At 48.7% G+C, this 72089-nt stretch overlaps 1 long non-coding RNA gene across 1 annotated transcript; it reads right to left on the reverse strand.

The window, feature by feature from the left end:
* Positions 1–10787: 10787 nt before the first annotated feature.
* On the reverse strand, positions 10788–35128 carry LOC137320408 (uncharacterized). The gene is made up of 5 exons (XR_010962507.1): positions 34987–35128; positions 33373–33503; positions 27687–27850; positions 17546–17751; positions 10788–11780 (listed from the first exon to the last, which is right to left on the reverse strand). It is a non-coding gene; the product is annotated as an uncharacterized lncRNA (long non-coding RNA).
* Between the last annotated feature and the right edge of the window lie 36961 nt (positions 35129–72089).

Below are 72089 nucleotides of genomic sequence, written 5' to 3' on the forward strand. Positions count from 1 at the left end.
CAGAATACCCAGCCTCTGGCCTGCTCGTGTGGCCACGGTATTTATATGGCTGGTCCAGTTAAGTTTCTGGTCAATGGTGACCCCCAGGATGTTGATGGTGGGGGATTCGGCGATGGTAATGCCGTTGAATGTCAAGGGGATGTGGTTGGACTCTCTTGTTGGAGATGGTCATTGCTGGCACTTGTCTGGCGCGAATGTTACTTGTCACTTATCAGCCCAAGCCTGCATATTGTCCAGGTCTTTCTGCATGCGGGCTCGGACTGCTTCATTATCTGTGAATGGAACTGAACACTGTGCAATCATCAGCGAACTTCTGACCTTTTGATAGAGGGAAGGTCATTGATGAAGCAGCTGAAGATGGTTGGGCCTCGGACACTGCCCTGAGGAACTCCTGCAGCAATGCCCTGGGGCTGAGATTACTGGCCTCCAACAACCACCACCATCTTCCTTTGTGCTAGGTATGACTCCAGCCACTGGAGAGTTTTCCCCCTGATTCCCATTGACTTCAATTTTACTAGGGCTCCTTGGTGCCACACTCGGTCAAATGCTGCCTTGATGTCAAGGGCAGTCACTCTCACCTCACCTCTGGAATTCAGCTCTTATGTCCATGTTTGGACCAAGGCTGTAATGAGGTCTGGAGCCGAGTGGTCCTGGCGGAACCCAAACTGAGCATCGGTGAGCAGGTTATTGGTGAGTAAGTGCCGCTTGATAGTACTGTCGACGACACCTTCCATCACTTTGCTGATGATTGAGAGCAGACTGATGGGGCGGTAATTGGCCGGATTGGATTTGTCCTGCTTTTTGTGGACAGGACATACCTGGGCAATTTTCCACATTGTCAGGTAGATGCCAGTTTTGTGGCTGTACTGGAACAGCTTGGCTAGAGGCGCAGCTAGTTCTGGAACACAAGTGTTCAGCACTACAGCCGGGATGTTGTCGGGGCCCATAGCCTTTGCTGTGTCCAGTGCACTCAGCCGTTTCTTGATATCATGTGGAGTGAATCGAATTGGCTGAAGACTGGCTTCCGTGATGGTGGGGATATCGGGAGGAGGCCAAGATGGATTATCCATTCTGGCTGAAGATGGTTGCAAACGCTTCAGCCTTGTCTTTTGCACTCACGTGCTGGACTCCGCCATCATTGAGGATGGGGATGTTTACAGAGCCTCTTCCTCCCGTTAGTTGTTTAATTGTCCACCACCATTCACAACTGGATGTGGCAGGACTGCAGAGCTTTGATCTGATCCGTTGGTTGTGGAATCGCTTAGCTCTGTCTATAGCATGTTGCTTCCGCTGTTTAGCATGCATGTAGTCCTGTGTTGTCGCTTCACCAGGTTGGCACCTCATTTTTAGGTATGCCTGGTGCTGCTCCTGGCATGCTCTTCTACACTCCTCATTGAACCAGGGTTGATCCCCTGGCTTGTTGGTAATGGTAGAGTGAGCAATATGCCAGGCCATGAGGTTACAGATTGTGCTGGAATACAATTCTGCTGCTGCTGATGGCCCACAGCGCCTCATGGATGCCCAGTTTTGAGCTGCTAGATCTGTTCTAAATCTATCCCATTTAGCACGGTGGTAGTGCCACACAGCACATTGGATGGTGTCCTCAGTGTGAAGACGGGACTTCATGCTGAGGGAGTGCTGCACTGTCAGAGGGGCACAACTGAGGGAGTGCTACACCATCGAAGGGTCAGTACTGAGGGAGCACTGCACTGTCGGAGGGTCAGTACTGAGGGAGCACTGCACTGTCGGAGGGTCAGTACTGAGGGAGTGCTGCTAAGTTGGAGGGTCAGTACTGAGGGAGCGCTGCACTGTCGGAGAGGCAGTACTGAGGGAGCGCTGCAATATGGTAGGGGCAGTACTGAGGGAGCGCTGCACTGTCGGAGGGTGAGTACTGAGGGAGCGCTGCACTGTCGGAGGGTGAGTACTGAGGGAGCGCTGCACTGTCGGAGGGTGAGTACTGAGGGAGCGCTGCACTGTCGGAGGGGCAGTACTGTGGGAGCGCTGCACTGTCGGAGGGTGAGTACTGAGGGAGCGCTGAACTGTCGGAGAGGCAGTACTGAGGGAGCGCTGCAATATGGTAGGGGCAGTACTGAGGGAGCGCTGCACTGTGGGAGGGTCAGTACTGAGGGAGCGCTGCACTGTCGGAGGGTCAGTACTGAGGGAGCGCTGCACTGTCGGAGGGGCAGTACTGTGGGAGCGCTGCACTGTCGGAGGGTGAGTACTGAGGGAGCGCTGCCCTGTCGGAGAGTCAGTACTGAGGGAGGGCTGCACTGTCGGAGGGTCAGTACCGAGGGAGCACTGCACTGTCGGAGGGTCAGTACCGAGGGAGCGCTGCACTGTCGGAGGGGCAGTACCGAGGGAGCAGTGCACTGTCGGAGGGTCAGTACTGAGGGAGCGCTGCACTGTCGGAGGGTCAGTACTGAGGGAGTGCTGCACTGTCAGAGGGTCAGTACTGAGGGAGCGCTGCACTGTCGGAGGGGCAGTACTGAGGGAGCTCTGCACTGTCGGAGGGTCAGTTCTGAGGGAGCGCAGCACTGTCGGAGGGTCTGTACTGTCGGAGGGCTGCACTATCGGAGGGTCAGTACTGAGGGAGTGCTGCACTGTCGGAGGGTCAGTGCTGAGGGAGTGCTGCACTGTCGGAGGGTCAGTGCTGAGGGAGTGCTGCACTGTCGGAGGGTCAGTACTGAGGGAGGGCTGCACTGTCGGAGGGTCAGTACTGAGGGAGCGCTGCACTGTCGGAGGGTCAGTTCTGAGGGAGCGCAGCACTGTCGGAGGGTCAGTACTGAGGGAGCGCTGCACTGTCGGAGGGTCAGTTCTGAGGGAGCGCAGCACTGTCGGAGGGTCAGTACTGAGGGAGTGCTGCATTGTCAGAGGGTCAGTACTGAGAGAGCGCTGTACTGTCGGAGGGTCAGTACATTTTTTAAATTCATTCATGGGATGTGGGCGTCGCTGGCGAGGCCGGCATTTATTGCCCATCCCTAATTGCCCTTGAGAAGGTGGTGGTGAGCCGCCTACTTGAACCGCTGCAGTCCGTGTGGTGAAGGTTCTCCCACAGTGCTGTTAGGAAGGGAGTTCCAGGATTTTGACCCAGCGACGATGAAGGAACGGCGATATATTTCCAAGTCGGGATGGTGTGTGACTTGGAGGGGAACGTGCAGGTGGTGTTGTTCCCATGTGCCTGCTGCTCTTGTCCTTCTAAGTGGTAGAGGTCGCGGGTTTGGGAGGTGCTGTCGAAGAAGCCTTGGCGAGTTGCTGCAGTGCATCCTGTGGATGGTATACACTGCAGCCACAGTGCGCCGGTGGTGAAGGGAGTGAATGTTTAGGGTGGTGGATGGGGTGCCAATCAAGCGGGCTGCTTTGTCCTGGATGGTGTCGAGCTTCTTGAGTGTTGTTGGAGCTGCACTCATCCATGCAAGTGGAGAGTATTCCATCACACTCCTGACTTGTGCCTTGTAGATGGTGGAAAGGCTTTGGGGAGTCAGGAGGTGAGTCACTTGCCGCAGAATACCCAGCCTCTGGCCTGCTCGTGTGGCCACGGTATTTATATGGCTGGTCCAGTTAAGTTTCTGGTCAATGGTGACCCCCAGGATGTTGATGGTGGGGGATTCGGCGATGGTAATGCCGTTGAATGTCAAGGGGATGTGGTTGGACTCTCTTGTTGGAGATGGTCATTGCTGGCACTTGTCTGGCGCGAATGTTACTTGTCACTTATCAGCCCAAGCCTGCATATTGTCCAGGTCTTTCTGCATGCGGGCTCGGACTGCTTCATTATCTGTGAATGGAACTGAACACTGTGCAATCATCAGCGAACTTCTGACCTTTTGATAGAGGGAAGGTCATTGATGAAGCAGCTGAAGATGGTTGGGCCTCGGACACTGCCCTGAGGAACTCCTGCAGCAATGCCCTGGGGCTGAGATTACTGGCCTCCAACAACCACCACCATCTTCCTTTGTGCTAGGTATGACTCCAGCCACTGGAGAGTTTTCCCCCTGATTCCCATTGACTTCAATTTTACTAGGGCTCCTTGGTGCCACACTCGGTCAAATGCTGCCTTGATGTCAAGGGCAGTCACTCTCACCTCACCTCTGGAATTCAGCTCTTATGTCCATGTTTGGACCAAGGCTGTAATGAGGTCTGGAGCCGAGTGGTCCTGGCGGAACCCAAACTGAGCATCGGTGAGCAGGTTATTGGTGAGTAAGTGCCGCTTGATAGTACTGTCGACGACACCTTCCATCACTTTGCTGATGATTGAGAGCAGACTGATGGGGCGGTAATTGGCCGGATTGGATTTGTCCTGCTTTTTGTGGACAGGACATACCTGGGCAATTTTCCACATTGTCAGGTAGATGCCAGTTTTGTGGCTGTACTGGAACAGCTTGGCTAGAGGCGCAGCTAGTTCTGGAACACAAGTGTTCAGCACTACAGCCGGGATGTTGTCGGGGCCCATAGCCTTTGCTGTGTCCAGTGCACTCAGCCGTTTCTTGATATCATGTGGAGTGAATCGAATTGGCTGAAGACTGGCTTCCGTGATGGTGGGGATATCGGGAGGAGGCCAAGATGGATTATCCATTCTGGCTGAAGATGGTTGCAAACGCTTCAGCCTTGTCTTTTGCACTCACGTGCTGGACTCCGCCATCATTGAGGATGGGGATGTTTACAGAGCCTCTTCCTCCCGTTAGTTGTTTAATTGTCCACCACCATTCACAACTGGATGTGGCAGGACTGCAGAGCTTTGATCTGATCCGTTGGTTGTGGAATCGCTTAGCTCTGTCTATAGCATGTTGCTTCCGCTGTTTAGCATGCATGTAGTCCTGTGTTGTCGCTTCACCAGGTTGGCACCTCATTTTTAGGTATGCCTGGTGCTGCTCCTGGCATGCTCTTCTACACTCCTCATTGAACCAGGGTTGATCCCCTGGCTTGTTGGTAATGGTAGAGTGAGCAATATGCCAGGCCATGAGGTTACAGATTGTGCTGGAATACAATTCTGCTGCTGCTGATGGCCCACAGCGCCTCATGGATGCCCAGTTTTGAGCTGCTAGATCTGTTCTAAATCTATCCCATTTAGCACGGTGGTAGTGCCACACAGCACATTGGATGGTGTCCTCAGTGTGAAGACGGGACTTCATGCTGAGGGAGTGCTGCACTGTCAGAGGGGCACAACTGAGGGAGTGCTACACCATCGAAGGGTCAGTACTGAGGGAGCACTGCACTGTCGGAGGGTCAGTACTGAGGGAGCACTGCACTGTCGGAGGGTCAGTACTGAGGGAGTGCTGCTAAGTTGGAGGGTCAGTACTGAGGGAGCGCTGCACTGTCGGAGAGGCAGTACTGAGGGAGCGCTGCAATATGGTAGGGGCAGTACTGAGGGAGCGCTGCACTGTCGGAGGGTGAGTACTGAGGGAGCGCTGCACTGTCGGAGGGTGAGTACTGAGGGAGCGCTGCACTGTCGGAGGGTGAGTACTGAGGGAGCGCTGCACTGTCGGAGGGGCAGTACTGTGGGAGCGCTGCACTGTCGGAGGGTGAGTACTGAGGGAGCGCTGAACTGTCGGAGAGGCAGTACTGAGGGAGCGCTGCAATATGGTAGGGGCAGTACTGAGGGAGCGCTGCACTGTGGGAGGGTCAGTACTGAGGGAGCGCTGCACTGTCGGAGGGTCAGTACTGAGGGAGCGCTGCACTGTCGGAGGGGCAGTACTGTGGGAGCGCTGCACTGTCGGAGGGTGAGTACTGAGGGAGCGCTGCCCTGTCGGAGAGTCAGTACTGAGGGAGCGCTGCACTGTCGGAGAGGCAGTACTGAGGGAGTGCTGCACTGTCGGAGAGTCAGTACTGAGGGAGCGCTGCCCTGTCGGAGGGTCAGTACTGAGGCTGCGCTGCACTGTCGGAGAGGCAGTACTGAGGGAGCGCTGCACAGTCGGAGGGTCAGTATTGAGGGAGTGCTGCACTGTCGGAGAGGCAGTACTGAGGGAGCGCTGCACTGTCGGAGGGTCAGTACTGATGGAGTGCTGCACTGTCGGAGAGGCAGTACTGAGGGAGCTCTGCACTGTCAGAGGGTCAGTACTGAGGGAACGCTGCACTGTCGGAGGGTCAGTACTGAGGGAGTGCTGCACTGTCAGAGGGTCAGTACTGAGGGAGCTCTGCACTGTCGGAGGGTCAGTACTGACGGAGTGCTGCACTGTCGGAGAAGCAGTAATGAGGGAGCGCTGCACTGTCCGAGGTGCCATCTTATGGATGAAACGTTAAACCAAGGCCCTGTCTGCCGTTTTGTTGAAAGATCCCATGGAAGTTTTCAAAGAAGAGCAGCGATTTCTTTCCTGGTGTCCTGGACAACATTTCTCCCTCAACCAACTCCAGTAAAGTAACAGAATCCATCATGCAACAGTGGTTTGCATTTCTATAACACAGAAAATAAAATTACGAGGTGTTTCTCGCAGGGACAATCTGAAAATAATGAACGCCAATTGTCGGCTGTGTGCGAATTATTCTTGTTTAACTTGGCCTGAATCAGAGATCAGTGCAGTGTGACAGTCCTGGGCACTTCACACGCAGTACTCCGAGAGAGGAACAGGTAAAAATAGAGCCGGAGATTCGCAGGGTAACCGATCTGTTAATGGGAGGCACTTAGTGCCATCAATACAGGCCGTCCCTCCATTAACCCAGAATATGAGAACAACATTAATGAGCTCCGGGTGAGTTTGGAGATTAGCAGATGTTTCCCCACAGAGTTATTGGCTGTAAATGGAAGAGGTTGCAAGCGGAGGAAATCAATGTGTCAATCGATTACTCCAAAAACTGGAGCAGGATAATTGGACAGGAGGTGAGAGTCACAGGGGCCCATCTGCAGGGGGCCATTGCCCAACTGATACAATATAGGACAGAAGTGTAGGTGGGGATCAGGGCAACGATTCCTCAATTGCAGCCACAGCCATAAGGAAGAAAGCATCACCTGTGTGCTTCCCACATCACCACACAGTGACCAGAGCAATCCACACTCCACAGTGCAGTTTTAAATGGGTGGGGAGGGGCCATGATAGGGGAGAGTGTACATGGGCTGTGGGAGGAGATTAAATGGGTGGGGAGAGTCCATGATAGGGGAGAGTGTACATGGGCTGTGGGAGGAGATTAAATGGGTGGGTAGAGTCCATGATAGGGGAGAGTGTACATGGGCTGTGGGAGGAGATTAAATGGGTGGGGAGAGTCCATGATAGGGGAGAGTGTACATGGGCTGTGGGAGGAGATTAAATGGGTGGGGAGAGTCCATGATAGGGGAGAGTGTACATGGGGTGTGGGAGGAGATTAAATGGGTGGGGAGAGTCCATGATAGGGGAGAGTGTACATGGGCTGTGGGAGGAGATTAAATGGGTGGGGAGAGTCCATGATAGGGGAGAGTGTACATGGGCTGTGGGAGGAGATTAAATGGGTGGGGAGAGTCCATGATAGGGGAGAGTGTACATGGGCTGTGGGAGGAGATTAAATGGGTGGGGAGAGTCCATGATAGGGGAGAGTGTACATGGGCTGTGGGAGGAGATTAAATGGGTGGGGAGAGTCCAACACAGGTCAGTTACAGAGTAAAGCTCCCTCTATACTGTCCCATCAAACACTCCCAGGACAGGTACAGCGTTAGATACAGAGTAAATCTCCCTTTGAGAAACATGCCTTGTTGCCCACAGGTACCTTGTATTCCTACAGTTTGATATTTATATTTTGTTTCCCTGAGCTGATCCTGTGTCCTCTCTGAGTCAGATGTTTTTTGTTTATTCGTTCATGGGATGTGGGTGTCACTGGCGAGGCTGGCATTTATTGCCCATCCCTAATTGCCCTTGAGAAGGTGGTGGTGAGCCGCCTTCTTGAACCGCTGCAGTCCGTGTGGTGACGGTTCTCCCACAATGCTGTTAGGAAGGGAGTTCCAGGATTTTGACCCAGCGACAATGAAGGAACGGCGATATATTTCCAAGTCGGGATGGTGTGTGACTTGGAGGGGAACGTGCAGGTGGTGTTGTTCCCATGTGCCTGCTGCTCTTGTCCTTCCAGGTGGTAGAGGTCGTGGGTTTGGGAGGTGCTGTCGAAGAAGCCTTGGCGAGTTGCTGCAGTGCATCCTGTGGATGGTACACACTGCAGCCACAGTGCGCCGGTGGTGAAGGGAGTGAATGTTTAGGGTGGTGGATGGGGTGCCAATCAAGCGGGCTGCTTTGTCCTGGATGATGTTGAGCTTCTTGAGTGTTGTTGGAGCTGCACTCATCCAGGCAAGTGGAGAGTATTCCATCACACTCCTGACTTGTGCCTTGTAGATGGTGGAAAGACTTTGGGGAGTCAGGAGGTGAGTCACTCGCCGCAGAATACCCAGCCTCTGGCCTGCTTTTGTAGCCACAGTATTTATATGTCCGGTCCAGTTAAGTTTCTGGTCAATGGTGACCCCCAGGATGTTGATGGTGGGGGATTCGGCGATGGTAATGCCGTTGAATGTCAAGGGGAGGTGGTTAGACTCTCTCTTGTTGGAGATGGTCATTGCCTGGCACTTTTCTGGTGCGAATGTTACTTGCCACTTCTGAGCCCAAGTTTGGATGTTGTCCAGGTCTTGCTGCATGCAGGCTCGGACTGCTTCATTATCTGACGGGTTGCGAATGGAACTGAACACTGTGCAATCATCAGCGAACATCCCCATTTCTGACCTTATGATGGAGGGAAGGTCATTGATGAAGCAGCTGAAGATGGTTGGGCCCAGGACACTGCCCTGAGGAACTCCTGCAGCAATGTCCTGGGGCTGAGATGATTGGCCACCAACAACCACTACCATCTTCCTTTGTGCTAGGTATGACTCCAGCCACTGGAGAGTTTTCCCCCTGATTCCCATTGACTTCAATTTTATGAGGGCTCCTTTTTGTTTTATTGGTTCAAGGGATGTGGGCATCGCTGGCGAGGCCGGCATTTATTGCCCATCCCTAATTGCCCTTGAGAAGGTGGTGGTGAGCCGCCTTCTTGATCCGCTGCAGTCCGTGTGGTGAAGGTTCTCCCACAGTGCTGTTAGGAAGGGAGTTCCAGGATTTTGACCCAGCGACGATGAAGGAACGGCGATATATTTCCAAGTCGGGATGGTGTGTGACTTGGAGGGGAACGTGCAGGTGGTGTTGTTCCCATGTGCCTGCTGCTCTTGTCCTTCTAGGTGGCAGAGGTCGTGGGATTGGGAGGTGCTGTCGAAGAAGTCTTGGCGAGTTGCTGCAGTGCATCCTGTGGATGGTGCACACTGCAGCCACTGTGCGCCGGTGGTGGAGGGAGTGAATGTTTAGGGTGGTGGATGGGCTGCCAATCAAGCGGGCTGCTTTATCTTGGATGGTGTTGAGCTTCTTGAGTGTTGTTGGAGCTGCACTCATCCAAGCAAGTGGAGAGTATTCCATCACACTCCTGACTTGTGCCTTGTAGATGGTGGAAAGGCTTTGGGGAGTCAGGAGGTGAGTCACTCGCCGCAGAATACCCAGCCTCTGACCTGCTCTCGTAGCCACAGTATTTATATGGCTGGTCCAGTTAAGTTTCTGGTCAATAGTGACTCCCAGGATGTTGATGGTGGGGGATTCGGCGATGGTAATGCTGTTGAATGTCAAGGGGAGGTGGTTAGTCTCTGTCTTGTTGGAGATGGTCATTGCCTGGCACTTATCTGGCGTGAATGTTACTTGCCACTTATGGGCCCAAGCCTGGATGTTGTCCAGGTCTTGCTGCATGCAGGCTCGGACTGCTTCATTATTTGAGGGGTTGCGAATGGAACTGAACACTGTGCAGTCATCAGCGAACATCCCCATTTCTGACCTTATGATGGAGGGAAGGTCATTGATGAAGCAGCTGAAGATGGTTGGGCCTAGGACACTGCCCTGTGGAACTCCTGCAGCAATGTCCTGGGGGTGAGATGATTGGCCTCCAACAACCACTACCATCTTCCTTTGTGCTCGGTATGACTCCAGCCACTGGAGAGTTTTCCCCCTGATTCCCATTGACTTCAATTTTACTAGGGCTCCTTGGTGCCACACTCGGTCAAATGCTGCCTTGATGTCAAGGGCAGTCACTCTCACCTCACCTCTGGAATTCAGCTCTTTTGTCCATGTTTGGACCAAGGCTGTAATGAGGTCTGGAGCCGAGTGGTCCTGGCGGAACCCAAACTGAGCATCAGTGAGTAGGTTATTGGTGAGTAAGTGCCGCTTGATAGCACTGTCGACGACACCTTCCATCACTTTGCTGATGATTGAGAGTAGACTGATGGGGCAGTAATTGGCCGGATTGGATTTGTCCTGCCTTTTGTGGACAGGGCATACCTGGGCAATTTTCCACATTGTCGGGTAGATGCCAGTGTTGTAGCTGTACTGGAACAGCTTGGCTAGAGGCGCAGATAGTTCTGGAGCACAAGTCTTCAGCACTACAGCTGGGATGTTGTCGGGGCCCATAGCCTTTGCTGTATCCAGTGCACTCAGCCGTTTCTTGATATCACGTGGAGTGAATCGAATTGGCTGAAGGCTGGCTTCTGTGATGGTGGGGATATCAGGAGGAGGCCGAGATGGATCATCCACTCGGCACTTCTGGCTGAAGATGGTTGCAAACGCTTCAGCCTTGTCTTTTGCACTCACGTGCTGGACTCCGCCATCATTGAGGATGGGGATGTTCATGGAGCCTCCTCCTCCCGTTAGTTGTTTAATTGTCCACCACCATTCATGACTGGATGTGGCAGGACTGCAGAGCTTTGATCTGATCCGTTGGTTGTGGAATCGCTTTTTTTTCCAAAAATATACTTTATTCATAAAATTTGTGGCAATACATATCACATTCCAAACGTACACAATACAGATTATACAATTTGCAGGTTACCTCAAGTACAGTTCAATGAACACATTATACATAATTACAGTTCATGACACTCTTGGGTGTCTCATTTAATTATACTCAATGTAGATTATTGATTACAGATTCATTACAGGTACATTACAGATTCATTACAGGTACATTACAGCAATTTGAAGCTCTGTCTATAGCATGTTGCTTCCGCTGTTTAGCATGCATGTAGTCCTGAGTTGTAGCTTCACCAGGTTGGCACCTAATTTTTAGGTACGCCTGGTGCTGCTCCTGGCATGCTCTTCTACACTCCTCATTGAACCAGGGTTGATCCCCTGGCTTGTTGGTAATGGTAGAGTGAGCAATATGCCAGGCCATGAGGTTACAGATTGTGCTGGAATACAATTCTGCTGCTGCTGATGGCCCACAGCGCCTCATGGATGCCCAGTTTTGAGCTGCTAGATCTGTTCTAAATCTATCCCATTTAGCACGGTGGTAGTGCCACACAGCACGTTGGATGGTGTCCTCAGTGTGAAGACGGGACTTCATCTCCACGAGGACTGTGCGATGGTCACTCCTACCAATACTGTCATGGACAGATGCATCTGCGACAGGTAGTTTGGTGAGGACGAGGTCAAGTAAGTTTTTCCCTCGTGTTGGTTCGCTCACCACCTGCCGCAGGCCCAGTCTGGCAGCTATGTCCTTCAGGACTCGACCAGCTCGGTCAGTAGTGGTGCTACCGAGCCACTCTTGGTGATGGACATTGAAGTCCCCCACCCAGAGTACATTCTGTGCCCTTGCTACCCTCAGTGCTTCCTCCAAGTGGTGCTCAACATGGAGGAGGACTGTGAATTGACTGCTCAATTGGATGAGTTTTTTTTGTCACAAATGGATGAAACGAGTTCGTAAAGGGATATTTGTGCCAGTAGTCGACCCGCCTTTGCGTCCAGGTTTCAGTGCTGACATTTATAGGGTGGACCCTGCAGGGAAGGATAACAGGAGAAGTTGGTGTGCGGGTCACTCTGGGGTCAATGTTTGTCTTTCCTGCCTGGGCAGTAATCTGACGCAGCAGATTGAACAATCCTTTCAGAACCCGCCTGATTTTCAGCCCGTTGATTTGAATGGAAGGAAAATGGTGCGGGTTCTACAACGGGAGTGAGATCTGCTCCCCCAGCTCCCCGCCCGAGCAGGGAACACCAAGACCTTTCCCAGATACAGAACCCAGTTAGAGGCTGGTGGAGAGAGCGTTGTCTCTGCTGAGCTCAGTCTGACTCTGTCCTTATCTCTGGGTTGGTTCACTTTCACAATACCCGGGGCTCGCTCGTAATCACCAACCACAAGAAGTGGTCATTTCACTTCATTTGCCTCAACTTTTCAGGCTGCCCAAGTACAAGACCCACAGTCGAAACCTTGCCCCCATGAGTGGTATTTATGTCGCAGGGAGCCATGAGCACTTAGTAGCAGAGATAATCATTGGAATGAGATTTGGGATATCAATTCGGAATATTGTAATTGTGAACATCGGCAGTCTAAACTAAGCCCCACATGCCACATGCAGGAGTCTACAGGAAACCAAACCCCTTCCCATTCACTCCCATTGTACAGAATCCCAATGGACCAAACCCCTTCCCATTCACTCCCATTGTACAGAATCCCAATGGACCAAACCCCTTCCCATTCACTCCCATTGTACAGAATCCCAATGGACCAAACCCCTTCCCATTCACTCCCATTGTACAGAATCCCAATGGACCAAACCCCTTCCCATTCACTCCCATTGTACAGAATCCCAATGGACCAAACCCCTTCCCATTCACTCCAATTGTACAGAATCCCAATGGACAAAAACCCCTTCCCATTTACTTCTAACGCAGAGATCTCTTGTTCAGATTATACAGGAGTCCGAACTCCTTCCTAATGAACAGGTGTCACTGGTGATCTGGATTTGAGTTGCTCAGTCATTGTACATGTCATGATGTGGAGATGCCGGTGATGGACTGGGGTTGACAATTGTAAACAATTTTACAACACCAAGTTATAGTCCAGCAATTTTATTTTAAATTCACAAGCTTTCGGAGTCAATCATATCTCATCCTCTGGGCACTCAAATGAAACCAGGCCTCTGCTTTTTTTCTCTGTTTTTTTTCCCTGTTTGTTTTTTTGTTGAATGTGTATTCGGGGGTTCTGCAGGTGACACCTCTCTGTCTGAACACGGTGATTGCCTTGGCAACGGGCAGTTGCAGGGGCAGTCTGTAAACACCATGTATTGTTCTATATGTATAAATGCGTAGGCTTCAAGGAGCTCCTGAAACATTTACCTGAGGAAGGAGGAAGTCTCCGAAAGCTTGTGAATTTAAAATAAAATTGCTGGACTATAACTTGGTGTTGTAAAATTGTTTACAATTGTACATGTGTACAGTGGAGTCTGATGTTTCTTCCCGTTGGCTCTCCACACTGTTCAATACCTTCTGTCTGTATTTACACTGAGTGGCTGGATGATTAAACAAGGCCTTGGAACAACACACGTGGCTTATTTGATCTGCTGTTTATCATGTGGCAAATCCTGCAGGGAGCCTAATTCCACCCTGAGTAAACCTGCTCTGTGTTAATACGGATCCCACTGTGTTTACAGCCCTTGTGATAACAGTGAGTCAGCAAAGTCATGACCCGGGTGACAGGAGCAAGTCCTGAATTCCCCAAGTTGCATAACACTTGCTGTTAATGAATCTATTCACCAACACAATGCCTTTGTGAAGTGCTTGAAACCAAACCAGGGCTATCAGTGTTTGTCCCAGATTACAATCTGACCTCTGATCCAAATAACTTGATCGCCAGACACTCCCGTCTGTTCCCCCTGTAACCGAGAGGTTGGAGAGATGGCAGGGAGAGGACGTGGATGAAATTGTGCTGCTCTTTTTGTAAAATGGTAAATGGTTCCAGGTGGTTGAGAGTGCCGTAACTCACCACTAACCCGGAGGAGTCTGTCCGGCAATGGACAATCATCGCAGGCACAGCATCACATCTCCCCAGAGCTTGCAATGATCCTGCTGCCCGTGGATGATGGTGATTCATCACAGAGACACACTCGTGTATAGAGAGGGATGGTGTATGACAGTTATATACACCCCACCCCCGATTTACTCCATCCTTGAATTACACCATCCCCGATTTACTCCACCCCCGATTTACTCCACCCCCGATTTACTCCACCCCCGATTTACTCCACCCCTGATTTACACCATCCCCGATTTACTCCACCCCCGATTTACTCCATCCCCGATTTACCCCACCCCCGATTTACTCCACCCCCGATTTACTCCACCCCTGATTTACACCATCCCCGATTTACTCCACCCCCGATTTACTCCATCCCCGATTTACCCCACCCCCGATTTACTCCACCCCTGATTTACTCCACCCCCGATTTACCCCACCCCCGATTTACTCCATCCTTGAATTACACCACCCCCGAATTACACCATCCCCAATTTACTCCATCCCCGATTTACCGCCCCCCGATTTACTCCCCCCCCGATTTACTCCATCCCCGATTTACTCCACCCCCGATTTACTCCCCCCCCAATTTACTCCATCCCCGATTTATTCCACCCCCGAATTACTCCCCACCCCCGATTTACCCCACCCCTGAATTAATCCAACCCCCGATTTACTCACCCCCGAATTACTCCCCACCCCCGATTTACCCCACCCCTGAATTAATCCAACCCCCGATTTACCCCACCCCCGATTTACTCCATCCCCGATTTACTCCATCCCCGAATTACTCCACCCCCGATTTACCCCACCCCTGAATTAATCCAACCCCCGATTTACCCCACCCCCGATTTACACCACCCCCGATTTACACCACCCCCGATTTACCCCACCCCCGATTTACACCACCCCCGATTTACTCCACCCCCGATTTACTCCATCCCCGATTTACCCCACCCCCGATTTACTCCACCCCCGATTTACCCCACCCCCGATTTACACCACCCCCGATTTACTCCACCCCCGATTTACTCCATCCCCGATTTACCCCACCCCCGATTTACTCCACCCCCGATTTACCCCACCCCCGATTTACTCCACCCCCGATTTACCCCACCCCCGATTTACCCCACCCCCGATTTACCCCACCCCCGATTTACACCCCGCCTGATTTACCCCCGCCCCCAATTCACACCCCACCCGATTTACCCTGCCCCCGATTTACTCCCTGCCCAATTTACCCCACCCCCAATTTTCTCCCCCTCTCTGATTTACACCCTACCTGATTTACCCCCGCCTCCGATTTACTCCACCCCCGATTTACACCCCAGCCTGATTTAAACCCTGCCCTATTTACCCCGGCCACTTTACTCCTCGCCTGATTTATTCCATCCCCGCTTTACATCCGTTCGATTTACCCCCACCCGATTTACACCCATTCGATTTACCCCCACCCGATTTACACCCGTTCGATTTACCCCCACCTGATTTACACCCGTTCAATTTACCCCCACCCGATTTACACCCATTCGATTTACCCCCACCCGATTTACACCCATTCGATTTACCCCCACCCGATTTACACCCGTTCGATTTACCCCCACCCGATTTACACCCGTTCGATTTACCCCTACCCGATTTACACCCGTTCGATTTACCCCCACCCGATTTACACCCGTTCCAATTTACTCCTGCCCAATTTAAACCCCGCCCTATTTACACCCTGCTCGATTTACACCCCGTGCATAAATTGGGCGGGTGTAAATCGGACGGGGTAAATTGGACGGGCGGTAAATCGGGCAGGCTGTAAATAGGACGGGGAACAAAGTGGGTGGGGGCAAATTGGCGATGTAAATAGGGTGGAGGGTAAATCAGAGGGGGTAAAGCAAGTGGGGGTAAATAGTGCGTGGAGTAAAGTGTGTGGGGTTCACTCGGGTGGGGTAAATCGGGTTGGGTAAATCGGGTGGGGGTAAATCGGGTGGGGGTAAATCGGGCGGGGTAAATCGGGTGGGGGTAAATCGGGTGGGAGTAAATCGGGTGGGGGTAAATCGGGCGGGGTTAAATCGGGCGGGGTAAATCGAGCCGGGTAAATCGGGCGGGGTTAAATCAGGCGGGAGTAAATCGGGTGGAGGTAAATCGGGTGGGAGTAAATCGGGCGGGGTTAAATCGAGCGGGGTAAATCGGGCGGGGTAAATCGGGCGGGGTTAAATCGAGCGGGGTAAATCGGGCGGGGTAAATCGGGCGGGGTTAAATCGAGCGGGGTAAATCGGGCGGGGTAAATCAGGTGGGGGTAAATCAAGCGGGGTAAATCAGGTGTGGGTAAATCAGGTGTGGGTAAATCGGGCGGGGTTAAATCGGGCGGGGTAAATTGAGCCGGGTAAATCGGGCGGGGTAAATCGGGCGGGGTAAATTGAGCCGGGTAAATCGGGCGGGGTAAATCGGGTGGGGGTAAATCGGGCGGGGTTAAATCGGGCGGGGTAAATCGAGCCGGGTAAATCGAGCCGGGTAAATCGAGTCGGGTAAATCGGGCGGGGTAAATCGGGTGGGGGTAAATCGAGCGGGGTAAATCGGGTGGAAGTAAATCGGGCGGGGGTAAATCGGGTGGGGCTAAATCGGGCGTGAGTAAATCGGGTGGGGGTAAATCGGGCGGGAGTAAATCGGTTGGGGTAAATCGGGTGGGGTTAAATCGGGCGGGGTAAATCGGGCGGGGTAAATCGGGCGGGGATAAATCGGGCGGGGTAAATCGGGCGGGGTAAATCGGGCGGGGTAAATCGGGCGGGGATAAATCGGGCGGGGGTAAATCGGGCGGGGTTAAATCGGGCGGGGTAAATCGGGTGGGGTTAAATCGGGTGGGAGTAAATCGGGTGGGGTTAAATCGGGCGGGAGTAAATCGGGCGGGGGTTAAATCGGGCGGGAGTAAATCGGGCGGGAGTAAATCGGGCGGGGTAAATCGGGCGGGGTAAATCGGGCGGGGTAAATCAGGTGGGGGTAAATCGGGGTGGGGTAAATTGGGTGGGGGTAAATCGGGCTGGGGTAAATCGGGGTGGGGTAAATCGGGTGGGGGTAAATCGGGTGGGGGTAAATTGGGTGGGGTAAATCGGGTGGGGGTAAATCAGGTGGGGGTAAATCAGGTGGGGGTAAATCGGGTGGGAGTAAATCGGGTGGGGTAAATCGGGTGGGGGTAAATCGAGCAGGGTAAATCGGGTGGGGGTAAATCGGGTGGGGGTAAATTGGGTGGGGTAAATCGGGCAGGGGTAAATCAGGTGGGGGTAAATCAGGTGGGGGTAAATCGGGTGGGAGTAAATCGGGCGGGGTAAATCGGGAGGGGGTAAATCGAGCAGGGTAAATCGGGTGGGGGTAAATCGGGAGGGGGTAAATCGAGCAGGGTAAATCGGGTGGGGGTAAATCGGGCGGGGTTAAATCTGGCGGGGTAAATAAGGGGTAAATCAGGTGGGAGTAAATCGGGCGGGGTAAATCGGGTGGGGTAAATAAGGGGTAAATCGGGTGGGAGTAAATCGGCCAGAGTGTATTGGGTTAAAATGACCCCCTGTAGATTTTGCGGCAGGCCTATCAGATTTCTGCAACACATTACTGACGCACAGTTGAATTTGTCGATCCAGCTCCACTAACCCTGAATCATCCATTCTCGGAGCAGTTTGGTTTGGAGCCAGGCCAAATCCTGTTTACACAGCTGGGCTCCCACCTGGCTGGGACTTTACTTGTCATGTGTTGGAGAGCGTCCTGCACATACCTGATACAGAGCACAAGGTCGCTGATTCAACTGTGACTCAGCGGGCAGTGCTCTCGCCTCCGAGTTCGAAGGTCGTGGGTTTAAGCCCCACTCCAGAGACTTGAGCACAGAATCCAGGCTGACTCTCCAGTGCGGTACTGAGGGAGTGCGGCACTGCCAGAGGTGCTGTCTTTCAGATGAGACGTTGAACCGAGGCCCCGTCTGACCTGTCAGGTGGACGTAAAACAAACCCCGATTAAGAATTGTTGGGGCAGTGACCAGGCCTAGGGCTCTCCACAAACTTGGAGAAAGAAAGAATAAACTTGCATTTATAAAGTACCTCAGAACTTTAAGTCCCAAAGCACTTTGCACCTTTTGAAGTGTGGTTACTGTTGTAATGTAGCCAATTTGCGCACAGCAAGATCCCTCAAACAGCAATGCGATAATGATCAGATCACCTGTTTGAGGGATAAATATTGGCCAGGGCACTGGGGAGAACTCCCTGCTTTTCTTCACAATAGTAACATGGGATCTTTTACACCCACCCGAAAGACAGCACCTCCTCAACAGTGCAGCACTCCCTCGGTACTGCACGAGGAGCGTCGGCCTGGATTATGTCCTTAAGTCTCTGGAGTGGGATTTAGAACCCACGACCTTCATGACTTAGAAGCGAGAGTGCTGCCCACTGAGCCCCGGCTAATGCTGGCAGAATGGGCTTCCCAGGACCCCTGTACGAAAAGAAGCGAATGGGATTAGCACTTGGGTGTTTGAAAGTGTTTAATCATTGCATGTTGTGTTTACCTGAAGGGTATCTGAACATAGGAACAGGAGGAGGCCATTCAGCCCCTCGGGCCTGCTCCACCATTCAGTTACATCATGGCTGATCTGTATCTCAACTCCATTTACCCACTTTTTTTTTCTCCGTATCCCTTGATCCCCTTACCCAACAAAAATCCATCGCTCTCCGGACTTCAAGGATTAAGTTACGAGGAGAGATTACACAAATTGGGGTTGTATTCTCTAGAGTTTCGAAGGTTAAGGGGTGATCTGATCGAAGTTTATAAGATATTAAGGGGAACGGATAGGGTGGATAGAGAGAAACTATTTCCGCTGGTTGGGGATTCTAGGAGTAGGGGGCACAGTCTAAAAATTAGAGCCAGACCTTTCAGGAGCGAGATTAGAAAACATTTCTACACACAAAGGGTGGTAGAAGTTTGGAACTCTCTTCTGCAAACGGCAATTGATACTAGCTCAATTGCTAAATTTAAATGTGAGATAGATAGCTTTTTGGCAACCAAAGGTATTAAGGGATATGGGCCAAAGGCAGGTATATGGAGTTAGATCACAGATCAGCCATGATCTTATCAAATGGCGGAGCAGGCACGAGGGGCTGAATGGCCTACTCCTGTTCCTATGTTCCTATGTTCTCAGTCTTGAAAGCTCCAACTGAACCCCAGCACCTATAGCCTTTTGGGGGAGGGAGTTCCAGATTTCCACTCCCCTTTGTGTGAAGAAGTGTTTCCTGATTTCACTCCTGAGTGGCCTGGCTCTAATTTTAAGATTATGTCCCCTTGTTCTGGATTCCCCCACCAGAGGAAATCGTTTCCTGTATCTACCCCATCGAATCCTTTTAACATTTTAAACACCTCAATGGGCACCTCTCGAGGGCCATTAGGGATGGGCAATAAATGCTGGCCTCGCCAGCGACGCCCACATCCCACGAACGAATAAAAAAAAGATCAGATCACCCAACAAGCCTAGTTTATGCAACCTGTCCTCATAATTTAATCCTCTAAACCCCGGTATTATTCTGGTGAACCTGTGCTGCACCCTCTCCAAGGCCAATATACCTTTCCTGAGGTGCGGTGCCCAGAACTGAACCCAGTCTCCAGATGGGGTCTGACCAAGGCTCTGGACACTGAAACATCACCTCCTCCCCTTTGTATTCCGGCCCTCTTTGAGATAAAGGCCAACATTCCATTCGCCTTTTTGATTAATTTTTGTACCCGTCCAATAGCCTTTAGTGATTAAAGCCAATCATTGCACTTAAATGAGCTGGTATGTTGTCACACACACAAAACGAGAGCTGCCTGTAAATTCTGTAAGGCTAATACCCAGGCTCGATGAGATCATTGCAATTATCTACCATCACCATCTATTTATAATTAAGGACAGAAAACATCAAAACAGTCAATACTTCAACTGTAGCATTTTCTCAGAAAGAACGATTCAGGATATATCTTCCCCATGCACTATCTTCTCAAAGTAATTGAATTTGCCCACTATCAGACACTTAAATCATTTATTAATTTCAGAGGGAAGCATTTTTTTGCAGAAAGGAATGGCAGGAAGTAAACCTGAGTGTTTATCCGATGTTAAACTGGAATCCATCGGGGGACAGAGTTTCCGGTAATTGCCAGGAATATTTAAGATTAATGTATGTGTTGCAATACTGCAGTTTTATTTCATATCATTTGGTCATTAACAGAAACAAAGCTCAACCGTTGCTAACCCTGGACCTCAGCCACTTGTACTGGTCCTTTCCTGTGAACAGTGCTCTGCACCACAGCCTTTTGCCAATTTTCCTGAGATTGGGGACGGGAGGGGTTTAGCGGCTTACGCTGTTCAGTGAGAAGCTCTGGGAACTGAGAGATCGCTGTGGGCAGGCGAAGGAAGTTCACAGGCTCGATGCACAAACCACAGGCGTGATACGCAAACCACAGGCGTGACACGCAAACCACAGGCTCGACACGCAAACCACAGACTCGACATGCAAACCACAGGTTTGTCACACAAACCACAAGCGTGACACACAAACCATAGGCAGGAACACAAACCACAGGTGTGACACACAAACCACAGGCGTGACACACAAGCCACAGGTGTGACACACAAACTACAGGCGTGACACACAAGCCACAGGCGTGACGCACAAACCACAGGTTTGTCACACAAACCACAAGCGTGACACACAAACCATAGGCAGGAACACAAACCACAGGCGTGACACACAAGCCACTGGTGTGACACACAAGCCACAGGCGTGACGCACAAACCACAGGCGTGACGCACAAACCACAGGTGTGACACACAAACCACAGGCGTGACACACAAACCACAGGCGTGACACACAAACCACAGGCGTGACACACAAACCACAGGTGTGACACACAAGCCACAGGCGTGACACACAAGCCACAGGTGTGACACACAAGCCACAGGTTTGTCACACAAACCACAAGCATGACTCACAAACCATAGGCAGAAACACAAACCACAGGCGTGACACACAAACCACAGGTGTGACACACAAACCACAGGTGTGACACACAAACAATAGGCAGGAACACAAACCACAGGCGTGACACACAAACCACAGGCGTGACACACAAACCACAGGCGTGACACACAAACCACAGGTGTGACACACAAACCATAGGCAGGAACACAAACCACAGGCGTGACACACAAACCACAGGCGTGACACACAAGCCACAGGTGTGACACACAAGCCACAGGCGTGACACGCAAACCATAGGCAGGAACACAAACCACAGGCGTGATACGCAAACCACAGGCGTGACACGCAAACCACAGGCTCGACACGCAAACCACAGACTCGACATGCAAACCACAGGTTTGTCACACAAACCACAAGCGTGACACACAAACCATAGGCAGGAACACAAACCACAGGTGTGACACACAAACCACAGGCGTGACACACAAGCCACAGGTGTGACACACAAACTACAGGCGTGACACACAAGCCACAGGCGTGACGCACAAACCACAGTTTGTCACACAAACCACAAGCATGACACACAAACCATAGGCAGGAACACAAACCACAGGCGTGACACACAAGCCACTGGTGTGACACACAAGCCACAGGCGTGACGCACAAACCACAGGCGTGACACACAAACCACAGGTGTGACACACAAACCACAGGCGTGACACACAAACCACAGGTGTGACGCACAAACCACAGGCATGACACACAAACCACAGGTGTGACACACAAGCCACAGGCGTGACACACAAGCCACAGGCGTGACACACAAGCCACAGGTTTGTCACACAAACCACAAGCATGACTCACAAACCATAGGCAGAAACACAAACCACAGGCGTGACACACAAACCACAGGTGTGACACACAAACCACAGGTGTGACACACAAACCATAGGCAGGAACACAAACCACAGGCGTGACACACAAACCACAGGCGTGACACACAAACCACAGGCGTGACACACAAACCACAGGTGTGACACACAAACCATAGGCAGGAACACAAACCACAGGCGTGACACACAAACCACAGGCGTGACACACAAGCCACAGGTGTGACACACAAGCCACAGGCGTGACACGCAAACCATAGGCAGGAACACAAACCACAGGCGTGACACACAAACCACAGGCGTGACACACAAGCCACAGGTGTGACACACAAGCCACAGGCGTGACACACAAACCACAGGCGTGACACACAAACCACAGGTGTGACGCACAAACCACAAGCATGACTCACAAACCATAGGCAGAAACACAAACCACAGGCGTGACACACAAACCACAGGTGTGACACCCAAACCACAGGTGTGACACACAAACCATAGGCAGGAACACAAACCACAGGCGTGACACACAAACCACAGGCGTGACACACAAACCACAGGCGTGACACACAAACCACAGGTGTGACACACAAACCATAGGCAGGAACACAAACCACAGGCGTGATACACAAGCCACTGGTGTGACACACAAGCCACAGGCGTGACGCACAAACCACAGGCGTGACACACAAACCACAGGTGTGACACCCAAACCACAGGTGTGACACACAAACCATAGGCAGGAACACAAACCACAGGCGTGACACACAAGCCACAGGTGTGACACACAAACCACAGGCGTGACACACAAACCACAGGCATGATGCACCAACCACAGGCAGGAAAACAAACCTCAGGCGTGACACACAAATTACATGCATGCCGCACAAACCACAGCCATGAGATACAAACCACAGGTGTGACGCATGAACCACAGGTGGGAAACACAAACTACAGGCGTGACGCACAAGCCACAGGTGTGACACATAAACCACAGGTGAGAAACACAAACTACAGGTGTGACGCACAATTTACATGCATGCTGCACAAACTACAGCCGTGAGACACAAACCACAGGCGGGACGCACAAACCACAGGTATGACGCGTGAAACACAGGTGGGAAATACAAACCATAGGCCTGAAACACAAACCACAGGCCGGAAATACAAACCATAGAATCATAGAATCATAGAATCATAGAAGTTACAACATGGAAACAGGCCCTTCGGCCCAACATGTCCATGTCGCCCAGTTTATACCACTAAGCTAGTCCCAATTGCCTGCACTTGGCCCATATCCCTCGATACCCATCTTACCCATGTAACTGTCCAAATGCTTTTTAAAAGACAAAATTGTACCCGCCTCTACTACTGCCTCTGGCAGCTCGTTCCAGACACTCACCACCCTTTGAGTGAAAAAATTGGCCCTCTGGATCCTTTTGTATCTCTCCCCTCTCACCTTAAATCTATGTCCCCTCGTTATAGACTCCCCTACCTTTGGGAAAAGATTTTGACTATCGACCTTATCTATGCCCCTCATTATTTTATAGACTTCTATAAGATCACCCCTTAACCTCCTACTCTCCAGGGAATAAAGTCCCAGTCTGTCTAACCTCTCCCTGTAAGTCAAACCATCAAGTCCCGGTAGCATCCTAGTAAATCTTTTCTGCACTCTTTCTAGTTTAATAATATCCTTTCTATAATAGGGTGACCAGAACTGTACACAGTACTCCAAGTGTGGCCTCACCAATGCCCTGTACAACTTCAACAAGACATCCCAACTCCTGCATTCAATGTTCTGACCAATGAAACCAAGCATGCTGAATGCCTTCTTCACCACCCTATCCACCTGTGACTCCACTTTCAAGGAGCTATGAATCTGTACTCCTAGATCTCTTTGTTCTATAACTCTCCCCAACGCCCTACCATTAACGGAGTAGGTCCTGGCCCGATTCGATCTACCAAAATGCATCACCTCACATTTATCTAAATTAAACTCCATTTGCCATTCATCGGCCCACTGGCCCAATTTATCAAGATCCCGTTGCAATCCTAGATAACCTTCTTCACTGTCCACAATGCCACCAATCTTGGTGTCATCTGCAAACTTACTAACCATGCCTCCTAAATTCTCATCCAAATCATTAATATAAATAACAAATAACAGCGGACCCAGCACCGATCCCTGAGGCACACCGCTGGACACAGGCATCCAGTTTGAAAAACAACCCTCGACAACCACCCTCTGTCTTCTGTCGTCAAGCCAATTTTGTATCCAATTGGCTACCTCACCTTGGATCCCATGAGATTTAACCTTATGTAACAACCTACCATGTGGTACCTTGTCAAATGCTTTGCTGAAGTCCATGTAGACCACGTCTACTGCACAGCCCTCATCTATCTTCTTGGTTACCCCTTCAAAAAACTCAATCAAATTCGTGAGACATGATTTTCCTCTCACAAAACCATGCTGACTGTTCCTAATTAGTCCCTGCCTCTCCAAATGCCTGTAGATTCTGTCCCTCAGAATACCCTCTAACAACTTACCCACTACAGATGTCAGGCTCACTGGTCTGTAGTTCCCAGGCTTTTCCCTGCCGCCCTTCTTAAACAAAGGCACAACATTTGCTACCCTCCAATCTTCAGGCACCTCACCTGTAGCGGTGGATGATTCAAATATCTCTGCTAGGGGACCCGCAATTTCCTCCCTAACCTCCCATAACGTCCTGGGATACATTTCATCAGGTCCCGGAGATTTATCTACCTTGATGCGCGTTAAGACTTCCAGCACCTCCCTCTCTGTAATATGTACACTCCTCAAGACATCACTATTTATTTCCCCAAGTTCCCTAACATCCATGCCTTTCTCAACCGTAAATACCGATGTGAAATATTCATTCAGGATCTCACCCATCTCTTGTGGTTCCGCACATAGATGACCTTGTTGATCCTTAAGAGGCCCTACTCTCTCCCTAGTTACCCTTTTGCCCTTTATGTATTTGTAGAAGCTCTTTGGATTCACCTTTGCCTGATCTGCCAAAGCAATCTCATATCCCCTTTTTGCCCTCCTGATTTCTCTCTTAACTCTACTCCGGCAATCTCTATACTCTTCAAGGGATCCACTTGATCCCAGCTGCCTATGCATGTCATATGCCTCCTTCTTATTTTTGACTAGTGCCTCAATCTCCCGAGTCATCCAAGGTTCCCTACTTCTACCAGCCTTGCCCTTCACTTTATAAGGAATGTGCTGACCCTGAACCCTGGTTAACACACTTTTGAAAGCCTCACACTTACCAGACGTCCCTTTGCCTGCCAACAGACTCTCCCAATCAACTTCTGAAAGTTCCTGTCTAATACCATCAAAATTGGCCTTTCCCCAATTTAGAATTTTAACTTTTGGGCCAGACCTATCCTTCTCCATAGCTATCTTAAAACTAATGGAATTATGATCACTGGTCCCAAAGTGATCCCTCACTAACACTTCTGTCACCTGCCCTTCCTTATTTCCCAAGAGGAGGTCAAGTTTTGCCCCCTCTCTAGTCGGGCCATCCACATACTGAATGAGAAATTCCTCCTGAATACACTCAACAAATTTCTCTCCATCCAAGCCCCTAATGCTATGGCTGTCCCAGTCAATGTTGGGAAAGTTAAAGTCCCCTACTATTACCACCCTATTTTTCTTGCAGCTGTCTGTAATCTCCTTACATATTTGCTCCTCAATTTCCCGTTGACTATTTGGGGGTCTGTAGTACAATCCTATCAAAGTGATCTCTCCCTTCTTATTTTTCAGTTCTACCCATATAGACTCAGTGGGCGAACCCTCGGATATATCCCCTCTCACTACTGCCGTGATGTTCTCCCGAATCAAGAACGCAACTCCCCCTCCTCTCTTACCTCCTGCTCTATCTTTCCTATAGCATCTGTACCCTGGAACATTGAGCTGCCAGTCCTGCCCCTCCCTTAGCCATGTTTCAGTAATAGCTATAACATCCCAGTCCCATGTACCCATCCATGCCCTGAGTTCATCTGCCTTGCCCATCAGACTTCTTGCATTGAAATAAATGCAGTTTAATCTAGACTTCCCTTGGTCTTTGGAAACACAAACAACATGTGGGAAACACAAACCACAGGCGGGAAACACAAACTACGGGATTTTGTGCTCAAGTCTGCAGAGTGGGACCAAGAACCAATGACCTGATACCACTGAGGGGAGATTGCTAACACCGAGGGGAGATTGCTAACACCGAGGGGAGATTGCTAACACCGAGGGGAGATTGCTAACACCGAGGGGAGATTGCTAGCACTGAGGGGAGATTGCTAACACCGAGGGGAGATTGCTAACACCGAGGGGAGATTGCTAACACTGAGGGGAGATTGCTAGCACTGAGGGGAGATTGCTAGCACTGAGGGGAGATTGCTAGCACTGAGGGGAGATCGCTAACACTGAGGGGAGATTGCTAGCACTGAGGGGAGATTGCTAACACCGAGGGGAGATTGCTAACACCGAGGGGAGATTGCTAACACTGAGGGGAGATCGCTAACACTGAGGGGAGATTGCTAACACTGAGGGGAGATTGCTAACACCGAGGGGAGATTGCTAACACTGAGGGGAGATTGCTAACACCGAGGGGAGATTGCTAACACTGAGGGGAGATTGCTAACACTGAGGGGAGATTGCTAGCACTGAGGGGAGATTGCTAACACCGAGGGGAGATTGCTAACACCGAGGGGAGATTGCTAACACTGAGGGGAGATTGCTAGCACTGAGGGGAGATCGCTAACACTGAGGGGAGATTGCTAACACCGAGGGAAGATTGCTAACACTGAGAGGAGATTGCTAACACCGAGGGGAGATTGCTAACACCGAGGGGAGATTGCTAACACTGAGGGGAGATTGATAACACTGAGAGGAGATTGCTAACACTGAGGGGAGATTGCTAACAATGAGGGGAGATTGCTAACACTGAGGGGAGATTGCTAACAATGAGGGGAGATTGCTAACACTGAGAGGAGATTGCTAACACTGAGGGGAGATTGCTAACACTGAGGGGAGATTGCTAACACTGAGGGGAGATTGCTAACACTGAGGGGAGATTGCTAACACTGAGGGGAGATTGCTAACACTGAGGGGAGATTGCTAACACTGAGGGGAGATTGCTAACACCGAGGGGAGATTGCTAACACCGAGGGGAGATTGGTAACACTGAGGGGAGATTGCTAGCACTGAGGGGAGATTGCTCGCACTGAGGGGAGATTGCTCGCTCTGAGGGGAGATTGCTAGCACTGAGGGGAGATTGCTAGCACTGAGGGGAGATTGCTAACACTGAGGGGAGATTGCTAACACTGAGGGGAGATTGCTAGCACAGAGGGGAGATTGCTAGCACAGAGCCCTCTGACAACTCGGAGTGAAAGGGACCCGAGATGAGGATGAGGCAATTCTCGACATGGGATACCCGTCCCTCCAGCCCCTCAGGTGTCAGGGACTGTGTTTGGGGCTCTGGGCCGAGGCAGGACCCTAGCGCCCTGCCCCAACCCCCCTCTCCCCGCTAGAAACATGCAGCAAACGCAGGAGATCCCGTACTCTCCTGGCAGTCCTGTTGAGAATTTGCGTCACGAGGGGTTTGTATTTTCAGGGCCACTGCCTCTACACACAGAGAGGTTAGAATGTGGAATTCTACAACATAAATCAACACACAGCCCATAAATACTTGTAAAAGGTCATTCGCTGGTCACATGAATATTAAAGGGTACTTGGGGAGAGAGCAGGGGAGTGAGATTAAACCATGTGGGAAAGACCACCATTGTGGAGTTAAGGGCCTGATACTGGAACCTTCCATGAGAATAAGATGGAGGCATTTAGGCCCGGCTACAGGAAGATTTACTTCAAAAGGAAGGCAAATGTTTCTATCAAGGAAAGTTTGAACTATTTTGGAAACAGCTGTGTAGGATTTTTCCGGGCTGCTTTGTTCTCACGTGTCTCAAACCCCAAGGTTACAAAGTGGATTAGTCATTAGGGATTATGAACTGTACTAACGTCGGATCTGGAGTTAGATTTCTTTTCTCCCACCTCAGCCGTGTGCAGAGTCGGATCCGAATCCCGGGAATCTTCATCACGATCATGGACACAATTGGACTTCAATCAATGGGTCGTTCTCTGTTACTGGACAATCTCGTGAATGTTACGAGACCCTGCGAATGCTTCAGATAATTGGACGATGTCAAAGGTCCGGCTAAAAATAATCTATTCAGTACTTTTTCCGCGAAAATATCGAAGCAAATCATCCAATTTGTTTGTTTTTTGCAGGCTGAGAAACGATGTCTGCGTTTAGTGATAGGGGTTTCCTGGACAAGCTGGGATCAATCCAGTACTGACAATGTAAGGAGCATTAGGACAGAGGGACTGAAATATTCCAGCTCCATAATCAACACTGGATAAAAGCTCACACAGAATCAATCAGTGAGAGTGATAGGGTATGGGAGTGAGTTACACAGTGAGTAACAGGGAATGGGAGTGAGTTACACAGTGAGTAACAGGGAATGGGAGTGAGTTACACAGTGAGTAACAGAGAATGGGAGTGAGTTACACAGAGAGTAACAGGGAATGGGAGTGAGTTACACAGTGAGTAACAGAGAATGGGAGAGAGTTACACAGTGAGTAACAGGGAATGGGAGTGAGTTACACAGTGAGTAACAGAGAATGGGAGAGAGTTACACAGTGAGTAACAGGGAATGGGAGTGAGTTACACAGTGAGTAACAGGGAATGGGAGTGAGTTACACAGAGAGTAACAGGGACTGGGAGTGAGTTACACAAAGAGTAACAGGGACTGGGAGTGAGTTACACAGAGAGTAACAGGGACTGGGAATGAGTTACACAGTGAGTAACAGGGACTGGGAGTGAGTTACATGGAGAGTAACAGGGACTGGGAATGAGTTACACAGAGAGCAACAGGGACTTGGAGTGAGTTGCACAGAGAGTAGTAGGTACTGGGAGTGAGTTATATTGAAAGTTACAGGGACTGGGAGTGAGTTACACAGAAAGATACAGGGACTTGGAGTGAGTTACACAGGGAGTAACAGGGACTGGGATTGAGTTACACAGAGAGTAACATGGACTGGGAGTGAGTTACACAGTGAGTAACAGGGACTGGGAGTGAGTTACACAGAGAGTAACAGGGTCTGGGAGTGAGTTAGACAGAGAGTAAAAAGGACTGGGAGTGAATTACATGGAGAGTAACAGGGACTGGGAATGAGTTACACAGAGAGTAACAGGGACTGGGCTTGAGTTATATCGAGAGTAACATGGACAGGGAGTGAGTTACACAGAGAGTAACAGGACTGGGAGTGAGTTACACAGTTGTAATAGTTATAGGGAGTGAGTTACACAGAGAATAAAGGGAGTGGAAGTGAGTTACACAGAGAGTAACAAGGATTGGGAGTGAGTTAGACAAGCAGTTATAGGTACTAGGAGTGAGTTACGCAGAGAGTAACAGGGGCTGTGAGTGAGTTGCACAGAGAGTAAAAGGGACTTGGAGTGAGTTGCACAGAGAGTAATCGGGACCGGGAGTGTGTTACACTGGGAGTAACAGGGACTGGGAGTGAGTTACACAGGGAGTAACAGGGACTGGGTGTGAGTTACACAGAAAGGTACAGGGACTGGGAGTGAGTTACACAGGGAGTAACAGGGACTGGGAGTGAGTTACACAGAAAGGTACAGGGACTGGGAGTGAGTTACAGAGGGAGTAACAGGGACTGGGAGTGAGTTACACAGAAAGGTACAGGGACTGGGAGTGAGTTACACAGGGAGTAACAGGGACTGGGTGTGAGTTACACAGGGAGTAACAGGGACTGGGAGTGAGTTACACAGAAAGGTACAGGGACTTGGAGTGAGTTACACAGGGAGTAACAGGGACTGGGTGTGAGTTACACAGAAAGGTACAGGGACTGGGAGTGAGTTACACAGGGAGTAACAGGGACTGGGTGTGAGTTACACAGGGAGTAACAGGGACTGGGAGTGAGTTACACAGAAAGGTACAGGGACTTGGAGTGAGTTACACAGGGAGTAACAGGGACTGGGTGTGAGTTACACAGAAAGGTACAGGGACTGGGTGTGAGTTACACAGAAAGGTACAGGGACTGGGTGTGAGTTACACAGGGAGTAACAGGGACTGGGTGTGAGTTACACAGGGTGTAACAGGGACTGGGTGTGAGTTACACAGGGTGTAACAGGGACTGGGTGTGAGTTACACAGGGTGTAACAGGGACTGGGTGTGAGTTACACAGGGTGTAACAGGGACTGGGAGTGAGTTACACAGGGAGTAACAGGGACTGGGAGTGAGTTACACAGAAAGGTACAGGGACTTGGAGTGAGTTACACAGGGTGTAACAGGGACTGGGAGTGAGTTACACAGGGAGTAACAGGGACTGCGAGTGAGTTACACAGAAAGGTACAGGGACTGGGTGTGAGTTACACAGGGAGTAACAGGGACTGGGAGTGAGTTACACAGGGAGTAACAGGGACTGGGTGTGAGTTACACAGGGAGTAACAGGGACTGGGAGTGAGTTACACAGGGAGTAACAGGGACTGGGTGTGAGTTACACAGGGAGTAACAGGGACTGGGAGTGAGTTACACAGGGAGTAACAGGGACTGGGTGTGAGTTACACAGGGAGTAACAGGGGCTGTGAGTGAGTTACACAGGGTGTAACAGGGACTGGGTGTGAGTTACACAGGGTGTAACAGGGACTGGGAGTGAGTTACACAGGGAGTAACAGGGACTGGGAGTGTTTTACACAGGGAGTAACAGGGACTGCGAGTGAGTTACACAGAAAGGTACAGGGACTGGGTGTGAGTTACACAGGGAGTAACAGGGACTGGGAGTGAGTTACACAGGGAGTAACAGGGACTGGGTGTGAGTTACACAGGGAGTAACAGGGACTGGGAGTGAGTTACACAGGGAGTAACAGGGACTGGGTGTGAGTTACACAGGGAGTAACAGGGACTGGGAGTGAGTTACACAGGGAGTAACAGGGACTGGGTGTGAGTTACACAGGGAGTAACAGGGGCTGTGAGTGAGTTACACAGAAAGGTACAGGGACTTGTAGTGAGTTACACAGGGTGTAACAGGGACTGGGAGTGAGTTACACAGGGAGTAACAGGGACTGCGAGTGAGTTACACAGAAAGGTACAGGGACTGGGTGTGAGTTACACAGGGAGTAACAGGAACTGGGAGTGAGTTACACAGGGTGTAACAGGGACTGGGAGTGAGTTACACAGGGAGTAACAGGGACTGCGAGTGAGTTACACAGAAAGGTACAGGGACTGGGTGTGAGTTACACAGGGAGTAACAGGGATTGGGAGTGAGTTACACAGGGAGTAACAGGGACTGGGTGTGAGTTACACAGGGAGTAACAGGGACTGGGAGTGAGTTACACAGGGAGTAACAGGGACTGGGTGTGAGTTACACAGGGAGTAACAGGGACTGGGAGTGAGTTACACAGGGAGTAACAGGGACTGGGTGTGAGTTACACAGGGAGTAACAGGGGCTGTGAGTGAGTTACACAGAAAGGTACAGGGACTTGGAGTGAGTTACACAGGGAGTAAAAGGGACTGGGTGTGAGTTACACAGGGAGTAACAGGGACTAGGAGTGAGTTACACAGAAAGGTACAGGGACTGGGTGTGAGTTACACAGGGAGTAACAGGGACTGGGAGTGAGTTACACAGAAAGGTACAGGGACTGGGAGTGAGTTACACAGGGAGTAACAGGGACTGGGAGTGAGTTACACAGGGAGTAACAGGGACTGGGAGTGAGTTACACTGAAAGGTACAGGGACTGGGAGTGAGTTACACAGGGAGTAACAGGGACTGGGAGTGAGTTACACTGAAAGGTACAGGGACTGGGAGTGAGTTACACAGGGTGTAACAGGGACTGGTAATAAGTTACTCAGAGAGTAATAGATACTGGTAGTGAGTTACACAGAGAAAACAGGGACTGGGAGTGAGTTAGACAGATTGTAAAAAGGACTGGGAGTGAGTTACACAGAGAAAACAGGGACTGGGAGTGAGTTAGACAGAGAGTAATGGATACAGGGAGTGAGTTACACAGAGAGTAATTGATACTGGGAGTGAATTACACAGAGGGTAATACAGACTGGGAATGAGTGACAAGGAATGTAACAGGGACTGGGAGTGAATTAAACGAAGAGTAAGAACAACTGGGAGTGAGTTACACAGAGATTAAGAGTGAACTGGGATTAAATTACATTGAGAGCAACATGGACTGGGAATGAATCACACAGAGAGTAAGAATGACAGGGATTGTGTTACACAGAGAGTAACAGGGACTGGACGTGAGTTAGACAGAAAGTAATAGGTACTGGGAGTGAGTTACACAGAGAGTAAGAACAACAGGGTGTGAATTACACAGAGAGCAACAGGGACTGGAAGTGAGTTGCACAGAGAGTAACAGGGTCTGGGAGTGAGTTAGACAGAGAGTAAAAAGGACTAGGAGTGAGTTACATGGAGAGTAACAGGGACTGGGAATGAGTTACAGAGAGAGTAACAGGGACTGGGCTTGATTTATATAGAGAGTAACATGGACAGGGAGTGAGTTACACAGAGAGTAACAGGGACTGGGAGTGCGTTATATTGAAAGTTACACGGAGAATAAAGGCACTGGGAGTGAGTTACATGGAGAGTAACAGGGACTGGGAATGAGTTACACATAGAGTAACAGGAACTGGGCTTGAGTTATATAGAGAGCAACATGGACAGGGAGTGAGTTAAACAGAAAGGTACAGGGACTGAGAGTGAATTACAGAGAGAGGAACAGGGACTGGGAGTGAGTTACAGAGAGAGTAACAGGGTCTGGGATAAAGTTACATTGGGAGTAACATGGACTGGAAGTGAATTACACAGAGAGTAAGAACGACAGGGAGTGAGTTACAAAGAGAGTAATACGGACTTGGAGCGAGTTGCACAGAGAGTAATAGGTACTGGGAGTGAGTTACACAGAGAGTAATAGGGACTAGAAGTGTGTTACACAGAAAGTAACAGGGACTGGGAGTGAGTTACACAGAGAGTAACAGGGACTGGGAGTGAGTTACATTGAGAGTAATAGGGACCGGGAGTGAGTTACACAGAGAGTAACAGGGACTGGGAATGAGTTACACAGAAAATTACAGGGACTGGGAATGAATTACACAAAGAGTAAGAATGACAGGGAGTGCGTTAAATAGAGAGTAACAGGGAATTGGGAGTAAGTTACACAGAGAATAACAGGAACTGGGAGTGAGTTAGTCAGAGATTAATAAGGACTGGGAATGAGTTATAGAGAAAGTTACAGGGACTGTGAGTGAGTTACACAGAGAGTAACAGGGATTGGGAGTGAATTGCACAGAGAGTAACAGGGACTGTGTATGAGTTAGACAGTGAGTAATAGGGACTGGGAGTGAATTTCACAGCTTGTAATAGGTACTGCGAGTGAGTTATGCAGAGAGGAAGTTGGACTTGAAGTGAGTAACAGAGAGTAATAGGGACTGGGAGTGAATTACACAGAGAGTAACAGGGACTGGGAGTGAGTAACACAGAGAGTAAGAGGGATTGGGAGTGAATTACACAGAGAGTAACAGGGACTGGGAGTGAGTAACACAGAGAGTAAGAGGGATTAGGGATTATGAACTGTACTAACGTCGGGTCTGGAGTTAGATTTCTTTTCTCCCACCTCAGCCGTGTGCAGAGTCGGATCCGAATCCCGGGAATCTTCATCACGATCATGGACACAATTGGACTTCAATCAATGGGTCGTTCTCTGTTACTGGACAATCTCGTGAATGTTACGAGACCCTGCGAATGCTTCAGATAATTGGACGATGTCAAAGGTCCGGCTAAAAATAATCTATTCAGTACTTTTTCCGCGAAAATATCGAAGCAAATCATCCAATTTGTTTGTTTTTTGAAGGCTGAGAAACGATGTCTGTGTTTAGTGATAGGGGTTTCCTGGACAAGCTGGGATCAATCCAGTACTGACAATGTAAGGAGCATTAGGACAGAGGGACTGAAATATTCCAGCTCCATAATCAACACTGGATAAAAGCTCACACAGAGTCAATCAGTGAGAGTGATAGGGTATGGGAGTGAGTTACACAGTGAGTAACAGGGAATGGGAGTGAGTTACACAGTGAGTAACAGGGAATGGGAGTGAGTTACACAGTGAGTAACAGAGAATGGGAGTGAGTTACACAGTGAGTAACAGAGAATGGGAGAGAGTTACACAGTGAGTAACAGGGAATGGGAGTGAGTTACACAGTGAGTAACAGAGAATGGGAGTGAGTTACACAGAGAGTAACAGGGACTGGGAGTGAGTTACACAGTGAGTAACAGGGACTGGGAGTGAGTTACACAGTGAGTAACAGGGACTGGGAGTGAGTTACACAGTGAGTAGCAGGGATTGGGAGTGAGTTACACAGTGAGTAACAGGGATTGGGAGTGAGTAACACAGAGAATGATAGCGACTGTGACTGAGTTACAAAGAACGTAACATCGAGTGGGAATGAGTGACACAGAAATCAACAGGAACTGGGAATGAGTTACACTGAGAGCAACAGGGACTTGGAGTGAGTTGCACAGAGAGTAACAGGGATGGGAGTGAGTTGCACAGAGAGTAATAGGGACTGGGAGTGAGTTACTCAGAGAGTAATAGGGATTGGGATTGAGTTACACAAAGAGTAATAGGGACTGGGAGTGTGTTACACAGAGAGTAACAGGGACTGGGCGTGTGTTACACATAAAATTACTGGGACTGCAAATGAATTACACAGAGAGTAACAGAGACTGGGTGTGACTTTGACAGAGAGTGATAAGAACTTGGAGTGAGTTACACAAAGAGTAACAGGGACTGGGAGTGAGTTATACAGAGAGTAACAGGGACTTGGTGTGAGTTTTACAGCAAATTCCAGGGATTAGGAGTGAGTTACACAGAGGGTAACAGAGTCTGGGAGTGAGTTGCACAGATAGTAATTGGGACTGGGACTGAATTACACAGAGAGTAATAGGAACTAGGAGTGAGTAACACAGAGAGTAATAGGGACTGGGAGTGAGTAACACAGAGAGTAATAGGGACTGGGAGTGAGTAACACAGAGAGCAAGAGGAACTGGGAGTGAATTACACAGAGAGTAATAGGAACTAGGAGTGAGTAACACAGAGAGTAATAGGGACTGGGAGTGAGTAACACAGAGAGCAAGAGGAACTGGGAGTGAGTAACACAGAGAGTAAGAGGGATTAGGGATTATGAACTGTACTAACGTCGGATCTGGAGTTAGATTTCTTTTCTCCCACCTCAGCCGTGTGCAGAGTCGGATCCGAATCCCGGGAATCTTCATCACGATCATGGACACAATTGGACTTCAATCAATGGGTCGTTCTCTGTTACTGGACAATCTCGTGAATGTTACGAGACCCTGCGAATGCTTCAGATAATTGGACGATGACAAAGGTCCGGCTAAAAATAATCTATTCAGTACTTTTTCCGCAAAAATATCGAAGCAAATCATCCAATTTGTTTGTTTTTTGCAGGCTGAGAAACGATGTCTGCGTTTAGTGATAGGGGTTTCCTGGACAAGCTGGGATCAATCCAGTACTAACAATGTAAGGAGCATTAGGACAGAGGGACTGAAATATTCCAGCTCCATAATCAACACTGGATAAAAGCTCACACAGAGTCAATCAGTGAGAGTGATAGGGTATGGGAGTGAGTTACACAGTGAGTAACAGGGAATGGGAGTGAGTTACACAGTGAGTAACAGGGAATGGGAGTGAGTTACACAGTGAGTAACAGAGAATGGGAGAGAGTTACACAGAGAGTAACAGGGAATGGGAGTGAGTTACACAGAGAGTAACAGGGACTGGGAGTGAGCTACACAGAGAGTAACAGGGACTGGGAGTGAGTTACACAGTGAGTAACAGAGAATGGGAGTGAGTTACACAGAGAGTAACATGGACTGGGAGTGAGTTACACAGAGAGTAACAGGGACTGGGAATGAGTTACACAGTGAGTAACAGGGACTGGGAGTGTGTTACACAGAGAGTAACAGGGACTGCGAGTGAGTTACACAGAGAGTAACAGGGACTGGGAGTGAGTTACACAGTGAGTAACAGGGACTGGGAGTGAGTTACACAAAGAGTAACAGGGTCTGGGAGAGAGTTACACAGTGAGTAACAGGGACTGGGAGTAAGTTACATCGGGAGTAACAGGGACTGGGTGTGAGTTACACAGAGATTAACAGGGACTGGGAGTGAGTTGCACAGAGAGTAACAGGGACTTGGAGTGAGTTACACAGAGAGAAAATGGGAATGGGAGTGAATTACACAGAGAGTAACAGGGACTGGGAGTGAGGTACACAGAGAGAAAATGGGAATGGGAGTGAATTACAGAGAGAGTAACAGGGACTGGGTGTGAGTTGCACAGAGAGTAATAGGGGCTGGGAGTGAGTTACACAGAGAGTAACAGGGACTGGGAGTGAGTTACACAGAGAGTAACAGGCACTGGGAGTGAGTTACACAGCGAGTAATAGGGACTGGGAATGAGTTGCACAGAGAGTAACAGGGACTGGGAGTGAGTTACACAGAGAGTAACAGGCACTGGGAGTGAGTTACACAGCGAGTAATAGGCACTGGGAGTGAGTTACACAGCAAGTAATAGGGACTGGGAATGAGTTATAGAGAAAGTTACAGGGACTCTGAGTGAGTTACACAGAGAGTAACAGGGTCTGGTAATGGGTTACACAGAGAGTAATAAGGACTGTGTGTGAGTTCCACAGAGAGTAGTAGGTACTGGGAGTGTGTTACACAGAGAGTAATAGGGACTGGGAATGAATTGCACAGAAAGTAAGAGGGACTGTGAGTGAGTTACGCAGAGAGTAAGAGGGACTGGGAGTGAGTTAGAGAGTAATAAGGACTGGGAGAGGGTTACACAGAGAGTAACAGGGACTGGGAGTGAGTTAGACAGAGAGTAATAGGACTGTGAGTGAGTTCCACAGAGAGTAGTAGGCACTGGGAGTGAGTTACACAGAGAGTAACAGGGACTGGTGGTGAGTTACACAGAGAGTAATAAGGACTGTGAGTGAGTTACACAGAATAACAGGGAGTGGTAGTGAGTTACACAGAGAGTAATAAGGACTGGGAGAGGGTTACACAGAGGGTAACTGGAACTGGTAGTGAGTTACACAGAGAGTAGTAAGGACTGGGAGTGAGTTACACAGAAAGTTATCGGGACTGGGAGTGAGTTACATCGAGTAATAAGGACTGGGAGAGGGTTACACAGAGAGTAACAGGGACTGGGATTGAGTTAGACAGAGAGTAGTAAGGACTGGGAATGAGTTACACAGAGAGTAACAGGGAGTGGTAGTGAGTTACACAGAGAGTAATAAGGACTGTGAGTGAGTTACACAGAGAGTTGTAGGTAGTGGGAGTGCGTTACACAGAGAGTAACAGGGACTGGGAGTGAGTTACACAGAGAGTAACAGGGACTGGGAGTGAGTTACACAGAGAGTATTAGGTACTGGGAGTGTGTTACACAGAGAGTAACAGGGACTGGTTGTGAGTTACACAGAGAGTAATAAGGACTGGGAGTGAGTTACACAGAAAGTTATCGGGACTGGGAGTGAATTGCACAGAGAGTAAGAATGACTGGGTGTGAATTACTCAGATAGTAAAAGGGACTGTGAGTGAGTTACGCAGAGAGTAAGAGGGACTGGGAGTGAGTTAGACAGAGTAGTAAGGACTGGGAGAGGGTTACACAGAGAGTAACAGGGCCTGGGAGTGAGTTAGACAGAGAGTAATAAGGACTGTGAGCGAGTTACACAGAGAGTAGTTGGTACTGGGAGTGTGTTACACAGAGAGTAACAGGGACTGTGAGTGAGTTACACAGAGATTCATAAGGACTGGGAGTGAGTTACATAGAGAGTAACAGAGCCTGTGAGTGAGTTAGACAGAGAGTAATAAGGACTGGGAGTGAGTTACACAGAGAGTAACAGGGACAGGTAGTGAGTTACACAGAGATTGATAACGACTGGGAGTGAGTTACACAGAGAGTAACAGGGAGTGGTAGTGAGTTACACAGAGAGTAATTAGGACTGTGAGTGAGTTACACAGAGAGTAACAGGGAGTGGGAGTGTGTTACACAGAGAGTAACAGGGACTGGTAGTGAGTTACACAGAGATTAATAAGGACTGGGAGTGAGTTACATAGAGAGTAACAGGGCCTGTGAGTGAGTTAGACAGAGAGTAGTAGGTACTGGGAGTGTGTTACACAGAGAGTTGTAGGCACTGGGAGTGCGTTACACAGAGAGTAACAGGGACTGGTAGTGAGTTACACAGAGATTGATAAGGACTGGGAGTGAGTTACACAGAGAGTAACAGGGCCAGGGAGTGAGTTAGACAGAGATTATTAAGGACTGGGAGTGAGTTACACAGAGAGTAACAGGGAGTGGTCGTTAGTTACACAGAGAGTAATAGGTACTGGGAGTGTGTTGCACAGAGAGTTGTAGGCACTGGGAGTGCGTTACACAGAGAGTAACAGGGACTGGTAGTGAGTTACACAGAGATTGATAAGGACTGGGAGTGAGTTACACAGAGAGTAACAGGGAGTGGTAGTGAGTTACACAGAGAGTAATAAGGACTGGGAGTGTGTTACACAGAGAGTAACAGGGCCTGGTAGTGAGTTACACAGAGATTAATAAGGACTGGGAGTGAGTTACATAGAGAGTAACAGGGCCTGGGAGTGAGTTACACAGAGAGTAATAAGGACTGGGAGTGAGTTACACAGAGAGTAACAGGGAATGGTGATGAGTTACACAGAGAGTAATAAGGACTGGGAGTGAGTTACACAGAGAGTAACAGGGACTGGTAGTGAGTTACACAGAGATTAATAAGGACTGGGAGTGAGTTACACAGAGAGTAACAGGCACTGGTTGTGAGTTACACAGAGAGTAATAAGGACTGGGAGTGAGTTACACAGAAAGTTATCGGGACTGGGAGTGAATTGCACAGAGAGTAAGAATGACTGGGTGTGAATTACTCAGATAGTAAAAGGGACTGTGAGTGAGTTACGCAGAGAGTAAGAGGGACTGGGAGTGAGTTAGACATAGAGTAATAAGGTCTGGGAGTGAGTTACACAGACCGTAACAGGGAGTGGGAGTGAGTTAGACAGAGAGTAATAAGGACTGGGAGTGAGTTACACAGAGAGTAACAGGGACTGGGAGTGAGTTAGACAGAGATTATTAAGGACTGGGAGTGAGTTACACAGAGAGTAACAGGGACTGGGAGTGAGTTAGACAGAGAGTAATAAGGTCTGGGAGTGAGTTACACAGAGAGTAACAGGGACAGGTAGTGAGTTACACAGAGATTGATAACGACTGGGAGTGAGTTACACAGAGAGTAACAGGGAGTGGTAGTGAGTTACACAGAGAGTAATTAGGACTGTGAGTGAGTTCCACAGAGAGTAGTAGGTACTGGGAGTGTATTACACAGAGAGTAACAGGGACTGGTAGTGAGTTACACAGAGATTAATAAGGACTGGGAGTGAGTTACATAGAGAGTAACAGGGCCTCGGAGTGAGTTAGACAGAGAGTAATAAGGACTGGGAGTGAGTTACACAGAGAGTAACAGGGAGTGGTAGTGAGTTACTCAGAGAGTAATAGGTACTGGGAGTGTGTTACACAGAGAGTAACAGGGACTGGTCGTGAGTTACACAGAGATTGATAAGGACTGGGAGTGAGTTACACAGAGTAACAGGGACTGGGAGTGAATTAGACGGAGAGTGAGTTCCACAGAGAGTAGTAGGTACTGGGAGTGTGTTACACAGAGAGTAACAGGGACTGGTAGTGAGTTACACAGAGATTAATAAGGACTGGGAGTGAGTTACACAGAGAGTAACAGGGAATGGTTGTGAGTTACACAGAGAGTAATAAGGACTGGGAGTGAGTTACACAGAAAGTTATCGGGACTGGGAGTGAATTGCACAGAGAGTAAGAATGACTGGGTGTGAATTACTCAGATAGTAAAAGGGACTGTGAGTGAGTTACGCAGAGAGTAAGAGGGACTGGGAGTGAGTTAGACAGAGTAATAAGGACTGGGAGAGGGTTACACAGAGAGTAACAGGGCCTGGGAGTGAGTTAGACAGAGAGTAATAAGGACTGTGAGTGAGTTACACAGAGAGTAGTAGGTACTGGGAGTGTGTTACACAGAGAATAACAGGGACTGTGAGTGAGTTACACAGAGATTCATAAGGACTGGGAGTGAGTTACATAGAGAGTAACAGGGCCTGTGAGTGAGTTAGACAGAGAGTAATAAGGACTGTGAGTGAGTTACACAGAGAGTAACAGGGAGTGGGAGTGTGTTACACAGAGAGTAACAGGGACTGGTAGTGAGTTACACAGAGATTAATAAGGACTGGGAGTGAGTTACATAGAGAGTAACAGGGCCTGTGAGTGAGTTAGACAGAGAGTAATAGGTACTGGGAGTGTGTTACACAGAGAGTTGTAGGCACTGGGAGTGCGTTACACAGAGAGTAACAGGGACTGGTAGTGAGTTACACAGAGATTGATAAGGACTGGGAGTGAGTTACACAGAGAGTAACAGGGAGTGGTAGTGAGTTACACAGGGAGTAATAAGGACTGGGAGTGTGTTACACAGAGAGTAACAGGGCCTGGTAGTGAGTTACACAGAGATTAATAAGGACTGGGAGTGAGTTACATAGAGAGTAACAGGGCCAGGGAGTGAGTTAGACAGAGATTATTAAGGACTCGGAGTGAGTTACACAGAGAGTAACAGGGAGTGGTAGTGAGTTACACAGAGAGTAATAGGTACTGGGAGTGTGTTGCACAGAGAGTTGTAGGCACTGGGAGTGCGTTACACAGAGAGTAACAGGGACTGGTATTAGTGAGTTACACAGAGATTGATAAGGACTGGGAGTGAGTTACACAGAGAGTAACAGCGACTGGTAGTGAGTTACACAGAGAGTAATAAGGACTGGGAGTGTGTTACACAGAGAGTAACAGGGCCTGGTAGTGAGTTACACAGAGATTAATAAGGACTGGGAGTGAGTTACATAGAGAGTAACAGGGCCTGGGAGTGAGTTAGACAGAGAGTATTAAGGACTGGGAGTGAGTTACACAGAGAGTAACAGGGAGTGGTAGTGAGTTACACAGAGAGTAATAGGTACTGGGAGTGTGTTACACAGAGAGTAACAGGGACTGGTAGTGAGTTACACAGAGATCGATAAGGACTGGGAGTGAGTTACACAGAGAGTAACAGGGAGTGGTAGTGAGTTACACAGAGAGTAATAAGGACTGGGAGTGAGTTACACAGAGAGTAACAGGGAATGGTGATGAGTTACACAGAGAGTAATAAGGACTGGGAGTGAGTTACACAGAGAGTAACAGGGAGTGGGAGTGAGTTAGACTGAGAGTAATAAGGATTGTGAGTGAGTTCCACAGAGAGTAGTCGGTACTGGGAGTGTGTTACACAGAGAGTAACAGGGACTGGTAGTGAGTTACACAGAGATTAATAAGGACTGGGAGTGAGTTACACAGAGAGTAACAGGCACTGGTTGTGAGTTACACAGAGAGTAATAAGGACTGGGAGTAAGTTACACAGAAAGTTATCGGGACTGGGAGTGAATTGCACAGAGAGTAAGAATGACTGGGTGTGAATTACTCAGATAGTAAAAGGGACTGTGAGTGAGTTACGCAGAGAGTAAGAGGGACTGGGAGTGAGTTAGACAGAGTAATAAGGACTGGGAGAGGGTTACACAGAGAGTAACAGGGACTGGGAGTGAGTTAGACATAGAGTAATAAGGTCTGGGAGTGAGTTACACAGACCGTAACAGGGAGTGGGAGTGAGTTAGACAGAGAGTAATAAGGACTGTGAGTGAGTTACTCAGGGAGTAACAGGGCCTGGGAGTGAGTTAGACAGAGAGTAATAAGGACTGGGAGTGAGTTACACAGAGAGTAACAGGGACTGGGAGTGAGTTAGACAGAGAGTAATAAGGACTGCGAGTGAGTTACACAGAGAGTAACAGGGACTGGGAGTGAGTTAGACAGAGAGTAATAAGGACTGTGAGTGAGTTCCACAGGGAGTAGTAGGTACTGGGAGTGTGTTACACAGAGAGTAACAGGGACTGGTAGTGAGTTACACAGAGATTAATAAGGACTGGGAGTGAGTTACACAGAGAGTAACAGGGACTGGTTGTGAGTTACACAGAGAGTAATAAGGACTGGGAGTGAGTTACACAGAAAGTTATCGGGACTGGGAGTGAATTGCACAGAGAGTAAGAATGACTGGGTGTGAATTACTCAGATAGTAAAAGGGACTGTGAGTGAGTTACGCAGAGAGTAAGAGGGACTGGGAGTGAGTTAGACAGAGTAATAAGGACTGCGAGTGAGTTACACAGAGAGTAACAGGGAGTGGGAGTGAGTTAGACAGAGAGTAATAAGGACTGCGAGTGAGTTACACAGAGAGTAACAGGGACTGGGAGTGAGTTAGACAGAGAGTAATAAGGACTGTGAGTGAGTTCCACGGGGAGTAGTCGGTACTGGGAGTGTGTTACACAGAGAGTAACAGGGACTGGTAGTGAGTTACACAGAGATTAATAAGGACTGGGAGTGAGTTACACAGAGAGTAACAGGCACTGGTTGTGAGTTACACAGAGAGTAATAAGGACTGGGAGTGAGTTACACAGAAAGTTATCGGGACTGGGAGTGAATTGCACAGAGAGTAAGAATGACTGGGTGTGAATTACTCAGATAGTAAGAGGGACTGTGAGTGAGTTACGCAGAGAGTAAGAGGGACTGGGAGTGAGTTAGACAGAGTAATAAGGACTGGGAGAGGGTTGCACAGAGAGTAACAGGGACTGGGAGTGAGTTAGACATAGAGTAATAAGGTCTGGGAGTGAGTTACACAGACCGTAACAGGGAGTGGGAGTGAGTTAGACAGAGAGTAATAAGGACTGTGAGTGAGTTACTCAGGGAGTAACAGGGCCTGGGAGTGAGTTAGACAGAGAGTAATAAGGACTGGGTGTGAGTTACACAGAGAGTAACAGGGACTGGGAGTGAGTTAGACAGAGAGTAATAAGGACTGGGAGTGAGTTACACAGAGAGTAAAAGGGACTGGGAGTGAGTTAGACAGAGAGTAATAAGGACTGTGAGTGAGTTCCACAGGGAGTAGTAGGTACTGGGAGTGTGTTACACAGAGAGTAACAGGGACTGGTAGTGAGTTACACAGAGATTAATAAGGACTGGGAGTGAGTTACACAGAGAGTAACAGGGACTGGTTGTGAGTTACACAGAGAGTAATAAGGACTGGGAGTGAGTTACACAGAAAGTTATCGGGACTGGGAGTGAATTGCACAGAGAGTAAGAATGACTGGGTGTGAATTACTCAGATAGTAAAAGGGACTGTGAGTGAGTTACGCAGAGAGTAAGAGGGACTGGGAGTGAGTTAGACAGAGTAATAAGGACTGCGAGTGAGTTACACAGAGAGTAACAGGGACTGGGAGTGAGTTAGACAGAGAGTAATAAGGACTGGGAGTGAGTTACACAGAGAGTAACAGGGACTGGGAGTGAGTTAGACAGAGAGTAATAAGGACTGTGAGTGAGTTCCACGGGGAGTAGTCGGTACTGGGAGTGTGTTACACAGAGAGTAACAGGGACTGGTAGTGAGTTACACAGAGATTAATAAGGACTGGGAGTGAGTTACACAGAAAGTTATCGGGACTGGGAGTGAATTGCACAGAGAGTAAGAATGACTGGGTGTGAATTACTCAGATAGTAAAAGGGACTGTGAGTGAGTTACGCAGAGAGTAAGAGGGACTGGGAGTGAGTTAGACAGAGTAATAAGGACTGGGAGAGGGTTGCACAGAGAGTAACAGGGACTGGGAGTGAGTTAGACATAGAGTAATAAGGTCTGGGAGTGAGTTACACAGACCGTAACAGGGAGTGGGAGTGAGTTAGACAGAGAGTAATAAGGACTGTGAGTGAGTTACTCAGGGAGTAACAGGGCCTGGGAGTGAGTTAGACAGAGAGTAATAAGGACTGGGAGTGAGTTACACAGAGAGTAACAGGGACTGGGAGTGAGTTAGACAGAGAGTAATAAGGACTGGGAGTGAGTTACACAGAGAGTAACAGGGACTGGGAGTGAGTTAGACAGAGAGTAATAAGGACTGTGAGTGAGTTCCACAGGGAGTAACAGGGACTGGGAGTGAGTTACACAGAGATTAATAAGGACTGGGAGTGAGTTACACAGAGAGTAACAGGGACTGGTTGTGAGTTACACAGAGAGTAATAAGGACTGGGAGTGAGTTGCACAGAAAGTTATCGGGACTGGGAGTGAATTAGACAGAGAGTAATAAGGACTGTGAGTGAGTTCCACAGGGAGTAGTCGGTACTGGGAGTGTGTTACACAGAGAGTAACAGGGACTGGTAGTGAGTTACACAGAGAGTAACAGGGACTGGTTGTGAGTTACACAGAGAGTAATAAGGACTGGGAGTGAGTTACACAGAAAGTTATCGGGACTGGGAGTGAATTGCACAGAGAGTAAGAATGACTGGGTGTGAATTACTCAGATAGTAAGAGGGACTTTGAGTGAGTTACGCAGAGAGTAATAGGGACTGGCAGTGAGTTAGACAGAGAGTAATAAGGACTTGGAGAGGGTTACACAGAGAGTAACAGGGACTGGGAGTTTATTACACAGAGAGCAATAATGATTGTGAATGAGTTACTCAGAGAGTAAGAGGGACTCGGATTAAATTACAATGAGATTAAGAGATACTGTGAATGAGTTACACAGAGAGTAATAAGGACTGGGAGCTAGTTACACAGAAAGCTACGGGGACTGGGAGTGAGTTGGACAGAGGATGACTGGGACTGGGAATAAGTACACAGAAAGTAACAGGGACTGGATGTGAGTTACACAATGAGTAATAGGCACTGGGAGTGACTTGCACACAGAGTAATAGATACTGGGAGTGAGTTACACAGACAGTAATAAGGACTGGGGGTAAGTTACTCAGAGATTAAGAGGGACTGGGAATGAGTTACACAGAGAGTAACAGGAACTGGGAGTAAGTTACGCAGAGAGTAATAGTGAATCGGAGTGATTTATACAGCGAGTAAGAACGACAGCGAGTGAGTTACACAGAGAGTGAATAGGGATTGGGAGTGAATTGCTTCGAGTTTAATAGGTATTGGGAATGATTTACGCAGAGAGTAAAAGGGACTGTGAGTGAGTAATGCAGAGAGTAACAGGGACTGGGAGTGAGTTACACAGAGAATAATAGGGACTGGGAGTGAGTTACACAGAGAGAAAATGGGAATGGGAGTGGGTTACACAGAGAGTAATAGGGACTGGGAGTGAGTTATGGAAAGAGTAACAGGGACTGAAAGCGAGTTACACAGAGAGTAATAGGATCTGGCAGTGAGTTGCACAGAAAGTTATCGGGACTGGGAGTGAATTACACAGAGAGTAAGAATGACTGGGTGTGAGTCACAGAGAGTAAATGGACTGGGCGTGTGTTACATAGAGAGTAGCAGGGACTGGGAGTGAGTTATACAGTAAGTTACAAGGACTGGGATTGAGTTACACAGAGAGTATTAGGTACTGGGAGTAAGTTACACAGGGAGTAACAGGGACTGGCCGTGAGTTATACAGGGAGTAACAGGGACTGGAGGTGAGTTACACAGGGAGTACTCGGGACTGGATGTGAGTTCCGCAGAGTGTAATAGATACTGGGAGTGAGTTCCACAGAGAATAATAAGGACTGGGAGTGAGTGATGCAGAAATTTACAGGGACTGTGAGTGAATTACACGGAGAATAATAACTTCCCAGATATGCCTGGGAACCAAGGGACTAATGAGATGGAGGAATTAAGGGAAATTAGTATTAGTAAAAAAATAGTGCTGGAGAAATTAATGGGACTGAAAGCTGATAAATCCCCAGGACCTGATAATCTGCATCCCAGAGTACTAAAAGAGGTAGCCATGGAAATAGTGGATGCATTAGTTATCATCTTCCAAAATTCTATAGATTATGGAACAGTTCCTGCAGATTGGAGGGTGGCAAATGTAACCCCACTATTTAAAAAAAAGGGAGAGAGAAAACAGGGAACTACAGACCGGTTAGCCTAACATCAGTAGTAGGGAAAATGCGAGAGTCCATTATAAAGGATGTGATAACAGAACACTTAGAAAATATCAACGGGATTAGACAAAGTCAACATGGATTTATGAAAGGGAAATCATGTTTGACAAACCTACTGGAGTTTTTTGAGGATGTAACTGGTAGAATAGATAAGGGAGAACCAGTGGATGTGGTTTATTTGGATTTTCAGAAGGCCTTTGATAAAGTCCCACATAAGAGGTTAGTGTGCAAAATTAAAGCACATGGGATTGGGGGTAATATACTGGGATGGATTGAAAATTGGTTAACAGACAGGAAACAGAGAGTAGGAATAAATGGGTCTTTTTCGGGGTGGCAGGCAGTGACTAGTGGGGTACCGTAGGGATCAGTGCTTGGGCCCCAGCTATTCACAATATATATCAATGATTTGGATGAGGGAACCAATTGTAATATTTCCAAGTTTGCTGATGACACAAAACTAGGTGGGATTGTGAGTTGTGAGGAGGATGCAAAGAGCCTTCAAGGCGATTTAGACAAGTTGAGTTATCCACTTCGGAAGGAAAAACAGAAAGGCAGAGTATTATTTAAATGGTGATAGATTGGGAAATGTTGATGTACAAAGGGACCTGGGTGTCCTTGTACACCAGTCACTGAAAGCAAACATGCAGGTGCAGCAAGCAGTTAGGAAGGCAAATGGTATGTTGGCCTTCATTGCAAGAGGATTTGAGTACAGGAGCAAGGATGTCTTACTGCAGTTATACAGGGCCTTGGTGAGACCACACCTGGAGTATTGTGTGAAGTTTTGGAATCTTTACCTAAGAAAGGATATATTTGCCATAGAGGGAGTGCAGCGAAGGTTCACCAGACTGATCCCTGGGATTGCAGGATTGTCGTATGAGGAGAGATTGGGTCGACTCGGCCTGTATTCACTAGAATTTCGAAGAATGAGAGGGGATCTCATTGAAACATATAAAATTCTGACAGGGCTAGACAGACTGGATGTAGGGAGGATGTTTCCCCTGGCTGGGGGGGTCCAGAACGAGGGGTCATGGTGAGAATCCCTACGTGGTCAGTTTTTGGTAAAATATTAAGATGCCTACGTGGCAAAGAAGCAGAATGCAAAATGGTTAGAAAGGGTTAATTAGTTAGTAACTGAGATTGGTACAGGTGGCCTGGCCCTCCTGCTGGGCCATATGTTTGCGTAGTCAGCAGGTTTGCATTGTCTTATCAATGTAGAGTCTTTGATGTGATTCAAGGACTGGTCTGAATGTCTCCATGTTTATGGCAAATCAATATAGGTAACGAGCTTAGCCAAAGTTGAAAGACATTCCAGGTTGGGAGATAAGGAACAGAAGGAACAGGGAAGAACATTCCAAGTTGGAAAGTGAGGAAGTATCCCCTTTGATGTCTAACAGCAACATGGTCAGCACATGGACGATCTATGATTGGCCGGCAATAATTTAACCTCGCATGGCAACCTGTGCCCGGCTTATGATTGGTGTTGACTCTTGTGTTAATGATGTTCCAACCCCTGTCGATCTGTATAAAGGTATGTGTTTTTGTCTTTGTCTTTGTCTCCTTATTCTGTTAGAATCGTTCGGATTCTCTCAGGAATCTGAATTGAAGCTACAGACTAAGACCTGCTATTAAAGTTGTGTTGAACTTTACGGTGTACTCGAATCAGTTCTTGCTGAACCAGACTGATGGGGAAAGAATCCGGATCGTCAACGGTCTCAGGATACGGGGTAGGACATTTGGGACTGAGATGAGGAGACATTTCTTCACTCAGAGGGTGGTGAACCTGTGGAATTCTCTACCACAGAAGGCTGTGGAGGCCAAGTCACTGAATATATTTATGAAGGAGCTAGGTAGATTTCTAGACACAAAAGTCATCAAGGGGTATGGGGAGAGAGCGGGAATATGGTATTGAGATAGAGGATCAGCCATGATCATATTGAATGGCGGAGCCGCTCGAAGGGCCGAATGGCCTACTCCTGCTCCTATTTTCTATTTTTCTATGACTGGGAGTGAGTTACACAGAGAGTAGGATGGACTGGGAGTGAGTTACACGGAGAGTAACAGGGACTTGGAGTGAGTTACACAGAAAGTAACAGGGACTGGGAGCAAGTTACACAGGGAGTATCAGGGACTGGGTGTGAGTTACTCAGAGAGTAATAGGGACTGGGAGTGAGTTACTCAGGGAGTAATAGGGACTGGGTGTGAGTTACTCAGGGAGTAATAGGGACTGGGTGTGAGTTACTCAGGGAGTAACAGGGACTGGGTGTGAGTTACACAGGGAGCATCAGGGACTGGGTGTGAGTTACTCAGGGGTAATAGGGACTGGGTGTGAGTTACTCAGGGAGTAATAGGGACTGGATGTGAGTTACTCAGGGAGTAATAGGGACTGGGTGTGAGTTACTCAGGGAGTAATAGGGACTGGGTGTGAGTTACTCAGGGAGTAATAGGGACTGGGTGTGAGTTACTCAGGGAGTAATAGGGACTGGGTGTGAGTTACTCAGGGAGTAATAGGGACTGGGTGTGAGTTACTCAGGGAGTAATAGGGACTGGGTGTGAGTTACTCAGTGAGTAATAGGGACTGGGTGTGAGTTACACAGGGAGTATCAGGGACTGGATGTGAGTTACTCAGGGAGTAATAGGGACTGGGTGTGAGTTACTCAGGGAGTAATAGGGACTGGGTGTGAGTTACTCAGGGAGTAATAGGGACTGGGTGTGAGTTACTCAGGAGTAATAGGGACTGGGTATGAGTTGCACATGGATTAATAATTAATGGGAGTGAGTTTCACGGAGAATAATAAGGACTGTGAGTGAGTGACACAGAAAGTTACAGGGATTGGGAGTGAATTACACAGAAAGTAATAGGGACTGGGAGTGAGTTGCACAGATTGTAAGAGGTACTGGGAATGAGTTACGCAGATAGTATTGGGCAGGGAGTGTGTTACACAGCAAGTAACAGAGCACATAATCTGGGCTGACACTCCATTGCAGTACTGAAGGAATCATGGAATCATAGAAAATTTAAGGCACAGAAGGAGGCCATTCGGTCCATTGTGTCCGCGCCTGACGAAAATGAGCCACCCAGCCGAATCTCACTTTCCAGCACTTGGTCCGTAGCCCTGTAGGTTACGGCTCTTCAGGTGCACACCCAGGTATTTTTTTAAATGAGTTGAGGGTTTCTGCCTCTCCCACCCTTTCAGGCAGTGAGTTCCAGACCCCCACCACCCTCTGGGTGAAAAGATTTCTCCTCAGCTCCCCTCTAATCCTTCTACCAATTACTTTAAATCTATGCCCCCTGGTTATTGACCTCTCTGCTAAGGGAAATAGGTCCTTCCTATCCACTCTATCTGGACCCTCATAATTTTGTACATCTCAATTAAATCTCCTGTTCCAATGAAAGCAACCCCAGCCTATCCAATTTTTCCTCATAGCTAAAATTCCTCCAGTTCTGGCAAAATCCTCGTGAATCTCCTCTGCACCCTCTCACATCCTTCCTGTAATGTGGTGACCAGAACTGTACGCAGTACTCAAACTGTGGCCTAACCAGTGTTTTATACAGGTCCAGTATAACCTCCCTGCTTTTATATTCTATGCCTCGGCTAATAAAGGAAAGTTTTTTTTAATTCGTTCATGGGATGTGGGTGTCGCTGGCGAGGCTGGCATTTATTGCCCATCCCTAATTGCCCTCGAGAAGGTGGTGGTGAGCCATCTTCTTGAACCGCTGCAATATACCGTATGCCTTCTTTACCACCTTATCTACCTGTCCTGCTACCTTCAAGGATCTGTGGACATGCAGATGCAGGAGTGCTGCACTGTCGGAGGTGCTGTCTTTCAGATGAGACATTAAACCGAGGCCCCGTCCGCCCTCTCAGGTGGACATAAAAGATCCCATGGCCATTATTCAAAGAAGAGCAGGGGAGTTCTCCCCAGTGTCCTGGCCAATATTTATCCCTCAACAAACATCACTAAAACAGAGATTATCTGATCTTTATCTCTTTGCCGTTTGTGGGATCTTGCTGTGCGCAAATTGGCTGCCGTGTTTCTACATTACAGCAGTGACCACACTTCAAAAAGAACTTAGCTGGCTGTAAAGTGCTTTGGGATGTTCTGAGGTTGTGAAAGACGCTATATAAATGCAATTCTTTCTTTCTTTCAATCTTCTTGCGTTATTGAAGGTGTCTGCTTGTTGCAGTGGGTATCTAGAGGCACTATTGGAGGAAGAGCAGGGGACGTCTCCTGTTGCCTTGCCAACATTCTTTTCAACCAACCAACAGCCCTGAAAGCAGATTACCTTGACCCATCTCATTGTTGTTTTTGAGGGCTTGCTGTGTGCAAAATGTCTCCCACACTCACCCAGAGAGCAAAAACATCACTACACAAATTAATTCATTGAGCTTCAATCCGTCTGCGATGTTTGTGAGAGATCTGATAAGGCTGTATTTAAACGCAGACTCCGATGAGGCTGTATTTAAACGCAGACTCAGATGAGGCTGTATTTAAACGCAGACTCCGATGAGGCTGTATTTAAACGCAGACTCCGATGAGGCTGTATTTAAACGCAGACTCCGATGAGGCTGTATTTAAACGCAGACTCCGATGAGGCTGTATTTAAACGCAGACTCCGATGAGGCTGTATTTAAACGTAGACTCTGATGAGGCTGTATTTAAAGTAGCCATGACGTGGAGATGCCGGTGATGGACTGGGGTGGACAAATGTAAGGAACCTTACACTCATTCACCTGACGAAGGGGATAATCTCCGAAAGCTTGTGATTTTAAAATAAAATTGTTGGACTATAACCTGGTGTTGTAAGATTCCTTACAGCTGTATTTAAACGTAGACTCTGATGAGGCTGTATTGAAACGCAGACTCTGATAAGGCTGTATTTAAACGTAGACTCTGATGAGGCTGTATTTAAACGTAGACTCTGATAAGGCTGTATTTAAACGCAGACTCTGATAAGGCTGTATTTAAACGTAGACTCTGATGAGGCTGTATTTAAACGTAGACTCTGATAAGGCTGTATTTAAACGCAGACTCTGATAAGGCTGTATTTAAACGTAGACTCTGATAAGGCTGTATTTAAACGTAGACTCTGATAAGGCTGTATTTAAACGCAGACTCTGATAAGGCTGTATTTAAACGTAGACTCTGATGAGGCTGTATTTAAACGCAGACTCTGATAAGGCTGTATTTAAACGTAGACTCTGATAAGGCTGTATTTAAACGTAGACTCTGATGAGGCTGCAATTAAACGTAGACTCTGATGAGGCTGTATTTAAACGCAGACTCTGATAAGGCTGTATTTCAATGCAGACTCTTGTCCCTTCTTTCGTAATAGTGGATTTTTAATTTAATCCCAATCTGTTTTCTCAGTTCCTGTGCTGACATGATGTAATGTGGAGAATTACTTTTAAAAGACTTTTTGCTCTCGGTTCCCACAGTTGCCCAAGAGTTTTAAAAAGAAATTTTAGGCATGGACTGAACAGCAGACAAAAAGCAGCTAGTTATCTGTAATTAATACAGCTCAAGAGCACCACAGACCTGTTGGAACAGGCACACCTGAGGTCACCTTTCAGCAGAAGGCGCTGTCAGATTGGCTGAGAGCCAACATGTGTCAGAATCAGAAGGTTGCAAAGTTCATGGGTTCAAGTCCCACTCCAGAGACTTGAGCCCATAATCCAGGCCGACACTCCCAGGGGCAGTACTGAGGGAGTGCTGCACTGTCGGAGGAGCCGTCTTTCAGATGAGACGTTAAACCGAGGCCCCGTCTGCCCTCTCGGGTGGATGTAAAAGATCCCACGGCCACTATTCGAAGATGAGCAGGAGAGTTCTCCCCGGTGTCCTGGTCAACATTTATCCCTCAGCCATCATCATTAAAAAAACTGATTATCTGGTCATTATCACATTGCTGTTTGTGGGATCTTGCTGTGCACAAATTGGCTGCTGTGTTTCCTACATTACAACAGGGGACTACACTTCAAAAATACTTCACTGGCTGTGAAGCGCTTTGGGTCATCCCGAGATTGTGAAAGGCACTATAAAAACACAAGGTCTTTCTTTATGTGCAGACTCACAGAACAGGTCGGACAAGGAGGGGGAGATGATGAGGTCCCCGATTCTCCTTCCTCATTTCTGTGGCTCATGGCAGTCGCCGTGGCTACGAATTTGCAGTCAGAGCTTCCTTCAACTCAAAACAAAACACAAAGAGTTATTTATTCAGCGGCTAACACGAGGCAGTTTGATTAAAAAGTCCAACAGTAAACCATTAAATGACCATTCATATTCGACGTAATGGCTCTCTCTCTCTGGCTCTTCTCTCTCGCTCTCTCTCTCCTTCCCTCTCTCTTGATCTCTCTCTCGTGCTCTCTCTCTCTCTTTCTCACGCTCTCGCTCTCTCTCTTGCACTCTCGCTCTCTCTCTTTTGCTCTCTCTCTCTCTCTCTCTTTTGCTCTCTCTCTCTCGCTCTCTTTCGCTCTCCCTTGCTCTCTCTCTCTCTCGCTCTCTCCCTCTCGCTCTCTCTCTCGCTCTTGCTCTCTCTCACTCACACTCTCTTTTTCTCGCTCTCTTTCTCTCTCGCTTTCTCTCTCTCTCCCACTCTCTCGGTCTCTCTCTCACTCTCTTTTGCTCTCTCTCTCTTGCTCTTGCTCTCTCTATCTCTCTATCTCTCCCTCTCTCACTCTCTCTCTCACTTTCGCTCTCTCTCTCACTCTCTTTTGCTCGCTCTCTCTCTCACTCTCTTTTGCTCGCTCTCTCTCTCTGTCTCTCTCTCTCTCCCTCTCTCTCTCTTTGTCTCTCTCTCTAGCTCTCTCTCTGTCTCTCTCTCTCGCTCTCTCTCTCATTCTCTTTTGCTCGCTCTCTCTGTCTCTCTGTCTCCCTCTCTCCTTCTCTCTCTCTCTCACTCTCGCTCTCTCATACTCTCTCTCTCTTGCTCTCTTTCTCTCTCTCCTGCTCTCTCTCTCACTCTCTCTCTCTCTCTCTTTCTCTCATTCTCTCTCTTGCTCTCTTTCTCGCTCTCTTACTCTCTCTCTCTCACTCTCTTGCTCTCTTTCTCACTCTCTCTCTCTCTCGCTCTCTTTTGCTCTCTGTCTCTCTCTCGTTCCCTCTCTCTCTCTTTCTCACTCTCGGTCTCTCTCACGCTCTCTCTCACTCTCTCATTCGCTCTCTCTCTCGTTCTCTTTCTCTCTCCCTCGCTCTCTCTCTCTCGCTCTTGCTCTCTCTCACTCTCCCTCGTTCTCTCTTGCTCTCTCTCTCTCTCTCGCTCTCTCTCTTGTTCTCTTTCTCTCTCTCTTGCTCTCTCTCTCTCACTCTCCCTCCCTCTCTCTCTCTTTCCCTCATTCTCTGTCTCGCTCTCTTTTGCTCTCTGTCTCTCTCTCGTTCCCTCTCGCTCTCGCTCTCTCTCACTCGCTCTCTCTCATTCTATTTCTCTCTTCCTCGCTCTCTCTCACTCTCTTGCTCTCTTTCTCTCTCTCTTGCTCTCTCTCTCTCGTACTCTCTCTCTCTTGCTCTATTTCTCTCTCGCTCTCTCTGTCTCCAGCTCTCTGTCTCTCTCTCTATCTCTCGTTTTCTCTCTCTCTTTCTCTCTCTCTCTGTCTCTTTTGCTCTCTCTCACTCTCTCTCTTGCTCTCTCTCTCGCTCTCCCTCTCGCTCTCTCTGTCTCTCTCTGTCTCTTTCTCTCTCTCTCTCTGTCCCTCTCTCTTGCTCTCTCCCTCTCTCTCTCGCTCTCTTTCTCTCACTCCCGCCCTTAGTGATCAGGGAGCAGCCATGTAAAACCTTCCTTTAGGAGATTAGAAGTGTGGGAGCAAGGCCAAGTAAGAAAATAGCTTGGAAGTACTCATAATACAGCCCAGGGACACTGAGCAGCCACCTCACCTTGACCCATGTCCCTCGGCAGGTTTCCTGGGATTATGGACTATCGGGCCCGATTGTGGGATTTGGTCTGCGCTGGCAGTCAGTTACTGTTCTCTCTCCTTTTGTGAAAAAAAGAGGCAGGAGACTGGGTAATTACAACTTTCACACAGGAATCAATTAGCATTTAAATGATGAAATGGTGCCTTTCACCACCTTGGGATGTCCCAAAGCACCAATGAAGCACTTTTGAAGTGTAGTCCCTGTTGTAATGTAGGGAAACGTAGCACCAATTTGCGCTCAGCAAGATCCCACAAACAACAATGACACACATGACCAGTTTATCTGTTTTTAGCGATATTGGTTGAGGGATAAATATTGGCCCAGGACACCGGGGAGAACTCCCCTGCTCTTCTTTGAAATAGTGGCTATGGAATTTTTTACATGCAACTGAAAGGGCAGACGGGGCCTCAGTTTAATGTCTCATCCGAAAGACGGCACCTCCGACAGAGCAGCACTCCCTCAGTACTGGCAGCACTGAGGCGTTAAACCGATGAGGCATTAAACCGAGGGCCCATCTGCCCTCTCAGGTGCACATGGCCGGGTTAAGAATTCTTGGGACCCTGGGCACTAAGAACATTGCCCACCACAACCCACATGGTGAGAAGGTGGTGAGAAGGTGTGTAGGTGGGGTTGAGGGATATGGAGAGGAGGTGGGTAGGTGGGGTTGAGGGATGTGGGGAGAAGGTGGGTAGGTGGGGTTGAGGGATGTGGGGAGAAGGTAGGTAGGTGAGGTTGAGGGATATGGAGAGGAGGTGGGTAGGTGGGGTTGAGGGATATGGTGAGGAGGTGGGTAGGTGGGGTTGAGGGATGTGGGGAGAAGGTAGGTAGGTGGGGTTGAGGGATGAGGGGAGAAGGTGGGTAGGTGGGGTTGAGGGATATGGTGAGGAGGTGGGGAGGTGGGGTTGAGGGATTATGGGGAGAAGGTGGGTAGGTGGGGTTGAGGGATGTGGGGAGAAGGTGGGGAGGTGGGGTTGAGGGATTATGGGGAGAAGGTGGGTAGGTGGGGTTGAGGGATTATGGGGAGAAGGTGGGTAGGTGGGGTTGAGGGATGTGGGGAGAAGGTGGGTAGGTGGGGTTGAGGGATTATGGGGAGAAGGTGGGTGGGTTCTGATGAGATAAAGCAAAGAGGCAGGGGCTTCATAGGCTGAAAGGGCTTTAAACTACAATTAATAAGTTCTCCATGTCCAGATGTTATGCCACAGGAGGGGTGAGAGTATCTGCTCTCGACATCAATGCTGCATTCAACCAATGTGGCAACAAGGAGCCGTGCAAAGCTGAGGTCAATGGGGGTCAAAGGGAAACCCCTCCAGTGGCTGGAGTCATACCTGGCACAAAAGGAGATGGTAGTGGTTGTTGGAGGCCAATCATCTCAGCCCCAGGACATTGCTGCAGGAGTTCCTCAGGGCAGTGTCCTAGGCTCAATCATTGACCTTCCCTCCGTCACTGTCTCATCTGTGGGGCTGCTCACTGACAATTCCACAGAGTTGGGCTCCAGTCACCACTCCTCTGATAATGGAGCAGCTCCTGTCAGCCTGCAGCATCACCTGGACAACATCAGGTCCTGGCCGTGCCTTCAGCCCTCTAGACCCTAAGCTCCGGAATTCCCTCCCTAAACCTCTCCCCCTCTCCGCCTCTCTCTCCTCTTTAAGACGCTCCTTAAAACCTACCTCTTTGACCAAGCTTTTGCTCACCTGTCCTAATATCTCCTTATGTGGCTCGGTGTCGATGTTTCACCTGACAGTCGCTCCTGTGAAGTGTTTTGTGATGCGGTACTACGTTAAAGGTGCTGTAAAAATGCAAGTTGGTGTTGTTGATCATGTAACACTGGGGGCCCGATTTTACCAGGGGTGCGGGTTCTCGGCGGGTGGGCTAGCGGGCGCATGGGTAACGCGCCCGGTGAAATTAGTGGGTTTCCCGCGCGATCGTAGCAGGCAACCCACTAATTGGATTCACTTACCTGCTCCTCCGGGTTCCCCGCTGCTGGTCTGTGCGTCGGGCGGGCTGCGCATGCGCAGTAAGATCTGTCAGCTGGAGGAGCTCTATTTAAAGGGGCAGTCCTCCACTGACAGATGCTGCAACCAATAGCAAAGATGACTGCATGGAGCAGCCCAGGGGGAAGGCTGCTCCCAGTTTAATGATGCCTCACCCCAGGTATCAATACATGGGGTGAGGAGGAGGGGGAGGACAGAGATCTTCCCCCCGGCGGGCGGGAGGAAGCGGCCTGCCTCTGCCACCAGGAAGGCCTGGCTCGAGGTGGCAGAGGGGGTCACCTGCGCCACCAACATATCGCCCACCTGCATACAGTGCAGGAGGCGCTCCAATGACCTAAGTAGGTCAGCCAAAGTGAGTACACGTAGTCTTTCCCCTACACTCCGTCTGCCACATCACCGCCCCCACCCCACATCTCCTTCCGCACTGCCAATACTACTCTGTCACATCACCCCTCACACCCACTCAAAGCTCATCCTCATCTTACCTGCACTTACTCACCTCGCCAGTACTCATCCCACCACTACCACTCAAACCAATCCTCATACAATCTCATGGCTCTATCTCATACTCACCCTCTCGTGCATCTCTTTCACAGTCAGCCTCACTCAACCTGCCACTACCAGTGCTGCAGCCACAGGGCATGCATCAAATATGTGCAGTAGGCAGCGTAAGGCAAACGTGTCGTGAGCATGAAGGGGATGCACAAGGGTGTTTGAGGGTTTGTCATGGTTGTTACTTATATTGAATTTCAGAACAACTCACATCACACATTATATTGGCACCACTACTGCCATGTCTTCGCGAATCCTGTCCGGTTTGTGCAATAATGCCCGCTCCTGGGTATCACTATGAGGACCCACCACTGATGCCACCCATTGTGTCACTGCAGAGTGGGTGTAGGTGTATTTGCAGGGCTCTTCTGCGCAGGCGACTGAGAGACATTGGCGATGTCCCCGGTTGCACCCCGGATGCGGAGGAGAAGTTGTTGAGGGCAGTGGTGACTTTGACAGCGACAGGTAAGAAGATGGTGCTCGGGCCAGCCAGGAGCAGCTCGGCATGAAAGAGGCTGCAGATGTCCACGGCTACATGTCGAGTGACTCTGAGCCTCCGTGTGCACTGCTGCTCAGAGAGGTCCAGGGAGCTGAGCCTCGGTCTGTGGAACCTGTGGCGAGGGTAGTGCCCTCTGTGACGCATCTCTCTCTGCGGTTGCCCTCCCTCCTGCTGCACAGGTGGATGTGTCACAGCACTCTGTTGTGGAGCTCCACGTGTCAGAGGTGGACGGCGTGGATGGCGAGGCTGGTGATGCTGTTCGCCCTCCGAGGAGGTCATGACTGCAGCTACGGCGGCCCCCATCCGCAAGATGGACATCTGAGGGGGTCCGCAAGGTAGGTACATGTCTCTGGACCCCGGGATAAGTGTGCAGGTTGGTGACTTTGACCGTCAGGAGGAGGGTGGTGGAGGCCAAACTTTGTCCCAAGTGACAGAGTGGCCTCCTGCAATGGGTGAGGGTCTCCCCCCCAACCTGTCAAATGGACCTTTGCAGCTGCCACAGGCTGATGGCTGCAACACGTCCATTTGACCTGGGAGTGTTTCCCCCAGTGTGGGAAACAGTCCCATGTTGATCAAAAATCACACACAGTCTCTTAATCAGGTCAGTTAATGACCTGAAATACCAAACTAAATATTGTCAAGTGGCATCCCGCTGGCTTTAATTGCCTGCGGGATTCCCACCAGCGGGGGTTGCGTGCGCACGCCGGCGCGTCAGCGGGGAACCCGGAAGTGGGCGGGATCGAGGCACGATCCGGTCCCGCTCCTGGATTTTGCGATTTTCGGGGGCCCCCCCGCCGAGAACTCCCCCGATAGCGGGTGCTAAAATCGAGCCCTGGGTGTCTATCAAATGTGATGAAACATCTCGTAAAGCATCTCTATCTTGATGACAGCATCCTTTCTAAAACAGGGCTTTCCCTATTAGTGCTGATTTCAACAGCCTAGTGATTCCAGGGTAGAGTTGCCAACCCTCCAGGATTGGCCTGGAGTCTCCAGGAATTGAAGATTAATCTCCAAGTCACTATTGCGAGCAATACCCGGCGGGGGGCAATCACAGGGGACGTTAAAACATTTTTTGTGTTTTCATTTTCTTTGAACACTTCTGTTTATTAGTTATAAAAATATTGGAGATGGGATATTTGTCTGACAGTCAAGAATCATCCAATCGGGTAACAAAGAGTCTATTCCCTTTCCGATTGGCTGTGGGAAGGCAGGGCGCCATGAGGATGGACATCTCAGGCGACCAATGGCGGGGGAGTGTGGGGGCGGTGCGGTTCGAGGCAGGAGGTCATGTGATGAAACCTCCAGGAATACATCCAACCAGAGTTGGCAACCCTATTGAGGGAACTATAAATTAGTGACAGGCTGTGAGAGCTTCCCACTGATACAAGTGAGTGAGATTCTTGAGAAGGGTTTGGTGGAATCCTCCTCCATCACTTCATTCTTCCACCTGCTGCGGGCAATGAGTGATTACTAAACGATTTACTAACATTTACTCTGAGGTCTTTGCATGTTTACAACCAGCTATCTTATCAAGGCCGATTCTCAACTGCCAATAAAAGCCTTGCCAATCCACCCATTGTGTGAGAAATGAGCTCCTTTATTTCTGGGCTGGGTTGTTCTTCGATGTATGAGTCACTGTACCATTGTGATCTGGCACCGAGCCAATTCCACTAACTGAGCAGACTGTGGCACTGCCTGAACTGTGAACTGTGACCTGTTAATGAGGGGCACTGGGTGTCTGATTCTTTTTTTTTATTCGTTCATGGCATGTGGGCGTCGCTGGCAAGGCCGGCATTTATTGCCCATCCCTAATTGCCCTTGAGAAGGTGGTGGTGAGCCGCCTTCTTGAACCGCTGCAGTCCGTGTGGTGTTAGGAAGGGAGTTCCAGGATTTTGACCCAGCGACGATGAAGGAACGGCGATATATTTCCAAGTCGGGATGGTGTGTGACCTGGAGGGGAACGTGCAGGTGGTGTTGTTCCCTTGTGCCTGCTGCTCTTGTCCTTCTAGGTGGTAGAGGTCGCGGGTTTGGGAGGTGCTGTCGAAGAAGCCTTGGCGAGTTGCTGCAGTGCATCCTGTGGATGGTACACACTGCAGCCACGGTGCGCCGGTGGTGAAGGGAGTGAATGTTTAGGGTGGTGGATGGGGTGCCAATCAAGCGGGCTGCTTTATCTTGGATGGTGTCGAGCTTCATGAGTGTTGTTGGAGCTGCACTCATCCAAGCAAGTGGAGAGTATTCCATTACACTCCTGACTTGTGCCTTGTAGATGGTGGAAAGGCTTTGGGGAGTCAGGAGGTGAGTCACTCGCCACAGAATACCCAGCCTCTGACCTGCTCTTGTAGCCACAGTATTTATATGGCTGGTCCAGTTAAGTTTCTAGTCAATGGTGACCCCCAGGACGTTGATGATGGGGGATTCGGCGATGGTAATGCCGTTGAATGTCAAGGGGAGGTGGTTAGACTCTCTCTTGTTGGAGATGGTCATTGCCTGGCACTTATCTGGTGTGAATGTTACTTGCCACTTATCAGCCCAAGCCTGGATGTTGTCCAGGTCTTGCTGCATGTGGGAACGGACTGCTTCATTATCTGAGGAATTGCAAATGGAACAGAATACTGAACACCTGTCCTGGCAGCATTTGACATTGATACCTGAATTACTGGTTACCTGAAATGGAATGTCGTCTGTTCCCTCTCGATCAGATCAACAAAATAAAAAAAGAGACAAGATATATAGTTACTCATGTTCTTGTGGTTTGCCAGTGTTTGAGTTACTGAGAGCAAAACAAGTTCCTACAATCGGAGTGTCAATCACAGCTCGTACACTCCAAGTGAAATAGTGAACTGGATCTTCCTGTTGGGCCATTCTGTGAGATAGAGTTACAAGGATTTTACAGCACAGAAACAGGCCATTCGGCCCAACTGGTCTATGCCGGTGTTTATGCTCCACACGAGCTTCCTCCCACCCTGCTTCTTCTTTTTATTCGTTCATGGGATGTGGGCGTCACTGGCGAGGCCAGCATTTATTGCCCATCCATAATTGCCCTTGAGAAGGTGGTGGTGAGCCGCCTTCTTGAACCGCTGCAGTCCGTGTGGTGATGGTTCTCCCACAGTGCTGTTAGGAAGGGAGTTCCAGGATTTTGACCCAGCGACGATGAAGGAACGGCGATATATTTCCAAGTCGGGATGGTGTGTGACTTGGAGGGGAACTTGCAGGTGGTGTTGTTCCCATGTGCCTGCTGCCCTTGTCCTTCTAGGTGGTAGAGGTCGCGGGTTTGGGAGGTGCTGTCGAAGAAGCCTTGGCGAGTTGCTGCAGTGCATCCTGTGGATGGTACACACTGCAGCCACAGTGCGCCGGTGGTGAAGGGAGTGAATGTTTAGGGTGGTGGATGGGGTGCCAATCAAGCAGGCTGCTTTATCTTGGATGGTGTGGAGCTTCATGAGTGTTGTTGGAGCTGCACTCATCCAAGCAAGTGGAGAGTATTCCATTACACTCCTGACTTGTGCCTTGTAGATGGTGGAAAGGCTTTGGGGAGTCAGGAGGTGAGTCACTCGCCGCAGAATACCCAGCCTCTGACCTGCTCTCGTAGCAACAGTATTTATGTGGCTGATCCAGTTAAGTTTCTGGTCAATGGTGACCCCCAGGATGTTGATGGTGGGGGATTCGGCGATGGTAATGCCGTTGAATGTCAAGGGGAGGTGGTTAGACTCTCTCTTGTTGGAGATGGTCATTGCCCGGTACTTATCTGGCGCGAATGTTACTTGCCACTTATGAGCCCAAGCCTGGATGTTGTCCAGGTCTTGCTGCACGCGGGCTCGGACTGCTTCATTATTTGAGGGGTTGCGAATGGAACTGAACACTGTGCAATCATCAGCGAACATCCCCATTTCTGACCTTATGATGGAGGGAAGGTCATTGATGAAGCAGCTGAAGATGGTTGGGCCACTGCCCTGTGGAACTCCTGCAGCAATGTCCTGGGGCTGAGATGATTGGCCTCCAACAACCACTACCATCTTCCTTTGTGCTAGGTATGACTCCAGCCACTGGAGAGTTTTCCCCCTGGTTCCCATTGACTTCAATTTTACGAGGGCTCCTTGGTGCCACACTCGGTCAAATGCTGCCTTGATGTCAAGGGCAGTCACTCTCACCTCACCTCTGGAATTCAGCTCTTTTGTCCATGTTTGGACCAAGGCTGTAATGAGGTCTGGAGCCGAGTGGTCCTGGCGGAACCCAAACTGAGCATCGGTGAGCAGGTTATTGGTGAGTAAGTGCCGCTTGATAGCACTGTCGACGACATCTTCCATCACTGTGCTGATGATTGAGAGTGGACTGATGGGGCGGGAATTGGCCGGATTGGATTTGTCCTGCTTTTTGTGGACAGGACATACCTGGGCAATTTTCCACATTGTCGGGTAGATGCCAGTGTTGTCGCTGTACTGGAACAGCTTGGCTAGAGGCGCAGCTAGTTCTGGAGCACAAGTCTTCAGCACTACAGCTGGGATGTTGTCGGGGCCCATAGCCTTTGCTGTATCCAGTGCACTCAGCCGTTTCATGATGTCACGTGGAGTGAATCAAATTGGCTGAAGCCTGGCTTCTCTGATGGTGGGGATATCGGGAGGAGGCCGAGATGGATCATCCACTCGGCACTTCTGGCTGAAGATGGTTGCAAACGCTTCAGCCTTGTCTTTTGCACTCAGGTGCTGGAGTCCGCCGTCATTAAGGATGGGGATGTTTGCAGATCCTCCTCCTCCCGTTAGTTGTTTAATTGTCCACCACCATTCACAACTGGATGTGGCAGGACTGCAGAGCTTTGATCTGATCCGTTGGTTGTGGAATCGCTTAGCTCTGTCTGTAGCATGTTGCTTCTGCTGTTTAGCATGCATGTAGTCCTGAGTTGCAGCTTCACCAGGTTGGCACCTCATTTTTAGGCACGCCTGGTGCATCTAACCCTAGGATGTTGATGGTGGGGGATTTGGGATCTAACCCTATCTGTAAATCCTTCTATTCCTTTGTCCCTCATGAACTATGATGTGGAGAAGGCGGTGATGGACTGGGGTTGGCAAATGTAAAGAATCTTACAACACCAGGTTTTTGACATTCACCTGACGAAGGAGAAAGCCTCCGAAAGCTTGTGATTTTCAAATAAAATTGTTGGACTATAACCTGGTGTTGTAAGATTCTTTACAATCCTCATGAACTAGCTTTCCCTTAAATGCATCTACACTATTTGCCTCAACCACTCCCTGTGGTAGCGAGTTCCACATTCTAACCACTCTCTGGGTAAATAAGTTTCTCCTTAATTCACTGTTGAATTTATTAATGACTATCTTATATTTATGACCTCTAGTTTTGGTCTCCCCCACAAGTGGAAACATTTTCTCTACGTCTACCCTATCAAACTCTTTCATAATCTTAAAGACCTCAATCAAGTCACCCCTCAGCCTTCTCTCTTCTAGAGTCGCTGCCTGTTCAGCCTTTCCTGATAAGTATATCCTCTCAGTTCTGGTATTATCTTTGTGAATCTTTTTTGCACCTTCTCCCTCTATGTCCTTTTTATAATCGGGAGACCAGGACTGTGCATGGTTTTCTCAGAAGGACCATCCTCTATTCACAGTTCTGCAACAGTGGTTGCAAAAGCATTCGACTCGTCGAACTGATGCCAGTTATTATTAGCCCAGGCCTTTGGATTACTAGTCGAGTAACACAACCACTACACCGCCATACCCTCCAGGGTTATCTGGACATCAGATTAACCCATTCAAATAACATGTTTGAGAAACTATTCACCAGCCTTGTTTCTTTTACGACATAGTCACTGTTACTGATACGAGCTTCTTATTTCCATCGGAACATAAGAACATAGAAATAGGAGCAGGAGGAGGCCATTCGGCCCCTCGATCCTGCTCCGCCATTCAATCAGATCAGGGCTGATCTTCGACCTCAACCCGATCCCCATATCCCTCGATTCCCCTGGTGTCCAAAAATCTTTCTGTCTCAGCCTTGAATATACTCAATGACTGAGCATCCACAGCCCTCTGGGGTAGAGAATTCCAATGATTCAATGAAGGAATTTCCCCTAATCTCGGTCCTAAGTATCCAACCCCTTATCCTGAGACTATAACCCCTAGTTCTAGACTCTCCAGCTGGGGAAAAGGCTTCTCAGCATCTACCCTGTCAAGCCCTCTAAGAATTTTATACATTTCAATGAGATCGCCTCTCATTCTTCTAAACTCCAAAGAATATAGGCCCATTCTACCCAATCTCTCCTCATAGGACAACCCTCTCATCCCAGGAATCAATCTAATGGACCTTTGTTGCACCGCCTCTAAGACAAGTATATCCTTCCTTAGGTAAGGAGACCAAGGACTATAAATTTGGCCGTGTAGCGCCCATTTCTTTAGGCGCTACGTGGTCTCCTAAGGTCTCAAAATGGCACCGGAATGCACGTGCACGCTTCTAGCATCATGTGCACCGGACGCCATCTTGGTAAAGGCGTTTGCGCACGCTCAGATAACGAACGCCAGTACCATGTAAAGTAAAGAGTGTATGCGTTAGATCAGTGTGCAACGCTGATTTAAAGGGATAGATATGATTTTGGCACTCAATACTCCAGCCAACGCACTGTCTTAACCACGATCAGCTGAACATGTTGTGGACGGCCTGGAGGACCGCCCACCAGCGCTATTTAAAGGGACCATGCAGGATTTACAGGTTAGTTGCTGAGATTATTGCTTCTGACTGCTGATGCATTTGTACCTGTTTTTGGAGGTCTCCTATACTTGAATACTAGGACTCGGGGACATAGCCTGAAAATTAGAGCCAGGACTTTCAGGAGTGAAGTTAGGAAACACTTCTACACGCAAAGGGTGGGAGGAGTTTGGAACTCTCTTCCGCAAACGGCGGTTGATGCTCGCTCAATTGTTCATTTTAAATCTGAGATTGATAGATTTCTGTTCACCAAAGGTATTAAGGGATATGGGGCTAAGGCGGGTAAATGGAGTTAGATCACAGATCAACCATGATCTCACTGAATGGCAGAACAGGCTCGAGGGGTTAAATGGCCACTGCCACCTGCTGCCTCCGGTTATGCGTCACCTTCTCCTGCAAGAAAGCAGGACGTGTGTCAGTGAGTGTCCTACAGGATGTCTAGTGATGTGCCTGTCATGGTTGAATAGCTGCCAGTGTGTGTGACATGTGAATTGTGGGTGTGCAGCTTGCAACAGTGGTAATGTGCAAGGGTGAGAGGAAGCATCTGATTGGAAGAGTTGAGTACTGATTGAAAGAGTTTGTTGGTAGGTGGATGATGGGGGGTGTAGTGCATGGAGCAGTGGATGAGGCTAGTGGTGTCTTCGAGGGGGTGCAACAAAGGTCCATTAGATTGATTCCTGGAGTGGGATGGTTGTCCTATGAGGAGAGATTGGGTAGAATGGGCCGATATTCTTTGGAGTTTAGAAGAATGAGAGGTGATCTCTTGACAGTTGAACTCACTCACCTTGACCACTCATGTCAAATCATTGAACTTCTTCCTGCACTGCATCCATGTTCGTGGTGTTAAGTGCCTGGCATTGACCTCGTTCACTACTGCCTCCCACTGACTTGGGAGCATATGTTTGGAGTGTCTCTTGCCCCCCTGCGGATATAGGATGTCCCTCCTTCTGTCCACCTCTTGCACCAAGATCTCTAGTGCATCAGCAGTGAACCTTGGTGCATGCTCTCTCACAGGCCTGGTACAAACTCAGATCGGCAGAGTTGTGAGGTCTGACATAGTCATAGAGTCATAGAGTTATACAGCACGGATAGAGGCCCTTCGGCCCATCGTGTCCGCGCCGGCCATCAGCCCTGTCTACTCTAATCCCATATTCCAGCATTTGGTCCGTAGCCTTGTATGCTATGGCATTTCAAGTGCTCATCCAAATGCTTCTTGAATGTTGTGAGGGTTCCTGCCTCCACAACCCTTTCAGGCAGTGAGTTCCAGACTCCAACCACCCTCTGGGTGAAAAAGTTCTTTCTCAAATCCCCTCTAAACCTCCCGCCTTTTACCTTGAATCTATGTCCCCTTGTTATAGAACCCTCAACGAAGGGAAAAAGCTCCTTAGTATCCATCCTATCTGTGCCCCTCATAATTTTGTACACCTCAATCATGTCCCCCCTCAGCCTCCTCTGCTCCAAGGAAAACAAACCCAGTCTCTCTTCATAGCTGAAGCGCTCCAGCCCTGGTAACATCCTGGTGAATCTCCTCTGCACCCTCTCCAAAGCGATCACATCCTTCCTGTAGTGTGGCGACCAGAACTGCACACAGTACTCCAGCTGTGGCCTAACCAGTGTTTTATACAGCTCCATCATAACCTCCTTGCTCTTATATTCTATGCCTCGGCTAATAAAGGCAAGTATTCCATATGCCTTCTTTACCACCTTATCTACCTGTTCCGCCGCCTTCAGGGATCTGTGAACTTGCACACCAAGATCCCTCTGACCCTCTGTCTTGCCTAGGGTCCTCCCATTCATTGTGTATTCCCTTGCCTTGTTAGTCCCTCCAAAGTGCATCACCTCGCACTTTTCTGGGTTAAATTCCATTTGCCACTGTTCCGCCCATCTGACCAACCCATCTATATCGTCCTGCAGACCGAGGCTATCCTCCTCGCTATTTACCACCCTACCAATTTTTGTATCATCAGCGAACTTACTGATCATACCTTTTACATTCATATCCAAGTCATTAATGTAGACCACAAACAGCAAGGGACCCAGCACCGATCCCTGTGGTACCCCACTGGCCACAGGCTTCCAGTCACAAAAACAACCTTCGACCATCACCCTCTGCCTTCTGCCACTAAGCCAGTTTTGTATCCAAAGTGCCAAGGCACCCTGGATTCCATGGGCTCGTACCTTCTTGACCAGTCTCCTGTGGGGGACTTTATCGAAGGCCTTACTGAAATCCATGTATACCACATCCACTGCGTTACCCTCATCCACACGCCTAGTCACCCCCTCAAAAAATTCAATCAAATTAGTCAGACATGATCTTCCCTTGAGGATGTGGGATTTATTAGTGCTCAACCTTTATTCAATGTTTTAACATAACTCAACAGTTTGTAAACATAGGGACGGGTCCTGCAACTGTGTTTCACTTTGCGATGTCTGATCTCCGCTCAGACTCCGTGCAGCTCTATGCAGAGCACGACTCTCACGTGCTGCCTGCATCGGAATGACCAGGTACGGGTTAATACTGCACCGCAACCCTCGTGTCTGGATCTGGGGTTTATCGCATTTAACCGCCCAAAACTGTACACTGTTCTCCAGGTGTGGTCTCACCAAAGCCCTGTATAATTGCAGCATGACCTCCTCACCCTTAAAATCCAACCCCCCTTGCAATAAAGGCCAACATACCATGTGCCTTCCTAATTGCTTGCTGTACCTGCGTGTTAACTTTCTGTGTTTCGTGTACAAGGACACCCAAATCCCTCTGAACACCAACATTTTTTAATCTCTCACCTTTTAAAAAATATTCTGCTTTTCTATTCTTCCTACCAAAGTGGATATTTTCACATTTCCCCACATTACACTCCATCTGCCACCTTCTTGCCCACTCACTCAACCTGTCTATATCCCTTTGCAGCCTGTTTGCGTCCTCCTCACAGCTTACTTTCCCACCTAGCTTTGTATCGTCAGCAAACTTGGATACATTACACTCGGTCCCCTTGACGATCCGGATTCTTTCCCCTCAGTCTGGTTCAGTAATAACTGAAGTCGAATACATTTTAAAGTTCAGCACAACTTTAATAGCAGGGTTCTTAGTCTGCAGCATTGATTTGGACTCCTGATAGAGTCCCTCTATGCTGGCAGAGCAAGAACAAAAACATACAGAAATCCACACGTTTTTATACAAATCAATAGGGTTGGAACATACTTAACGAGGGTCAACACCAATCATAAGCCGTATGCCATGCGAGGTTACATTATTTCCGACCAATCATAAATCGTCCATGTGCTGATCATGCTGCTGTTAGACATCAAAGGGGATAACTTCCTCACTTTCCAACTTAGAATGTTCTTCCCTGTTCCTTCTGTTCCTTATCTCCCAACCTGGAATGTCTTTCAACTTTGGCTAAGCTCGTTACCTATATTGATCTGCCATAAACATGGAGACATTCAGACCAGTCCTTGACTCACATCAAAGACCTATCATTGATAAGACAATGCAGGCCTGCTGACTAAGCAACATATGGCCCAGCAGGAGGGCCAGGCCACTTGTATCAATCTCAGTTACTAACTAATTAACCCTTTCTAACCATTTTGCATTCTGCTTCTTTGCCACGTAGGCATCTTAATATTTTACCGAAAACTGACCACGCAGGGATTCTCACCCTTATCTAAGTCATTAATACATATTGTAAACAGCTGAGGCCCAAGCACTGATACTTGCGGCATCCCACTAGTTACTGCCTGCCAACCTGAGAATGACCCGTTTATTCCGACTCTCTGTTTTCTGTCCATTAACCAACCCTCAAACCATCCTAATATATTACCCCCAATTACGGTTGAGAAAGGCATGGATGTTAGGGAACTTGGGGAAATAAATAGTGATGTCTTGAGGAGTGTACATATTACAGAGAGGGAGGTGCTGGAAGTCTTAACACGCATCAAGGTAGATAAATCTCCGGGACTTGATGAAATGTATCCCAGGACGTTATGGGAGGTTAGGGAGGAAATTGCGGGTCCCCTAGCAGAGATATTTGAATCATCGACAGCTACAGGTGAGGTGCCTGAAGATTGGAGGGTAGCAAATGTTGTGCCTTTGTTTAAGAAGGGCGGCAGGGAAAAGCCTGGGAACTACAGACCGGTGAGCCTGACATCTGTAGTGGGTAAGTTGTTAGAGGGTATTCTGAGAGACTGGATCTACAGGCATTTGGAGAGGCAGGGACTGATTAGGAACAGTCAGCATGGTTTTGTGAGAGGAAAATCATGTCTCACGAATTTGATTGAGTTTTTTGAAGGGGTAACCAAGAAGATAGATGAGGGCTGTGCAGTAGACGTGGTCTACATGGACTTTAGCAAAGCCTTTGACAAGGTATCGCATGGTAGGTTGTTACATAAGGTTAAATCTCACGGGATCTAAAGTGAGGTAGCCAATTGGATACAAAATTGGATTGACGGCAGAAGACAGAGGGTGGTTGTAGAGGGTTGTTTTTCAAACTGGAGGCCTGTGACCAGCGGTGTGCCTCAGGGATCGGTGCTGGGTCCGCTGTTATTTGTTATTTATATGAATGATTTGGATGAGAATTTAGGAGGCATGGTTAGTAAGTTTGCAGATGACACCAAGATTGGTGGCATTGTGGACAGTGAAGAAGGTTATCTGGGATTGCAACGGGATCTTGATAAATTGGGCCAGTGGGCCGATGAATGGCAGATGGAGTTTAATTTAGATAAATGTGAGATGATGCATTTTGGTAGATCGAATCGGGCCAGGACCTACTCCGTTAATGGTAGGGCATTGGGGAGAGTTATAGAACAAAGAGATCTAGGAGTACAGGTTCATAGCTCCTTGAAAGTGGAGTCACAGGTGGATAGGGTGGTGAAGAAGGCATTCAGCATGCTTGGTTTCATTGGTCAGAACATTGAATACAGGAGTTGGGATGTCTTGTTGAAGTTGTACAAGACATTAGTTAGGCCACACTTGGAATACTGTGTACAGTTCTGGTCACCCTATTATAGAAAGGATATTATTAAACTAGAAAGAGTGCAGAAAAGATTTACTAGGATGCTACCGGGACTTGATGGTTTGACTTATAGGGAGAGGTTGGATAGACTGAGACTTTTTTCCCTGGAGAGTAGGAGGTTTAGGGGTGATCTTATAGAAGTCTATAAAATAATGAGGGGCATAGATAAGGTAGATAGTCAAAATCTTTTCCCAAAGGTAGGGGAGTCTATAACGAGGGGGCATAGATTTAAGGTGAGAGGGGAGAGATACAAAAGGGTCCAGAGGGGCAATTTTTTCACTCCAAGGGTGGTGAGTGTCTGGAACGAGCTGCCAGAGGCAGTAGTAGAGGCGGGTACAATTTTGTCTTTTAAAAAGCATTTGGATAGTTACATGGGTAAGATGGGTATAGAGGGATATGGGCCAAGTGCAGGCAATTGGGACTAGCCTTTTGGTATAAACTGGGCGACATGGACATGTTGGGCCGAAGGGCCTGTTTCCATGTTGTAAACTTCTATGATTCTATGATGCTATGTGTCCCATGAGCCGTCATCTTGCATAACAGCCTCTTATGTGGCACCTTATCGAAGGCCTCTTGAAAATCCAAATATACTACATCCCACTGGTTCCCCCTTATCTACCCTGCTAGTTACATCCTCAAAAAATTCTAATTGATTTGTCAAACATAATTTTCCTTTCATAAAACCATGTTGACTCTGCCTAATTTAAGGTAATTGGCAAAATAACCAAAGATGATGTGAGGAAAAGCTTTTTTACACAGCGAGTGGTTATGATCTGGAATGCACTGACTGAAAGGGCGGTGGAGGCAGATTCAATCGTGGCTTTCAAAAGGGAATTGGATAAATACTTGAAGGGAAAAGATTTGCAGGGCTACAGGGAAAGGGCAGGGGAGTGGGACTAGCTGGATTGCTCTTGCAGATGGGCTGAACAGCCTGCTTCTGTGCTGTAACCATAGAATGTTACGGCACAGAAGGAGGCCATTCAGCCCATCGTGTCCATGCTGGCTGAAAAAGAGCTATCTAGCTTAATCTCACTTTCCAGCACTTGGTCCGTAGCCCTGTCGGTCACGGCACCTCAAGTGCACATCCAAGTACTTTTTAAATGAGTTGAGGGTTTCTGCCTCTACCACCCTTTCAGGCAGTGAGTTCCAGACCCCCACCACCCTCTGGGTGAAAAAAATTCTCCTCAGCCCCCCCGGCCACAACCATTCTATGATTCTGTAATCATATCACGATATTCCATGTGCCCTGGTACTATGGCCTTAATAATAGATTCCAGCATTTTCCCTACAACTAATGTCAGGTTAACTGGCCTGTAGTTCCCTGTTTTCTCTCTCCCTCCTTTCTTGAATAGCAGGGTTACATTTTCTACCTTCCAATCCACGGGGACCGTTCTAGAATCTAGGGAATTCTGGAAGATCATAACCAATGTATCCACTATCTCTGCAGCCACCTCTTTTAGAACCCAAGGATGTAGGCCATCAGGTCCAGGGGATTTAACGGCTTTTAGTCCCATTAATTTCTCCAGTACTTTTTCTTTACTAATATTAATTACTTTAGGTTCCTCACTCTGATTAGACCCTTTGGTTCCCCACTATTTCTGGTATGCTTTTTGTGTCTTCGACTGTGAAGACAGGTACAAAATATTTATTTAACGTCTCTGCCATTTCCTGATTCCCCATTATAATTTCTCCTGCCTCAGCCTCTAAGGAACCAACATTTACTTTTGCTACTCTCTTCCTTTTTACATACTTGTAGAAGCTCCTACAATCCGTTTTTATATTTCTTGCTAGTTTATTCTCATTCTATTTTCTCCCTTTTTATCAATTTTTTAGTCATCCTTTGCTGGTTTCTAAAACTCTCCCAATCCTCAGGCTTACTACTCTTCTTGGCAACATTGCAGGCCTCATCTTTTAATCTAATACACTCCACATTTATATTTTATTTAAATTGAATTCAAATTCTCAAACTACCATGGTAGGATTTGAAATCTCTGGATCACCATTCCAGTAACACATCCACTGCACTACTGCACCCCATATAAAGAAAGAAAGACTCGCATTGATATTAGTGCTTTTCACAACCTCAGGACATCCCAAAACCATTTTACAGCTTCAAGGTGATAGAGGCAGAGAGATAGAGAGAGACAGAAAGAGAGCGAGACATACAGATGTGTCTCGACAGCAGCCCACACTGCCAGTTAATGTACAAACAACTCAGCATTTTTTAATTTAACAAAGCTTCCTGCCAAAGGGAGGAAATGATAACAATTTCATTAAATTCCAGTTGGGCAATACATAGGAATTAGCTCCAAAGAGTCCGTCTGCTTTAATTACTTGACACTGCATAGCAATTAGGCTCAGAGTGTCCCTCCCCTTTAAGTGCTTAACAACACACAATAATTAGACCCAGAGTTTTCCTCCCCTTTAATTGCTTCACAGTGCACAGTGATTAGCCTCAGTGTTCTTCCGTTTAACAATGCATCGTAGTTAACCTCGAGAATGGCTTTGCTCTTTAAGTGCTTAACAACGCACAGTAATCAATGTGACTTTGTAATATAAGAATCTGCTCCAGGACAACATGGGGAGGAACTCACCCCCTCACCCAGGGGCAAGGAGGCCTTTTGTAGCCCCCCTATAGCTTCCCATGTCTGCGATTGGTGCATCCCATTCTTTAGTTGCTGGGACGGAGGGGGTGTGGGTGCAACCCTGAGAGACGAGGTGAAAAGTTTGTACAATTAACCTCTGAGTGTAAAGTGAGTGCAGAGTGTCCTGGTCAGCCTGTCCTGCTGTGTACCTATTACAGCCAAGAATTCATCAACTCCCTCTCTCTCTCTGCACAACGCAGCCTCCATGCCACCCTGCACCCATCTGTTCCAGGAGAGCGTTGCCAGCTTTGATGGTGTGGCAGCCTCTGTATGGATGCACCAGGCACAGGTGCCAACCACACAACGAAAACAGGGCTGGGGCGAGGGCTGAGGTTCTGCAGGCTGCACATCGCAAGACAAACAGAAACGGCTAAGTTCAGCTTTAAAAGCATTTTATTAAATAGACAGACCGGCACTTATACATCAAGTGACTACACTTCAAAAAGTGATCTTAAAATTAGAGCTAAGCCATTCGAGAGGGATGTAAGGAGACTTACAACACCAGGTTATAGTCCAACAGATTTATGTTGGACTATAACCTGGTGGTTTTTTTTATTCGCTCACGGGATGTGGGCGTCGCTGGCGAGGCCAGCATTTATTGCCCATCCCTAATTGCCCTTGAGAAGGTGGTGGTGAGCCGCCTTCTTGAACCACTGCAGTCCGTGTGGTGACGGTTCTCCCACAGTGCTGTTAGGAAGGGAGTTCCAGGATTTTGACCCAGCGACAATGAAGGAACGGCGATATATTTCCAAGTCGGGATGGTGTGTGACTTGGAGGGGAACGTGCAGGTGGTGTTGTTCCCATGTGCCTGCTGCTCTTGTCCTTCTAGGTGGTAGAAGTCGCAGGTTTGGGTGGTGCTGTCAAAGAAGCCTTGGCGAGTCGCTGCAGTGCATCCTGTGGATGGTACACACTGCAGCCACAGTGCGCCGGTGGTGAAGG

The sequence above is a fragment of the Heptranchias perlo genome, chromosome 4, assembly GCF_035084215.1.
Source record: "Heptranchias perlo isolate sHepPer1 chromosome 4, sHepPer1.hap1, whole genome shotgun sequence".
Classification (NCBI taxonomy): domain Eukaryota; kingdom Metazoa; phylum Chordata; class Chondrichthyes; order Hexanchiformes; family Hexanchidae; genus Heptranchias; species Heptranchias perlo.